The 52920-nt window shown below is 50.3% G+C and overlaps 1 long non-coding RNA gene across 1 annotated transcript; it reads left to right on the top strand.

Moving 5' to 3' along the window:
- Positions 1–921: 921 nt before the first annotated feature.
- Positions 922–27238, top strand: LOC142931259 (uncharacterized). The gene is made up of 4 exons (XR_012947266.1): positions 922–1058; positions 11280–11424; positions 25319–25408; positions 25990–27238. It is a non-coding gene; the product is annotated as an uncharacterized LOC142931259 (long non-coding RNA).
- The last annotated feature ends 25682 nt before the right edge of the window (positions 27239–52920 follow it).

Below are 52920 nucleotides of genomic sequence, written 5' to 3'. Positions count from 1 at the left end.
CATAAAAATGCGCAACTTTAAATAAACATAGACAACACGTTATACTTATTTAAATAGACTTCGATTTAAAGCTTTCGTGACTGCAAGGATTCATCTTCTTTGGTTCTTTCGGTAAAGTCACGTAGAATGAGAATAAAATAATAAAATAAAACAATACAATTCTCACGACGTTTCGGCCACAACACAAGTGGCCTTCTTCAGGTGAAAGGAACAAACCTGTCGGGACGACAAACCTGAAGAAGGCCACTTGTGTTGTGGCCGAAACGTCGTGAGAATTTTATTTTTTTATTTTTTTAATATAAATGTTTTCTCCTACAACATCAGAGTGCAGCGCCACATTAAATACGCACTACAATGACAATAGTTTAAAGCGATTTGAAGCATTTTTTTTTGGGGGGGGCAGAGCTTTGTGACGTCATTTTTGACTTTTTGTGACGCCGTGTGACGAGAGGGGGGGGGGTCAAAAATCGCCCCAAAGACACTGCACGTGTCAGAACCTTCATCTCTCGGGGTGATCAGGAAAGTTTGATTCATATAGCTCGGGGTGAGTGAGGAGATGGCTCATTCTCCTCTGCTGCTTTCATTGTCCGCAACTCCCCACAGCGTCCCGTGACATCAACTCCCTGCCTCTTCAATCTCGATTTGAAGCTTTCGTGACTGCAGGAATCCATACTCTCTGGTTCTTTCGGTAAAGTCACGTGGGTAGACAAAATAATAATAATAATACATCACGACGTTTCTATCGCGACACAAGCAATCGCCATCAGGTGGGACAACCACAGCAAGAAAAAAACTGCTGACGTAGGCGAGAGATCTGCCGTGTCACGAGGTTATAGAGTGTAGGCCTCGGCAGTAGGGGGGGAGAGAAGTGGGGGAGGAGGAGGCGGGGCTGGAAGTTGACCCCGCGGCAGCACCCAGCTCACTGCCCCTTGTTCAAGTTCAGGCTCAGGACCTCCCTCTCCTCTGCTGCCTCCAGCCGACTCCCCTCTCTCCCCTTCCCCGTTACTTCGCACCTGAGCGCCTCGCCTCTCCCCATCGCCAAAAGGGAAAGGACACGGGTAGGTTATTTCAATTCGCAGAAGCGTATGCGGTTGTTGTTGATCATGTAAAATGTTAACATTGATGAATACGCCCACTATGTACATTTAGTCGCTACATCAATCCATGTTTTGATCTGTTGTATTGACTCGCACGGGGACCCATAGACTCACGTGGAGGCTCATTGACGCACACAGAGACCCCACACGCACGCTCAATGAATCCACAGACTCACATAGGGACCAACAAATGCACACATTTACTCATTGAGACCCATACACTCACACGGAGATCCATAGACGCACACGGAGATCCATAGACTCGCACAGAGACCCGTAGACTCACATGGAGATGCATAGACCTATGTGTACCCGTAGAGTCATACACTTGCGCCGAGACTCCAACTGACTTGTCTGGTTCCCTCTTACAATACGAGTGTGCCACGCGGTTCCTGTACACTCCAGGGGTCTCCAACCCCCGGTCCGTGGCCTGTTAGGAACCGGGCCGCACAGCAGCAGCAGGAGGTGAGAGCGGTGAGTCCACGCGTGGCTCGCCCCCATGATTTTATTATTTACCACTTGAGTCCGCGCCTCTTTCCCGCACTGCGCACTCAGTCTCAGTCACGTGGTGTTGGTAAGCCCACAAGCTCTAACCCCCTAGTAGCCAGAATTAGTAAAAAAAACAAACGTTGCTGGAGAGCTTCTTTGAAAAGGGGGAAAGACCCAATGATGAACCCCCCCCCCCCGATCCGTGAAAAAAAAATTGTCTTCCACGAAACCGGTCCCTGGTGCCAAACAGGTTGGGGACCGCTGATGTCCAGCGTCCGGACACACGCTGCGCACAGAGACCCATCGACGTCGTGGTGGCACCCACCGCTGCCGTGACCTCTCGCCTCATCGCTCCCCTGTCGTCGCTTCCACCTGCTCGCCTCCCTCCCATCGTGGAGCCACCTCCCTCGTGACCTCTCCCCTTTGCCGTCTCACTCCTCGCTCTCTGAAGTGGAGACCCCCGCGGATTCCTCCTCCATGGCGCGGCGCAGTGGTGGAGGAGCGGGTGGAGGAGGAGGAGGAGGAGGAGGCGGGGGGGAGTCCCGTTAACGAGACTGAAGCTGCCCCATAGCGTCAGGGGAGCTGGAGGCTGGGTGGGTGGGGGGCGAACCACCCACCCCCCCTCCCCCCCCCCCCTGCCTCGTTCCCTCCCCACACTGCTGAAAAATCATAGTTCAGTGAAATAAAATAAAACATATTTTACGATATTTTCAAAAAATTCTAAACTCTAATGATTTTTTCTCGTCGTACTGCTGATGATGTCGATGCAGAGCGATAACTAGTAACTTCACATTCAGGTGATCAAGCCGGGTAACCGCGTCAGGAGCCAGCGGAGTCGTGCAATCGCTGTGATTATGTCTCCTTCGTATTTGTGGATCGGGGTATTGCGTCGTTGAACGTTCCACAGTCTGTTCAGGATGACCACAGTCACGGCACACTGCTGGAGAAGTTTTTTTTAAAAAATCATTTTCAATTTACGCATCTAATTATTAGTTTAACAGCCGCTGAGGAGCAAGCACCTGACAAGCTGTGAGGGCTGCCAGGCCGTGAGTCGTCGCTACCAACCGCTGCTCTGCAGTCCTCTACGTATTAAGATGTTTTCAGCCAATGAGTGGGTGTCGGTTTCCACTGCGTGTGGCACCAGAAGAAGGCCCCGCATGCATGCGAGGTGGCAACAGAATATCGCGATTGGCAAGTGTACCCAATTTTTATGTATTACACGTTAGGCTTTCGCGACCGATATCATGATAAATATTCGTTTATTTTCGGTTGGATCGTGCAGGTAAATAAAAAATATATACATTTTAAAAAATGCTGCAAGCCTCATGTGATAATTTTGTAGAAAATTGTCAAATTTGCTTGAGCTCTTCACCATTGCATCCGGGTTTGCCGATACACCAACTAAACTGGCACGTTTACCCACGCGACAACTTGATTGGCTCCGTCGGGTGGTGGAGTGTAATAGTTAATTGAAAGCTAAACAAAACTATTTTTATTTGACCAGGTAAGGCCCACCGAGCTATGTAGCTCTTTTTCAGAAGCGACCTGCCTAACACAAGTGAAAGACTCAACAAAGTTCGCTATGTCATCACGTGGAAATTTATGCCAGCCAAATACCTTAAGCGCAAGTTGGTTTCTAAATGTGGAGGAAAAAACCGGAGGATCCACATACAAATCCACGCGATAAGGGGAAGAACATACATACTCCAAATATACAGCAGGCGTCAGGGTCGGGATCGAACCCACGACCTCCTGTATGAAAGGCGAGGTAGTTAAAATCTCGCCACCGCAGCGCCATACTGTACCTACACCTATCTAACCAAAAATATACTTATTATGATCCATATTAATATCGTCATCATCATCATTATTTATATTATATAATTCCCATCAATTCATGGTCCACGACTCAATGTGCTCGCCTTACAAATCTGCATGAGCCACGTCGCCCGTGCAAACGCGAAAAGCCACTGCTACGCCAGACCGGGTGGTCATTCAATTCTACTGACTCCTGGCCACGTGTCATCTGACAAGCCGGGTCTGAAAGTTCACCGTTGCCTGGAGCCCACACAGAGCCGTGCCTTGTAAGATCTCCATCTCGGCAATCGTATCAGCCGCCCGCACCGCAGCCCTGGGCTGTTCTTCAATGGGTCTAATTCATGCTCCGGTTTTCTGTAGTCGAGCCGATATGCACGCACGAACACACACGCACACTGGATTTGCCTGTGCATGCGTTCTCTTCGTGCGGGGAACAGTGGCGCAGCGGTGAGCGCGTCACGCTATGAATCCGGCCACCCGAGTTCGATTCCCGCTCACGACCGATAACAGTGGTAAATATTTGAACCGGTCTTGGGCATCCTGTAGGTCGGCTGAGCCTAATATAAATACCCGGTGCAGTGTGTAAAAATCAGCACTGGGGATACAAAGGCGGCCCGCCGTGGCGATATCCACCCACTCCCTCGTGTGCCGTGACGGCATAACAGTCTGGTAAAGGCTACAGCGGGTGGGGTGGACCTTTGTCTTTTGTTCTTTGTGGCATCCCCTCTTAGTGAGTGGTAAACCCCGTCATTAAATTTTCAACCCTCTCGAGAGCTCACGAATAAAGCTCCATCCGTGCCCCGCGCACATGCGCCGAGACGAATTCAATAAACACAAAACAGCGTAAGCGCAGAACAATTGAACGGACATCAATATTGAAGCGGCCTGACCTTTAAGTGAGCGGTGGCATTCGCCGGCAGAAGTGGCAGGATGCTCATCTGAACAAACCTGCACGCAAGCCCCCCCCACCTCCCCCCCACTCGGACCCGGCCCCCAGCCCCCCAACCGCCCCCCTCCTCCACGACACCTCCACCCCTCGTACCCACACTCTCCATCTCTTTTTACAGTCAAAACTATGAACTATATGATTTTATTTATTTCTTTATTTTACAAGGTAAGGCCCCCACTGAGCCTCTACAGCTCTATTTCACATTGGGAATGAACGTGCGTTATAGCAAATTATAGATCAACAAAGTGGCTTATCATCATGCGGAAATTTACAGCAGCCAAATGCTCTAAACGCGTGACTTTGATTCTAAATCTGGGGGGGGGGGGGGGGGAACCCAGAGGACCCGGAGAAAAATCCACGCGACCACGGGGAGAGAGAGACACGCAAACTCCAAATTTGCAGGTAGGGCCGCACTCAGCTGCATAGCTCTCTTTGAGAAGCGACCTGGTCACAAATGATAGCTCAACCAAGTGGCTTCTCACGTGGTTAGATCGCGTACATATATAAATGTTGTGTCGTTAAAACCCGCCACCACACCCGACACAGTCAACTAGTAAGGGTTGTCACGTAAACAGAAGGTGCCAACTCGTCACTGGTACAGCACGCCGGTGTACTCGAAACGCGCCTTTCTAAATGTGGAGGTGAAAACCCCGGAGGAAAAAAAAATCCCACGCGAACCACTCAAAAATAACCCCCCCCCCCCTCCCCCTTATCTCCAATTAACAATACAAGCAGGCGTCTAGGCGTCGGGGATCGAACCCACGAGCCTCCTGCACACCACTCCGAGGCAGTCCGACATGTCGCCCTGTGCGGCGCCCACGACCGCTGCCAACATCGGGACAATCGTCTGCAGGGAGACAGCGAAGTCGCCCACCGCGTGCGTCAGGGACTTTCGGGCTCGTAAGTTAACCCGTGCCGCGTGCTCGTTCATGCGGCTTAACAAAGCAAACATACGTGGGAGGCGGGGGAGGGGGGGGGTTTACGGGGGGAGGGGGGGGGTACGTTGTTGTGGCTCTGTTCGTCACAAATGAACGTTGCCCATGCCCTGAAAGGGACGGGAGGTGGGGGGGGGGGCACATGGCGATTCGCAGCCTCACGCGTGTTTATTTTTTGTTGTTGCCAAAACGGTCACACAGTTGTGCTCGCTAATAAACAACACCGTAATCAACATCATCATAATTAACATCATCAATATCATCAATAACATCATCAACATTATCAACATCATCAGCTTCATCATCAATGCCATCAACATCATCAATATCAGCATCATCATCATCGACATCATCAGCATCATCATTATCATCAACAACATCATCAGCACAAGCATAATCGCCCCCCACTGCCGTTGCCATCACCACCACCACCCCATGTGACCTCGAAACAAATGTCTATGCAGGTACGGTATGTTGAACTTCTTTCGCACCGTACGTAGCCAACCGTGCGAATCGGAGGTGCAGGCGGAGGACAATAAATGCGTGCATCTGATGGAGCGTCCAAGTTGCTGGATGGATTGTTGCGTCGCAAGATTGATAGGGGTGGCTGCGTCTTCGGCGAGGACTTCATCCAGCAGTGGATTGACCACAGCTAATGAATGATGATGATGACGATTATTATCACGAACACTAATTCGTGTGCAATTCCCCACCCGTCACCATGCAGCCATCGGCCCTCTACCCCAGCGGTTCTAAACGGGGGGGGGGGTACCTGGATCCCTGGGTGTACGTGGCAATGTCCCAGAGGGTACCGTGAAGTTATTCATAAATGTGTGACGCTCCATCATGCATGAGAGCCATTGGTGAATAATCACACGTTGTATGAATCTGCCAATATAAAATATCTACGATACAATTTAAATCCACATGGTAACCTAGAATGATGTGAAAAGACCTTTCCAACCTCATTGATCGTAAACCACGCTGGTTTCCTGGAGTAACCAGCAACTTACGTCATGCGTGAATTTATTTTATTCGATTGCAGTTGCTAGCAGCTAGTCAGGATAACGTCACCACATTGACAATTGGGTTAAAATATTGTTGCTCATCATTCACACATTCATTTCTCGGAACCATGTTGGGTCAGGCATGGAGGTTACTCGGTTGAAACCAATTTCAACAAAGAGGGGCAACGGTAACAGCCAGCAACAAGGTTGTGATCCACTGCTCTACCGCACCAATGCCCTCTCTGGCACAAAGGCACAAAATAATAAACTCCGCTACTTAATTCACGCGATTGCCAGCATAACGACAGCTTCCCAGGGTACGATGGGCCCCACGAAATGGTCCGCGAGTCACCGCCCGTTACCTTGCCTGTCACCGTGAATTACGTTTCGTAATGACCGTCCTTGGCCCGCCGGGTTCCCGGCACCATCTGTTTGTCTGACTCCCGCGGAGGAGGCGGAGTGCGGCCGTCGACGTTGGCCCGTTAACGGCGACGATAACCCGTTAACGGCGACGTTAACGACGTTAACACGTGAACGGCGCAAGCCAGCAGCGTAACGAGCGTTGGGAGTGGTGGGGGGGGGGGGGTGTGGCACGGGGTGGCACGGGGTGCCTTGCCTTGCCCCCCACCCATCGCCACCCTCTCCCCACGCCCCACCATGAGCTTTGTTTTCAACGACAGTGTTAAAGACAAACAAAGCCAGTTTAAAATGCGGTTTAAATTAATGTTTCTGAAAATTATTTCCCATAGAACTCCGCTCCTGGGATATTTATTTCATGAGAAACTCGTGAATTATATTGCAAAGAGGTGACTACAGAGTTGTATTGGCTGCTTTTTTTTTGCGACGACCGAGCGCCCCTACAGCGTTAAATGTTCGAGACCGTGAGCGTAACGATGATGTGATTAGGCAAGATTTATAATAGCCCCTAGGTACGACCGTGCAAAGAGACGAATCAAAAATTGGGGGCCCCAACATGACCGATTTCGGCACCCCCTGAGCTGACAATGTCGTTACTATGCCACCGGGCACCCGTGCGTGGACCAGCGCATGTGTCTGTGTGTGTTTGTCTGTGTGTGAGTGTGTGTGTGTGTTTGTCTGTGTGTGAGTGTGTGTGTTTGTCTGTGTGTGTGTCTATGTGTGTGTGTCTGTGTGTGTGTTTATGTGTGTGTCTGTGTGTCTACCAGGAAAGGCAGCGGGCAGAGATGATCTCCCAAGCGAAATGCTAAGGGAGGGTGGCGTTTGTGCACAGACTGCCCTATATGACATCATAACAACAGTCTGGATCACTGGACGGGTTCCGCAGGATTGGAAGGATGCCCTGGTGGTCCCCCTCTTTAAGAAAGGCGACCGCACAGACTGTAACAACTACAGGGGCATCTCACTCCTCAGTGTGACGGGAAAGGTCCTGGCAAGGATTATTCAACATCGCCTTGTCAGGCACGGTGAGGAGAGGCTTGCGGAGCCCCAATGCGGTTTCAGGAAAGGGCGGTCCTGCACAGATGCCATATTTTCTGTCCATCTGCTACAGCAGAGGTGTAGGGAATTCCAGCAAGACCTACATCTCTGCTTTATTGACCTGGTCAAAGCCTATGATACTATCAGTAGGCCTGGGCTCTGGGTTGTTCTTCGTGCTTTTGGAGTCCCTGACCCTCTGCTCACGATCATTAAGGACCTTCATGATGGTGAGTGGGCCCGGGTAAAACTACGTGGCCGGGAGTCAGAGCCATTCCCTGTACACCTTGGGGTGCGACAGGGATGTCCTCTGGCTCCCACATCTATTTTGACCACGTAGTTCGTGAAGCCTTCAATAGCTGTACCGGGGGAATCTCCATTTGGTACAGATATAATGGGAGGCTGATTGATGCCCGGGTGCGGCCAAGGAATGGCTCCCTATTGCTCGACCACGTTATGTATGCCGTTGATTTGGTAATAGCTGCTCATTCAGAGGAGGAGTTGGAGACGCTGCTGCTGAGACTGGGGCGTGCCACTAAGAGATGGGGCCTTACCATCAGCCCACCAAAACTAAGCACCTGCCTGGGTATTTTGTACCATCGGACACTCCACCCCCACAACTCCCAATCGGTGATGGGGCAGTTGTGGAGAGAGTGGGAGAGTTTCCCATACCTGGGCAGTGTGCTTATGACCGGCTCCAGTTTAACAGCAGAGGTCTCACTCCGAATCAGTCGAGTGGCAATATCGTTTCTTTGGTTGCGTAACGCTGTGTAGAAGCTACCTGGTCTGTTGCTCCGCACTAAGCTTCAGATCTTCTCGGCCACGGTCATTCCCTCCCTTCTCTACGCTTGCGAAACGTGGACCCCCTTATTGGAACATCTTCGCCGGTTAGAAACCTTTAGGCTAGCCTGCCTACGATCCATCCTGGGTTTAACCAGGCTGGATTGTGTGAGGAGCTCACAAATCCTTGAAAGATCTGGGCAAGGTCCCATCGGTGAGCTCCTCCGGCAGGCAAGGCTGCGTTGGCTGGGTCATGTAGCCCGCATGCCCAGCCACCGCATGCCGAAACAGCTTTTGTTCGGCCGGATCGAGGGGGCTAAACGGGCGCGGTACGGGCTGGAGAAGAGATGGAGTGATGTGGTACAGGAGGACGTGGAGCTGAATAGACTTGCCGATGACTGGTACCAGCGGTGTCAAGATCGGCCTCTGTGGAGGAGGCTCGTGAAGGATGCTACTGGGCAGTTGGAGGCAGTCGCCCTCCAACAACAACGGGGGGCGGAGGAGCGACGCTCACAACAACGAGCGGAGCGCCGGGTGGCTAAAGCACAGCAGGTTGGCACAGTAGGGGGCACAGGTGGTGCATCAGCCAGTCATCTCAGTCATCTTAGTCAGTCGACCCGTGGCACTAGGGTCTGCCCCGTGACCTCCTGCCAGCGGGTGTTCGACACTTCACGTAGCCTCAAGGTGCACATGGCCTGGCACAAGCGTCGTGGTGACGTCACCGCCACTTAGTGGCGAATGGCGGTTGTTGTTGTCTGTCTGTCTGTGTCTGTGTGTGTGCTTGGTGAGTGGCAGTGTAGCGATTAGTGCGCCGTGCTGGGAACCTGACCACCCAAGTTGGATTCCCGATAACGACCAATGCCACTGACGATTATCAGAACCGGTCCTGGGCCTCTACAAGGTCGACTCAGCCTTAAATGAGTACTTGGTGCGGTGTGTAAATATCACTACTAGGGAGACAAAGGCGGCTGGGCGTGTTGCTGGCCACGCACCCCCTTCTCTGCCCGTACCGGCCTTCTTAGGCGCTCGCTAATAGCACTTGCCCCAACAGTCTGTTCGCGCTAGACGTGGGATCTTTATCTTTGTCTTTGTGTGCTTGGTGCTGGCCACCCACCCGCTCATGAGAGTCAGCCCTTGTTGCAGTGGTGGCGGCGTAAATAGTGGTACTGTAGTGTAAACAGCAAAAATAATAAAAGTCATTTGTATTTTATTTATATACCAGGTAAGCCCCGCTGAGCGATGTAGCTCGTTTTCAGAAGCGACCTGGCCACAAATGATAGCTCAACGAAGTGGCTTATCACGTGGACCATTATCGCAGCCAATTTCTGTAAACGCGCGTCTGTAAACGTGGGGAGAAAAACCGGAGGGACCCGGAGAAAAATCGACACGACCACTCGGAGAGAGACACGCAAACTCCAAATATACAACAGGCGTCAGGGTCGGGATGGAACCCGCGACCTCCCGCGTACCACACGAGGTGGTTTACATATCTCTCCATCGTATCGCCTTTTTTTTCTTTGTGACTCGCAGATGGCAGTGAGGCGGTTGCCCGCAAGCCATTATATCCCACCGTCGAATATGTTTAGCCCACTCTGCGGGTCACACTACACCTTTCGCAAGAAATAATAATAATAATACTCTCAGTTCAGCTTTCGCGACCAATATTACCCATAATAGATGGTGGGGGGGGGGGGGGGGGGATAGATCGCGTAGATATAACGACACGTTTTTATTTTCACGCGATCTAATCCCCCCCCCCCCCCCAAAAAAAAAAACCCTTAAATTTGTACTTTCAGCACATTGCCTATCCTTGCACTGCCTCTGGTTGTCGGGTGTTGCAGCACAACGACAGGCGAGGAAAACGCCTTGCGATGCGTCTGAGTGATTACGATCATCACGGAGATGACAGGGCGCGCTCCGTAGTGGAGCCACGTGGTCGGCATGGGCCTCTGCTGCTCGGAGTGAAATGGGGGCCCCCTGTTCGAAACTTCCCCCCCCACTCTTTCTATCCTAGCACTTGGGCTCCCCCCCCCCCCACCGCCCCCGCACCTCTGATTAGCACGGTTGGCTACCTACGTGCAGTGCGAAAGAAGTTGAACGTACATACATAGCGCCCCCCCCCCCCCCACCGGTGCAGTTGCACCGCCTGTACACTTTGATAGCCACGCCACTGCCTTGTTGTCGCAGCTCAGCAAATGCTTCCAGCGCTGAGTGCTGGGAGGACGCGCGCGTGCTCCATGGTCGGTGCTGCTGCTGGTGCTGCTCAGTGCGTGAGTAAAGCGACAGATTCGCTCTCCCACTGGCCACCAACCCCCGTCCTCCAACTGCCCCGCCCCTCCGAGTGTACTCAATGAATTTAGCGCGATTTCAGGCTCGCGATCGGATTCAAGATTCAATTGGCGCATCGTTTTTTTTTAATATGAGCGTTTCGCTTTTTTTTTTTTCCCGGAGAATTTGTACAAAGTCGCGCGCGGCCTCCGCACGGTGTGCACAATCACGCGACTTGTTCGATGGTTTTTTTGGCTGTCCGATCGAACACGGACGGTCAGCGGCATCGCGCGCTTTCAGATGCGCTTCCACGGCCGTCTGGACCGCTCTCCTTTCCGATATCAGGAAACCGCCGGAGGTAGCTGTGCACTTTAAAATCGTCTCGTTTGAAACACATTTCTCTAGAAAGCGCTTTTAGTTTTTCAGTCTGTTGTCTTTACCCCTCCTCCCCCTCCGCTGCCGCCGCCGCCGTCGCCGCCCGTAGCTTCGATGGGCACGGTTTAAATAAACGAAAAGGAAGACTCACGCAACGGCGCTGACTTGGGTCTCTGCTCGCGGCCCTCCGGTGCGACGCGAAACTTTGCCAGCGACGACAAAAAAACCCACGCGGTGGCGAGCGCCCTTGAGAGGTGAGCCCGGGAGGAATTTTATAGCCCAGAGCTTGCCCCTGCCGATAGAACACGCAGGGTAATCAAAATGGGCCGCACGGTATTACACCGCACATTTGCATGGCCGCTTTCAATAGAATATATTAATCGCAATGTTAATTAAAATTTTAAGCATTTTTTTCCCCCCTACGTTTAAAAGGTTTGTTTTTAATGAGCAAAGCGGAGGCAATTGTTCTCGTGAAAATGATTCTATGCGCGTGTGTGTGTCTATGCGTATGTGGGTGCATGTGTTGTGCATTCAACTGAAACGAATACATATATTCAAAACCTTCCTCATTTTGAAAAAATACATAAATATGTAAATGTATACGGAATGCAGTAGGTTTTAATTTCATTTTGCCAGGTAAGGCCGCACTGAGCTGTTTCGATCTCTTTCGGAAGCGACTTGGTCACTAATCATAGCTCAACGAAGTGGTCCATCACGTGGGAATGTACAACATCCAAATACTCTAAACGCACGTTTCTAAATGCATAGGGAAAACCCCGGAGCGAAATACACGGCGACCACTCCAAATAAAACCTCCTAATCCCAAATTAAATATACAGCAGCAGGCGTCAGGGTCGGGACCTCCTGTGGACCAGGCGATGTAGTTAACATCTCGCCACCGTGCCACGCAGAGGTGGCCTGGTGGTTCAAGGGTCAGAGGGCTGAACCGACAGTGCTGAGATGCTGTGGTTCGGATGCAGATTTCCCTCGCTCTGTGCGGGTTCGGTTTGTGCGACTTCCCGCTGTATATGCGGCGACCCTATTTAAACCCAAAAATTCGCTAAATGCGGTTTGAATTCAAGCGATTTGTTTACCTTTCCTATATATCTACACTACTATCGTGGGGTTTTTTTTTAAATGTTTGTTGTTGTGAAGTTCTGACTCGCCCCGACTAGACACCTGTGAAAAAAGAGCTTTATAGCTCATCAGATTCAAATACATGACACAAATTGAAATGTATGAAGCGTCCCTTAAACAGTCGTTCTCAGGGTGCCATGCTTCTAATTAAGCATCGTTTCCTGCTTTTGAGTTTTGCAACTTAGAAAGTGGCAACCCTGAGGCAAGAGGCGCCAGGACCTCCCCCCTCCCCCCCTCCTCAAATCCATCGCCCATCCCAGCAGGGACATCTCAAGGTCGCCGTAATCTCAAGCGGGTAGAGATTCGCTCGCTCACTTGTTTTCGAGCACCTGCCTGACCCGATATCCCGCTGCCATCCCAGGCGGAGATAGATGGGAAGTTGCCAGCCGCTACGAACAAAAATATCGATTTTGTGTTGTTTTCTTGTACGTGTGTGTGTGTCCGTTTTTTTTTGTTTCTTTCAATATATAATGCACCTTTATTCCTTTTCCCACAAGTAATTTCCCGCTGTGGCGGGTGTGCTGGAAACTGGGACAGCTGTGTGGGCGGGGGGGATGGGGGTGGGGGGGCAATGGTCAGTACACTTCTTGGAAGTTGCTGGCGTCCGACTGGTGAATGCCTCCCGGCAGTTATCGTTCGGATTACGATGCCGCGGAAAATCGGTCTTGGCGGGAAGCTGGGGTGCCGTGGATAATTTGCGATTCCGCTTGCACGCGAATGCACACGCTCGCTGACCCGCCCATGCCGGGCATCTGCGACAAGGGGGCTTAGTGGCACGTCGGATTCCGCCAGTCTGGATTAAAATTCTGATGTTGAAAAAAAAAAACGACGCAACCACCGGCTCAGCATCCATCGCGGCGCTTTCAGATGCGCTTCCGCGGCCGTCTGGAACGCTCTTCCTTCCGATATGGAGAAGGCACCGGGTGCTACGTGCTTTTAAATCAAGATTTAAAACTCATTTATTTTGAACTGCTTTTTTGTCGTGTTGTTTTGTTTGTGCTTCCCCCGCACACTCCGATTAGCGTGGTGGGCTACGTACGGCGCGAAAGAAGTTCAACATACACATACACTCACTGACTCGGCACTACTCAGCAGCTGGCGCGGTTCGCCACTAGGGGCGTTGGGGCGCCGCCCCACCAAGTAGCTGGAGATGAGAAATTATTTTTCTAATAAAAAATACTTTTCTATAAACGGTTTCGTTGTGTTCAAAAAATATCTAATTATTCTTTCAACGTGAATTGTCTAATGAAGGTAACATGTTAAGTTGTTCGTATTAGACACCGCTGCAACAGCGCAGTCTGATTTGTGCCTAGGGGAGGTCTCGGGGCGGCTGTGAAGGCGTCCTCCGAGTGAGAGATTTCCCCTTCGTTCGTTGCGATGAGTTCTAGATTTAAAGCTTTCGTGACTGCTAGGATCCATACTCTTTGGTTCTATTGGGTAAAGTCACGTAGGTGAAAATAAAATAACAAAAAATCACGACGTTTCGGCCACAACACAAGCGGCCTTCATCAGGTGAAGGGACGAGACTGTCTGGAGGACAGCGCTGGAGTGAGAGAAGCTACGCTTAGATCATGACCTTTAAGCTGTGTGAGAAGAAAAACACAAAGCGCCTTGACAAAGGAATTAGCATATAATTTAGCATTGAAATGGCTCATTGAAATAGCTAAGTTAAAGTATACACATCCGCAGAGGTACCCCTTGACAAAGGAATTAGCATATAATTTAGCATTGAAATGGCTCATTGAAATAGCTAAGTTAAAGTATACACATCCGCAGAGGTACCCCTTGACAAAGGAATTAGCATAGAATTTAGCATTGAAATAGCTGAGTGATTAGCTTGTAACTGGTCACAGAAATAGCTATGTTAAAGTCAGAGCATATACATTCACCGAGGCACCTAGTACTCATCAAACAGGAGAATTTAGTGAAACACAACCACGCTCAGACAGCGGACCTTTAAACTGTGTGCGAGCAAACAAGGTGTTCTGACAAAGAAATGAGCATAAAAATTAGCATTTGATTGGCGGGTTTACAAATTGAGTTGTACCTGCGGTGATTGCTATATCGGGGAGACAAAGCGACATGTCTCTGACCGAATTCGCGAGCACAAATCAGATTTGAAACACAGCAAAACGAATTCTTCTGCCGTGGCTGATCACTGTTACAACGCTGTGGGGGATCACGATATAATTTTCTCCGATACCAAGGTTCTTTGCAAACCCACGGGCTTTTATCAGAGATTTGTTCATGAAGCAATTCAGATCTACAAACACAGACACAATTTCAACCGAGAGGATGGTTTCAAATTAAGCAACCATTGGAAAGATGTTCTAAATCGAACTAAACATTAAACTAATTTCAATGGTACAGTATATTTTTTCAAGTAGTGGTACCCAAAACTTTCGCAGCTCTTATAAATTCCCTTTTCACACCATCAATAGGTAAACTCCCCCTCCCCCCATTCCCCCCCCCCCCCGCGCCAAACGGCAAGTCCACCGGCACGTACACCACCTCTTTCCTAAAATCCGCCAATCAAATGCTAATTTTTATGCTAATTTCTTTGTCAGAACACCTTATTTGCTCGCACACAGTATAAAGGTCCGCTCTCTGAGCGTGGTTGTGTTTCGCTAAATTATCCTGTTTGATGAGTACTAGGTGCCTCGGTGAATGTATATGCTCTGACTTTAACATAGCTATTTCTGTGACCAGTTACAAGCTAATCACTCAGCTATTTCAATGCTAAATTCTATGCTAATTCCTTTGTCAAGGGGTACCTCTGCGGATGTGTATACTTTAACTTAGCTATTTCAATGAGCCATTTCAATGCTAAATTATATGCTAATTCCTTTGTCAAGGCGCTTTGTTTCTTCTCACACAGCTTAAAGGTCGTGATCTAAGCGTGGCTTCTCCCACTCCAGCGTTGTCCTCCAGACAGTCTCGTCCCTTCACCTGATGAAGGCCGCTTGTGTTGTGGCCAAAACGTCGTGATTTTTTGTTATTTTATTTTCACCTACGTGACTTTACCCAATAGAACCAAAGAGTACGTTGCGATGAGCTTCTAGCGTTATAGCCACGCCGTTTGAGACCCATTCAAAGGCGGGGAAAAAGACGCCCGTGGCTGTAATGAGACGAGGTCACGACGAGAGGTTGCACCGTGCTAATATAGCAGCTCACACGGCTTTTGGCAGTGTCAAAGGGGGGTTGTGTAGTGTGGACTTGAGGGTCATGGGGACAGCATTTGAGTGCTTCGTTGATTTTTTTTCGTATTATTCATCAATGCTTACCGTTGGTGGACGAGACAGTTAGATCACGCGACGAGGTTTGTCCGAATTAGGACGCCACATTTTTCAGAGGTCACTCACAAAAGCCCCCACCCAACCCCGCGGAGATGTCACAAGCCACCGCCGCCGCCGGGCAGATCGTTCCATACGCGCCGCTGCTGCGTGCTCACAGTTTGTGCCGGCAGGGCGAGCGACGTTAGCGGCGCTCTGTCGGACCGGGCGTGAAAAAACGCGCACGTCAAAAAATGCCACGATTTTATGTTTTTTTTTTCGCGTCCAAAATGTTGCGGGTTTTCCCTGCAACTTTATTATCCATTTCGTGGCCGTGACAAGCGAGCCACATCGACAATAGTTGTGGGTCAACGGTGGAACAGGGCCGGGAACGCCCCTGGACTCCCCGAAACGCCGTGGTGGGAATTAAGATGTGAAACACGACTTGCGTTCCGGAAGGAATCAAGGATTCATTTATTTTTATTTAGACTCACAGATAGAACCCCTAAGCTAACAGAGAGACCCACAGCCACGCACAGAAACCCCGCAGACACCCCCAGAGACCCACAGCCACACACAGATACTCACAGACACCCACAAACGAGCAAGCCACAGATACTCAGAGACGAGCACATAAACCCACAGACGGAGACAAACTCATCCTGCTCCTCCTCAGATCTTGTGTACGGTCCAGATGCAGTGGGTGGTGGCAGAGGGATCGTGTGTGAGTCCCCCCCCCACCACCCACTAATTTCTTCCAATTTCCAGCCCCGGTTGTGGGCGTCTCTTTTTAGCCGTAGGTTTCATTTTTTTTTTAGACCCTTCATTTGTGTGGGCGGGGCGGGAAACCTCCCACAACAACCTCCGATGAGCACGGGTTGGCGACGTACGGCGCGAAAGAAATTCAACGTAGTACGGGACACTACATACCACACCAACGCGTGGCCGTGCCAACCTCCCCGCCCCCCGGGTTATCAGTGGGGAGGGGGGCGGGCAGGAAGTGAGGGGAGAGGGGGCGCAGAGGCCCTCACGAGAACCCGGTGTTTGCCACGTGTCACACAGTGGGACCCGTGGCTGGGATCCATAGATTCCCCACAGCGTAAAGACGTGGAGAGATGGAATCCATTATTTCTGGTGTTATTTCCCACCAAACCCCCAACCCCCTCCCTCCCCGTAACGTTTGTCCTTACGAGATCACGTTACCCTCTGAAAATGTTGAGTGTAAAATTGCACGGGGAGGCTGCAAATAGCCGCGGCTAGGCGCCGTGGGTCAATTCGACAGCGTGGGGGAAGTGACAAGCCTCGCACGCGAAAGCTTGCCTCTAATAGAGGGCATTTGGCGAGTTTCATGAATTAATGTGGTTGATAAGGAGGTTTATCAGTAATTCAGGTACGATAATGGAAAAAAGTTTAGCTGTAATTGGTAACGAAAAAATACGTACACTTTCGCAGGCCTAAAATGATAATGCTGCTGCCCATGACTACCAGAAGGATAGATTATCCTTTGCAATGGTGATGATGAGGACAGGACTGGCGCTAATAGTTCTGATGGCAAAGATTATGAGCCAATTTTTGTCGAAAAAAAGTACGAAATTAAACGATGCCACAATGAGTGGGCAGACACACGCAAATCGAACGATAAACTTATCATCCTCGCATATGTGGTGTTTTTTTTTTAATCTCGTATCCACATTTACTTACGATGCAAATACCGTATCGTGTGCAAGGTGAATACGATTTGTGATCATGAATCGTGAAACTAACGCATGGGAAAGGGGATCCCGCGGGGAGATGGAGCGATGAAATCCGTTTGTGTGCAGGGTGCGAGGTGGATTAAACGCACCGCATAATTACGAGGGATACCAGCAGCTTGGGGGAAAACATTCATCCAGCAGTGGATTGAGCATGGCTGATGGATGGTGGTGATCATCATCATCATCATGAATTCGATTGGCACTGTATTACTTGCCTACAACAAAGCCACCCTAAATGTGACCGAACTTTTTTCTCAGAAACTAAGCAGGATTTGAGCCTGGCTAGTACTCGGATGGGCTACCACCGCCAGGGCTTGCCAGGCGATGTAGGCGCGGCGCTGCGGTAAGGCTGTGGCTATGAAACGGCAGTGTTGAGTGTCGTCATCATCATCATCACCACGATCCATGGGCATATAGGCCCGTGCGTGTCCACTGCACATTTCGTCATGAGTTTACACTTTTAGTCTGCCTTGTGAGTGCCAAAATGATTCAGCAGTGGTAACGTCTCCCTGGCACCAATCTCTTATTGTCACCGTCAAGCCATTCTCGGTGAGGTCTTCCTCTCTTTCCTCTTCCTTCCATTTCCCTCCAACAACACAACTTTTTTTTTACATTTTCCTGTTGTCGTCCCTTCTACGCACACGTGTTGTCCGAATAGTACCATGCTTCCTTCCCATCGCTGCCTGCTGCATCATCATCATCATCTTCTTCTTCTTCAAGTTGCAACCTTTTTTTGTATTACTTCTACTGTTGGCTTGAGTGTGTCACCCCTCCGTGCTGGGTTTTTATTTTTCTTTGCGGCTTCCTGCCAACTCGCCAAAAACGTTACTGGCGTTGGGGCAAGAGCCTCTATTCAAAAGACTGGTCCCAGCAACAACAGCAAAACAAATAAAGAATTCTCAGACTCGGCGGTGACTTCACTGGATGGAGAGGTAAGGTTTTTCACGTAAACAAAACGTCACATTTAGTTACTAGTTCAGTAGTAACCGATGTGTTGGAGAGTAAACCCACAACATTTACAATTCGAGGACTCTCCAACACACCGGTTAGTGTTGAACTAGTCACTAATTGACATGTTTTGTTTTACGTGACACACTTTACTAATTGGCTGTGTCGGGTGGTGACGGGTTTAATCACGCATATATATTTTAATATTGTTTTTATTGGGTGCAATTGTGAACAAGAGCCATATCAGACATGAGTTCATCTAATCGGCATACTCATTGGGTTCACTGCAGCTCAAAGACAGTCCCTACAAGGAGTGTGGTGACGTTAGGAGATGTCACGTGGGTGTGTGCTGTACATTGTGAAGGCCTGAAGACCAGAATCGGTGATCTCGCCGACAATGTCTTCATCAGGGAGGCAGAGTTCCACATCCAGACAGCAAAGTGAAGGGAGCTTCTGTCCAGGGAGCAATGTGCTGGCAACTGGGTAATGTTGTTCGCGAACGCCTACTACGACTACGTGTTAAACTGGGCGTTGTTATTTACCCATTTGTTTTCAGTCCGGGGGCCAGAGAATTGCAACCCCACTCCGCCCCTAAGCATCAGAATGACAAATGAAGAGTCGGGCTCCGTTCACATTGATCAAATCGGAAATTATTCTCCCATGCAACAAACACTGGGGGTGGTGGTGGGGGGGGGGTTGGTGGTGGGGCCACGTCATCAAATTCCGCTTTGTAACGCGCGTCCTCCTCCACCACCACCACTGGGTTTTGCGAACCGTGGAGCGGCCGCATTCATTTATGCATTTATTTTTAAAAGGCGTTCAGATTCATCCACAATTATTACACGGCCATCGACCCGTCGTCTCGTTTCCTAACGCGGTTCCGCCGCTAGAATCGGGTGACGGTGTATTTGACGTTGCGCGGGTGATCGATGCTGCCGCGAGGTGACTGACGGTCATCGCGGCGGGCAGCAGAGGTCGCCGGTTCACGCCGCTATCTCGATGAGCGATGAGCGTTGTGGGTGCTGTGATGAGCGTGGTGGGTGCTGTGATGAGCGTGGTGGGTGCTGTGATGAATCCCATTGACCTGCTGCGATCGTCCTATAATCAAGACGTCCCCACCCCCCTTCTCTCTCTGTCTTTCACTGTAATTCCACCAGCACGCGCCTCCCCACGCTTCTTCGAGCGCTCCCCAGTTTTGGTTCCGCACCTTTTCGGCACCGACCGCGTCTGCGAACCGCGCCGTCGGCGAGTTGCCACGGCGCACGTGACGCGACGCACGTGACGCGTACGCGACGCACGTGACGCGCACGCGGCGCACGTGACGCGACGCGACGCACGTGACGCGACGCACGCGACGCGACGCACGTGACGCGCACGCGACTCACGTGACGCGCACGCGACGCACGTGACGCCCCACTCGACCTGCCGCCACACAGATGCAACCCGTGCCCCGCGTGGCCTCATCCCAACTGCGGGAACGCGATGCAAAATGAGATTCCCTCTCAAGTGGCTCCAGCCTGAGACTCCTTCCAGGACCCGACAATGCGGGAGGAGGAGGGGGGTTGATGGGGGGGGGGGGTGAATGGGGGGGGGGCTTCGTCAGAGCCCCCCCCCCAGCCGCCTCTCGATTTGAAAGCCACCCGGCGTCTCCCCCCCCACCCCCCTCCACGACAATCGGGGGTCTGGAGAAATCGCAGTAGCAAGCGGCGACAGTGATAGCGATAGTAGCAGCAGCAGCGGCGGCGGAGGCGGCTTCCACATTCCAGTTGCTAAACAGCCCACTTGGACCGTGGCTCACAGTCACCGAAAGAAGGTCACACCATTTGCCAAGGAGAATATTTGCGTTAATGCTTCTGAAATGAGTTTGAAGATGTTTTTATTTTCTTTCCCTCCCCACGTCAAGAGGCGGAGGGTCCAGCCGGCACCCTCATGGAGTGTCGCGTTGCGTCATTCTGCGTGTTAGCGAGAGTGGCCCGCGGAAGGTGATTATACAGAACTACTTCAGAGACCCCCTTGCGAGTGATCGCACACGGCTCTTAAACCCTTGAACCACCCGGCCACCTCTTGCTCTCACTTTGGTTCGAAACTGATTGGTTAGGCTGATTGTTAAGGCTGATTATGGTTAGATTGATTAGGGTTAGATTGATTGGTTAGACTGATTAGGGATAGACTGATTGGTTTTTGACTGATTGGTTAGACTGATTAGGGTTATATTGCTTGGTTAGACTGATTGGTTAGACTGATTAGGGTTAGATTGATTAGGGTTAGACTGATTGATTTTTGACTGATTTGGGTTAGTCTGATTTGGGTTAGACTGTTTCATTAGACCGATTACGGTTACACTGATAAGTTCGACTGATTGGTTACACTGATAAGTTATACTGATTGGTTAGACTAATTAGGGTTAGGCTGATTGGTTAGACTGATTGGTTTCAGCTAATTGCAAATCCTTGGATGGAATCCTCATCGTGAGCCACCACAAGCTTCCTCGTGAGCTTCACGCCGTGAAGCGCACGCGAAAATGAAATGCCGAATCGACAGCCGTCCAGCTGGCCCAGGGGTTCGGCACAACAAACCCCGTCAACATTTCAAGGACCGCAATCCGACGTGGTGAATACGAGGCGGTGGTGACACTTGATACATTAATTTATGAATAACGCCACGTAGAGGCACGCGCGAATCCGGAGCAGCAGGCTGCCTAACCGCAGAGCTGGTTGGTGATGGCCTTGCAGCTGCGCATGCGTGCGCGTGCGTGCGCGTGCGTGCGTGTGCACGCCCCTCCCCCCGTTTCATTGTGCGGAAAGCGATATCAGGAGCGGAAATTGGGTTGCAAATTGTTAAGGTTTGCGGCGGCGGTGGCGGCGGTGTCGGCGGTGTCGTCGGTGTCGTCTTTGCGTGCAGCGGCATGACCTTGGCGCAGCATTCTCTGTATAGTGGCCGAGAAGAGTTCCCCGCGATCGGCTGCTGCGACGTGTCGCGCGGAGGAGCGGATCCAACATCTGTCTCATAGCGTCGGGGAAGGGGCGGTAGGAGTGGGGGCTGTAGAGAGATGAGATCCCCCCTCTCCCCTCCTATCAGCGGAAGGTTGTTAGGAGGAGAGCTCACACCCCCATCCCCCCCCCCCCCCACGCCCTTCTAAATGATAATAGTAAAATAAGAAAAAAATATGCTGGTACAAAATTAACACCAGTGGCGAGAAAGTGATGGGTGTCGCAGCCTTTGCTCGTACACACGGTGGGGTGAGAGCTAAGAGGGGAATGCACGAGCGACACACGCGGGACGCATTGGTACTCATTCTGTTTGGCGTTTCATCATCATCATTATCATCATCGGCATTCTCAGTAGTCGCGACTAGACATAGGTCTCCACGAGCCATCACCATCCTGCACACACACACACACAGGGGTGTGACAGCTCAGAGCAAAAACGCACGACAGAAAAAAAGCAGATCGTGTCTTTCTTGTTGGTTTTTTCTTCACGTTTAAGACTCGTTCGATTAAAAAAAAAAAACATTTTCCCGTTGAATTTCGATTTTATTCTCATTCTACGTGACTTTACCGAAAGAACCAAAGAAGATGAATCCTTGCAGTCACGAAAGCTTTAAATCGAAATTTAACCGCCTCTACGGGGAGGGATTCCACACAACCTTAAGATCATTCAACAAACTCCGGGATAAGAAGGCTCAACTAATCGAGTCTCTCACCTTTCTGAAGAGATGCCGCGACTCTAAGCTGTCTCTCTCCCCCTCCTCTGTTCCGACCATGGATGAACTCGTCTGTCTGAACGGGGCCCGTAGCTATCCGTGTTGCTAAAGTTGAGGGCGCTTTGTTTCTTCTCACACAGCTTAAAGGTCGCGATCTGAGCGTGGCTTTTTCGCTCCAGCGCTGTCCTCCAGACAGTCTCGTCCCTTCACCTGATGAAGGCCGCTTGTGTTGTGGCCGAAACGTCGTGAGAATTTTATTGTGTTATTTTATTTTATCAATTTATTATTTTATTCTCATTCTACGTAGTGACTTTACCGAAAGAACCAAAGAAGATTTTCCCGTTGCGCCGTTCCCTACCCCGACCAGCTCCCCAGAGCTGTTGCATGCACCCCCCGCAGCCCCCTCGCCACCCGCCCCTTCTTCAAACAAATCAACCCTACAACAGGGCTGTCCCATAAGACTACAGGCGCCAGATGCCATCAGCAGTGGATCAATGTGGCCTAAACCCAGAGCTTTAGGGGTTCCGCATATCCACGAAACAACGCACATTTAGATTGCAACAATAATAATAATAATGAAGGTTTTAGCCTTTCTGGAAATTAAACAGGAGTTGTTTGAAGATGTTCAAACACCAAATAGATAACTTTTGGAAGGCATTAAGTCTGCATTAATCACACATTTGTGGCAAAACATGCAGACAAACATGCTCTGATAATGTACGCATTGTCTTTGAAACGGATTGTGTCAGACCAGAGAACGCCAAAAGGCGAACGTCCGTTGGCATCAAAAAGTCCCGGACGGACATTTAAGATTGCAGTTGGTTCCGAGAGCGATCCCGACTCCTCTGAACGCTCAATCGCTTGGGGGGGGGGGGGGGGGTGGGGGGGTGGTGGGACGTACGAACGCACATCCACAGATCCTCAGCTGCTACTACCAGAGTTGTCGCACGCACACAGAGCCGTTGCTCACGCGCCGCGCCTTAAATACGGGCTTCATAATCACGCTTGGGAAGTGAAGTTATTTGTCTCATCGGATAGGCTCACCTACCCCCCCCTCTCCCTACCACCCCAGCCAAAGGAATGTGGAATGTGCATACCAATCTCAGGGGGTGCGAACGGGAAGTGAGCATGCTCTCAATGCTCAGGAACATCACTCCGATGTTATAATAATAATCATCATCAGCATCATATAGCCCCGCAATATTTGCATATCAACATCAATGTTTTTGATCTCCATCCTTCCGCTACGAACTCTGAGGTCGATGCTCTGCTCCTTGGGGTGATGGCGCTTTTTACACTGCGCAACGTTGCCTTTGCTAATAATTCAATCAAGAATCATTACGCATATGCTGAAGTCTTTCTTGAAAACTCATTGTCTTCAAAACTCACCCCTCTAAACTTGCCTTGACCCCTTGCCAAATTCTGGCCGCTTCACCTGCGGGTTCTGTTCATGTCCCGCTTTCCATGCACCGCGGCGCATTGGGATCAAAGGTAAATTCATATTATAATCATCGTCATCATCAGCATTGCCGCACTCGTTCTCATGCGAATTTGTCTTTCCACTGCTGGATGAAGGTGTCCCGGTAGCAGTTGCAATTCCTCGCAGGGCCTTGTGATGGACTATGAGAGATTGTAAGAGCCGATGGCACGCATCGCGAATGGTGGCCGCATGTGCGAGCGATAGCCAGGCCCCAACAAATCCCTGCTTAGGTTTCCCGATTGTGATGAGATTTGGGCTCATCCCGAGTGATTTGGTTGCATATAGACAAAGATCCCCCGTGTCGCCTTCACAGACCGTAGGGGCAAATATTGTTAGCAAGCACCTTTAAGGGTCGGCACGGCACACGAGGGGGTGGGTGGCCAGCACCACGCCCGGCCGCCTTTGGTTTCCCGAGTGCCGATGTTTACACACCGCACCGGGGTACTCATTTGAGGCTTAGTCGACCTAGGGGAGGCCCAGGACCGGTTAAGATAAAGGCGCCGCGAGCGGGAATCGAACTCGAGCCTCCGGGTTCATAGCGCAGCGAGCTAAACGCTACACTACCGCTCCCCACATCCATATACTGTGCAGGTATCCCTCCATTTACGAGAGGGATGCGTTCTTCAAACAAAGCGCGTAAAACAAATTTTCGTAAATTGCGTGAACGCGAGATGTCGCAGAACCGAACGTTTGTAAATGGAGGCAATCCCTTGCACGCAGTCGAGTCCATTCACTCTGCCTGTCGTTCAATCACCGCGCTTGCTCATCAGCCACCATTCATCCGCCTCGCGATGTATCCTTACCCTCGCCAGCCTACTTTTCTCAGAAGCCAATGCGACTTCGTGATCAGCGTCATCGTCATCATCATCACGATCCAGATAGCCCGCAGGTGTCCACTGCACGTTACGTCATTCGAAAACCGCCATGCTCTCTGTCTTGTGGTGCCAATATAATGAAGGAGCGCAACATCAATGCGTGCTAACCGTACGATACAATTAAAAGCGAAATCTAAATTTACCGTTGACTGCATTAATGACTCTCTCCTTGAAATCACAATGTACTCATTTCCTCAGCTCTACTCTGGAAAATTACATCGTGCATCTCAAACCCCGTCATCTGCTTCAATAGAGGAGGTGATTCATTTATTGCCATAAAATATAGATAAATGGCAGCCTTTTGTCAACCCAGTAAGGGATGAAGGCCTCATAATGCCGCGTCAGCCATGGGAGGGGTTACGTAACCTTACTTCACCATGATGATCAATGCGGGCTGAGAAAGTCACCGATGTTAATCGTGGCCCAGGATTCAAACTCAGGTTTTCAGCTTCATCACACTGTAACGATTTATATTAAGCGAATGCTTTCACGCGTGACTGTCATGCAATTCGGGCGACAGATATGCGAGAGCAATAAATAAATGTTTGTCAATGTTATACGTGACTGGACGTCAGCCCACTGCTCCACACAGTCTGCATAGGAAATAACTAATCAGTCTGTATGGGTGTTGGGAGAACATTGTCTTGATCACCCCACCAACAATAATGAACGCTGTGTCACCAAAACGCATATCACGTGCAGTGCATAATAATAAGGTCAAAGTTTTAGTTTTGTAAATGTGTAACATTTGACGTATTAATTCAACTTATGAGCCCACACACTGCATTGCACCCGCATTACTTGCAAGTCACCCAAAGATGCGAAGCTGCCTCATTTAAAACATTTAATAATACAGATAGAGATGTGTGGCCGTTTAACAGTGGTGAATCTAGACGTGAAAAATAACAATAAAATGAAAACAAACAAAAGCCATTCTGGATGTTTGAATGACGTGCTGGATGTTTCTACCCCCCCCCAGAATATGCTTGGCGTCGTTTCAATGGGAACGTTTACGTCTGTCTCTGACTGCAGCTACATTTGGTTGTGAAAGCCTCCTCAAAATGTTCCGGTGAGTGAGAGCTGAAAGCGCCCGCAATAAACGCGACCGCTGTATTTCGTTTTCTTCGCTACCACATCGGGTGGTGGGAAGGTCTTACAACACAAATTTGGTCAGATCAACACGTGGTCTGTATCAAAATGCTACGATCACAATATCGCCTGCAAAAAAAGAAAACACGTGTGCGTTCATCTAATAGAGTTAGATTTTTTTTTTTTACAAAGCGCTCTTCATGCAGAGCGCCCCAGGGCGATTTCTATAATCAGCTGCATGTCCCACGATCTTCAAATGTTGCTAAATGTTACTTTCGAGCCTGTGCGTTTAGGCGATCTCAATTACCGCCTCCGCGAAATGCGACGACATCGGCACAATATAGCCGGGTAAAAATTCCCGCAACACACCCTATCCATTCGGCGGCGGGGCGTATCCTCACAACCCACTCGTTCACACATTGGCCCAGAACCGGTCCGAAATGTCGAACTCGTAATCGCGCGACTTATTGGAATTTATCTCGGACACTCCGCCACCTCCCTCCCACCGCCTCCCCCACCATCCCCCCCACCCCTCCCCTATGTTGTGTCGTCCCCTGCCAGGACGGAGGAAACGAGGACTCCGTGCCGATGCCGCGTCTCGTTTGCTCTCCGGAAACGGCGGACCACCTGCCGGAAAGCGCTCCGGCGTTTGGGCCTCGTCAAGGTCGCCTTCCGATCGCCCGTGGATTTGTGCGCGCCCATAAAAGTCATCGTGGCCCCCTCCGTAATTGCCCCCCCCCCGCTCCCCCTCCCCCCGGGTGGTTACCCGAGGACAGACCGACCGCAGCTAATTAGCGAGCGTATTACGCAGTCTGGATCCCAGCGGCATTGCGGGCAAACTCCACGGCCGCCCGCGCGAGTGAACCCTGCCGCAAAAATGTGCGGTTTCTATTTGTACAGCACGACGTCGCATCTCGGTCCCGCTGGCTGTGGGACCGAGATGCGGGCGTGCAGGGGTCGGATATGCGAACGTCCGTTTGAAAGTCACGGTTAGACCACCACGCTCAATCAAGCTAAGACAAAAAAATTACATTTTTATTTTTTTTATTTTACACAAGCTAAAGCCCACTGAGCTATGTAGTGCTTTTTTCAGAAGCGACCTGGCCACCAAAAAAAGTGGCTCATCATCATGTGGGAATTTATAGCGGCCAAATATTCTCAACGCACGTTGATTCTCAATGTGGAGGGAAAAACCCGGAGGACCCGGAGAAAAATCCACACAACCACAGGGAGAATCCACGACATCTTGCAAGCCAGGCGAGGTAGTTAACATCTTCCCACCGCGGCACCCCATACCACCCTGCTACAGAGAAATAGCTCTTCGCACGGCAGTCTGACCAACAATCCAAGTCTTCACAACGAACTCCAATTGAGACAAATGAACTCGGCTATCAGTTCGCCACACTCGAGGATCAATTTGAATCGCGAGAGTCCGGATGCCTCGATGATTTGACGCCAGCCTCTCAGTGGGCCTGGCTCAGCGGCCAGCTGTGCTTCATTACATACAATGTGTCAAACACCACGGCTCAAGGCCAACGCAAAAAGATGAACGGACTCCGAGATCGGGCATCGACCATTCGGGGACCATGTCGTACAGGGATCATGCGAATAGGAAAAGGAAGCCAGCAATCCATGGGCATTGCAGCTGGACACCGACGTACGATAATCACTAGGACGAGCGTCACCCCCCCCTCCCCCGACAACTGTCCTTGGTGCTGAAAGTCCCCTGTTGAACTTCTCTCTTTTCTCATTTAAAGCGTTCGTGACTGCAGGGATTCATATTCTTGGTTCTTTCGGTAAAGTCACGTAGAAGGGAAACAATAAAATAAGAAAAACAATAAAAAATGTTATATTTGTATTATTTTATTGTTTTCCTTCTACGTGACTTTACCGAAAGAACCAAGAATATTCTCTCTTTTCCCTTGCCATCCTCATACCGGGGGGTGATTGCTAATGATATACAGAACGGCCACATGTTCAATCCACAATTTACCGAGTGGGCACTTCCAGGTGTGTGCGTGTGTGTGAGGTGCACTGGCGGGCCATCCCAGGCACGAACGGGGGCATATCAAGCCTCGCAGAGGCCCCGCAAAAACAACGTTCGCAACACCAGAAGCAACTTGGTTTGGTTTATGCACGACGACAATGTCGTGCTGCTTTGTGTTGCTAGAATGCTCTTGCTATACTACTCCCGTGACAGTCGCTGACTAGGGACGTTCTACGTCATCGTCTAAGCCTTGTTCACCTTCTTGGCGTACGGCTGCTGATGTAGACGCGGTGCAACAACCACAATTTCACATTCACGTGGTCAAGCCCAGGTAACCGGGTCAGGAGCAGCGGAGTCTAATCGCTGTGATGACGTCTTCTTCGATCTGTTCAGGATGACCACAGTCACACACCTACTGGAGAGTTTTTTTTTTCTATTTTCCAATTGTGCAACACAGGTATCCGCATCTCCTATTACGATAGTTTGTGCAGTAAATGCGGTTTAGGGAGGACCACGAGCTTCGTGGAAGGTCAAAGCCAGGGCATCTTCTGCGTTGGGTCCTTCACAACGTCGTGTTTGCCCGTGAGTTCCACCACTCTGCGCAAACCCTCATCCTCAAGCCCTCTTTCGTCTTGGCTGCACGGATTGACATCGACATCGGCAACGATCGTACGCAAGACGAGACGAAAACCGCTCCAACGGCACCACCTCGACAAACAAGAGCCACCTCCACGCACGCTCCGAAACGGAGAGCTCTGTTATCCTGGCTCAGCAATTGCCAGGCGCTTCCCGGTCATCCTCTGCGGTGTCTCCACGAAGCCCGAACCACCGCTGTTGACAGCTCCTAGACGAGTTGTGTCGGGTTTGTGCCGCGTGCTTTTCGCGGCACGACGCCCGACGTTTCGCTCCGCGTGCTGAGAATCGTCTTGAGGAACTGATAGGCGATCGTCTTCAGTCGTACGGCGCGTTGCAGACATACGCGGCTATCTTTCGGCAAATGGCGACGGGTTTTTATAAATGAATGCCTGGGTTCTTGGCCGCTTCGAGCGGCGATGCCGGTCACGGAGCTGATGATGAGAAATATTTCCTACACCCCCCCCCCCCCCCCATTCGTCCCTTTCTAAACCAACAAGCGCCTCATCCCTCGGACCTCGCGAGCCTATGCACACGAGGTCACGCGGGAGATAGACACGCGTGACCTACATGCTCTTGATGCTGGCCCTACTTGTTTCGCCGCGACTCTTGATGACTTGGTCACCTCGAGGAATCATTCTTCCCTACCGTCAGAGATTATCGACGATGCCGTCTCTACTGCTGCTGCTTTTGTGCTTGTGTTTTGCACAAGCACAGTTGAAAACAAAACACCGTGTGGCCTTGGGATAAAATATTAAATGTAACGGGTGACGTTTCGGGCAAGGTCCCCTTCTTCATAGCGCATCGAGATGCCAAAGGTAGCCAATAAGAGTTGGGGGACTCCACTTTACATCACGGGTGCTGATGAGAATAACTTTTTTCAAATAATGGCGAATTATCGTTTCATTAATAGTAGCAATTGAGTAGCGGACACACCCTTCAATAATCAAAAGGTATTATTAGTAAATATAATAATTTATAGCGTTGGCTTAAAGCCTCGCTGGCTTGCAGCTTGGTCTGTGGTTCCTCGGCGACTGTGAGACGCAAATTTGCATGAACGAGGCGTTCTGTAAAATCACACATTGTCATCAGAATATGTAGTTATACCGGAGGAATCCGATGGGCTGTAAAGCTCTTTTTCACAGGCGTCCTTCTATAGTTGGTGAATCTGCGGCGCCCTTGCGCTGTCAGAGCCCCAAAGCTTTTTGTTTTTTTTTGGTTTGCTCAAACCTGGCGCCGCCACTGACAACACCAGAGCCAACTCGTCACCGGAGACCCGAATTGTTTAACCTAAATCCCCCCCCCCCCCGCCGCCTTGCACAACAGCTCCGCGATCAGTGCGTATAACCTTGACGCGAGTTAATCGCAGCCTTTAAACCGTCTTCGCGATTTTACGCAACACGCACGCATCAACCAGCGGAAAAGAAGGCGGATTCGCGTTTGCCTGACAAGAGTGCGCTTCCCCCACCCCACCCCCCACACTCCTAGTAGCCCTTCTCTTTGTGTGGCCTTCCTTGACATTGAATGTTATCTTGATTACGAAAGACATTTCAATTCAAAGTTTTTTTTCTTGACAAAGAGAGAGAGAGAGAGAGATAGAGAAAAAGAGAGAAATTGTGCCATTACCGGGGATAAAATATCGCAATCTTGTAGCGGGTACCAATTGCGGTCTCGACGCAGAGCACTGGCCGCGTAATATTCCTTGACACATTTTGTATTAAGCCGTCCTGTTGCGCCCTTGCCTAGCAGACAGACGCGGCGGCGGCACTTAAAATCGAGTTTAAATGCCTCTTTCACAAAACCCATCGCGCCAGACGCTCCAACTTGTTTCGAGGCCGCGGGGTTAGGTTTACAAAAATCCCATTTGTTTCCAGCTCAAGCCAGTCCGCGTTTGCGGCAAAACTGGCTCCGCGCAAACTAAAAAAAAACAATTGCCAGACGCGAGGCATGTAATGGCAAGCTGTCCAATTGTTATGTTTAAACAAAAACACGAATCGGTTATTTCACTTCCGATAAGTAATGCTGATAATGATCATTTTTATGATGCAGCGCCCTATAAGGAGCACCTTATTATATGCGCTTTGCATCACATGTGTGTGTACACATGCGTACCGTCTGGAACGTTAAGGTGTACTGAATAAACGCCTCATTCGAGGCGTTCATCATCATCATCATCATCGCACCTCCTGGCTTTGGCATTCCTCCTCCGCGACAACACCGCTGGAACCATCAACTCACCCACTCAGCAAGTCACTCACTCACCACTGGTGTAAGCACCAACAGCGTCAGAACATCAACAGCAGGCCCACGCATACCGAATCTCCTTCATGAATGAACAATTAAATACACAAGTCACAGTAGCACGATTGTGGCCATGCAACCCAACCTATTGACCCATATACTGTAGGAAACCACTGTAGTCTGCACTCGTTAAATGGAGAAGGAATAGCAACACTGCACGCACGCTCTCTCTCTCCTGGAGCCCTCTCGTCGTGGCTGGCAGACCTCAACATTGGCATTTAGCTCTTGAACAGATTGCCATACATAAGAGGAGTCTTACATGTGGAATTTGTGATTGTTTTTTTCCAAATTACGCACATTATATTCATTGGCCAAGCATCCCAACCGATGCTGAAAAATGTCCCTACACACACAGACACAATCAGCACCCCCCCCTACTACGAAACGTTGGCAGGACCCACTTGCAAGAGAGTCTTGAGACTCATTGAGGCTGCCCTGGGAAAACAATCGTAACAATAATAAAAAAAATATGCTGACGTTGGAAAGCTGCCATGGTGGTGATGGGACCAAAGCACTTGCAAAACCGGTTTTTTTGCAGGCGTTGCTCCATTTTGTCTATTGGAGGCTTTGAAATTCCAATTGAATCGTAAAACGATTCGAAACATTGTCTGGTGTGCCTCGATGTAATTTTCCCTTTCATCGTTTCAGTAAATTAACGATGATTCTTCTTCTTCTTCTCATCATCATCCGTGGCAGACGACTTATTCACGTTGCTCGTGTCTCAACGTGAACCCACACGCGAGTTGGCTTCTCTGCTGGGCAAGTCTCGCGATAATTGCTTCTCGCACCGCTCGCAACGCAACGTGTGCTCCTGCCTTGCCACCTTTATGGAAGCAGCCGGGATCGTCATCTTTTATTTACTACTGGAACAGTTCCACACTATTAGGCGGCGACCTCAACAGTTTAATTAAAAAACATCATCATCATCATCATAATCCCATTGATGCTTGTGAGCTCATGTATTTTTTTTTATCTTAAATATGGCTTATTCATGGAATAAGCCAATGTTTCGACACGCTTGTGGAATCTACGAGCATCACTGCCATCACCGGCGTGGAAGGACATGTCTCTTAGTCTGAGTACATCTCACCACACCGCGGGATTCTATGAGCAATTCTCCCGACTATCCAGAGAGGTGGACTAATTATTATTTGTATCGATCTGAATTCCAGTCCGAATTGGTTGACACACTATGCTTGTATTAAAACAAATTTCAAATTTATAATCATGCTAAATGGGATGTCCACCTTTACATGGCGTTATGCAATGCTACAGTTAGAAAATGTGGAACTGTCCAATTGCGTGATATGGGAATTTCTGAAGTGTATTTTCTTTTCCCAAACTATTTGTGTGATCATGATTCAATTGTTTTGCACCTTACGACCATGACTAGTCGCTTCAATTTAATATGAATATCATATAGTTTTGTAACATCTAAAATTATATAACAGAATTTATACACCATATATAAATGTTACATATGCTTAGACGATATGGGGATTGAGAGCATAGACACGTATGACGCTATGAAACCTGTTTTTTTTATATCACTGGAGATCTGTGAAAAAAGAGCTTCATAGCTCATCGAATTCCTCCAGTACAAATAAATATTCTGATTCTGACATTCTGATGATGAAATAAGAATGGGCCTTACCCTTACCGGACAGGCTAAAGCCTGTTATTGTTGATTTGAAGCTATCGTGACTGCAGGAATCCATACTCTTTGGTTCTTTCGGTAAAGTCACGTAGGTATAAAATAAAATAAATCACGACGTTTCGGGCGCAACACAAACGTTCGTCATCAGGTAGGAAAGCGTGGTCTGCTTGCTGAGGCAGACTGTTTTAAAACGTCGTGATTTATTTTATTTTATACCTACGTGACTTTACCGATAGAACCAATTATTGTTGTTATATTTATCACTCTGTTGATGCTGCCGTGATGACAATGGTTATCACATTGGCGGGTCGTGCGTGGTGGATGCTGTCAGCTTTTCCAAGGTGTAAGAGTAGACAAACAAAAAACATGGAGAGCTCACCCCGATTAGAGGCCCCTTCCGCCAGCAGTCTCTTGGGTCAAGCAATTGCAGTGGCTGCGCCTTTAGCCCTTCATGACACCCGGACCTAATGAATCTGTCTGTCTTCCTACAAGAGAAACTAGAAACACGGACTAGGGCCATAGACTATCCGCCCGATGCTTGCATTTAATCCCACCGACCACAACAACTATATTCTCGGGGGGGGGGGGGAGTGTGGGCCCAACAGGAATCTCTTCTGCACTGTGAGCGAGATGGGTGCCGGATTAACCCGTGCGTGTGCCAACGCCCATCTCACTGCCTACGCAGAGCAGGCGAACAGCGCCGCGTGCGCTGAGGGTCCGCCCGGTGAGCTCAGCCCGGCTGTGATACTCGGGGGTGTGGGGGTGGGGGTCAAGAGGTCAACGGAGCAGAGCCGACAACAGAGGAAAAAACAATCGCAGACCTGCCCCCCCCGTCCCACTCGCCCCCCAACTCCCTCGCCCCCAACCCCCACCCCTTCGCCTTAGTGCCGTCGCGTCTCTATTTCAGGCGCTCGTTCACACGCGAAAAAGCGACCGAGACGAAGTCACACTCTGCCGAACGGACGGATAGATGGACCGGCGGTTGGACAGCGACGCATTTGGAGTGGAGTGGGTGGAGGGTGGAGGGTGGAGGGAGGGAGGGAGGAGGAGGGAGCGAAGGGTTTGAAGGACTCGGGGTCGCGCGGAAAGAGAGAGAGGCACGCGCACCCCCTCAGAGAGGGCTCCGGGAGTTGAGAGGCAATTCTGGGTGGCTCGGCCAGATGGCTCGCGACAAGATTTGTCCGTTCCAGTTCGCTTTAATTGGTTCCAGAACGGGGCCACGGGAAGCCAGGAGGCGCCTTGCCGCCGGTGTCGAGGAATGTTTTCTCCCTCGCCTGTTATGCAGGCGGCCGTGGGTTCGATCCCGGACCCTGACGATGCCCCTTCGTTGTTTAATTGGAGTGCGCGTGTTCTCTTTCTCTCTCCATGCGGTGGTCGTGTGTGTTGCCCTCCCTTCTCCGCATCCAGATTCAGCTTTCGCGTTCAGATGATTTGGCTGCTGCTGCTGCTATAGAAGTCCCACGCGTGATGACGATGATGATATCAGCCACTTCGATGATGAACCATCATCATGCGTGGCCAGGTCGCCTCTGAAAAAGAGCGAATAGTTCACTGGGCTGTAGCTGGTTAAATAGAGTAATTAAATGTAGTGGCATTGGATCAACAGGAAGCGCTGCAATGCAGTGCCACCATTACCGGCTTTCATGTGTGTTCAATAGTGTCCATTTATATTCAGAAATAATCATTTATATATGTACACACCCACAAGAAACCCCACTGTGACCCTATATAGACTGTTGAGGAATGTGGTGTTAGCGAGCACCTATTAAAGCCAGCACTGCGCACGAGGGTGGGTGGCCCCACGCCATGCCCGGCCGCCTTTGTCTCCCATTGCTGACGTTTACACCAAACCAATTCGTCATTTAATGCTGAGTCTACCAAGAGGAGAACCAGGACCGGTTTCAATAATCGTCACTGGTGTTGTTCCGTGAGAGGGAATCGAACTCGTTTCCCCATGTTGAGAGCGCTGACCGCTGCACCACCTCCCCCACAACACATACATATATAATACATGCACACACGATGTATACATACACACATAAACGTCTACATATATGGAGGGGAAGGAGGTCAAAAGGTGACGATGGGAAGGCTAAATGTATACACGTCACATGACGGTCATCATTCAGTGATGCAATCCGCTGAGTAAACATGCCTTTACAAATACCATTCGCCTAACATCATCAATTGGCCGCTATCCTGTTTTTACAAGTATAAATGTATTTATTTAAGATCATCGGTCTGTTGGACTTCATTTAGACGGGAGTCCTCTGACCAATAATGCCCGGTAAACCGGCAGTCTTTGTTTAGCGAGACTGCTGCTGCTGATGAGACCGAGACTATTGAAACCGGTTCAGAATGTTACTCGCTTAAATAAAACATTTTGCTGGTTCAGTTAATTCTGGAAAATAAGGCGATAGAGCAATAATTAATTTTCCCAGAAATCTATACGACAGCTCATAGCATGAGTTTCTGTTAGCCTAACATGAGGTCACGTTGATATTTTTGGGGTCGCAATAACCTTTTATCTGAAAATATTTTCACTCCCATTTAAATTCACGTGTACACTTGTGTCGGTGTACAATTGTGTCTGTGTGCGACACTTAGCGTGCCTAACTTTGCGCTGTTATACAACTACTGTGCATCCCACATCGCTCCGGAACTAGAATACAGTCCAAACACAATTTGCGCACGAAGATAAGACAAAGGTCTGCCGGCTAGCCTTAACACACTTTTGGGCCAAGTGTTGTTAATGAGTAGCATCTATGAAGGAGGTTGGCACGGCACACGAGGGGGTGGGTGGCCAGCACCCACCCCCTCGTGTCTCTCCAGTGCTGGGAATGTTTACAACACCCCACCAGGTACTCACTCGAGACTGAGTCGACCTAGGGGAGGCCCAAGACCGGTTGAAATATTCGCCACTGTAATTAGTCGTGAGGGGGATAGGGGCCGTCCATAAATGACGTCACGCACCTGGGGGGGGGGGTCAGACATTTATGACGAGGGGGGGGGGTTTGAGAAATGTGACGTCACATCAAAATGCGCAACTTTAAATAAATATAGACAACACGTTCTACTTAATTAAATAGACTTTTTGATAAATGTTTTCTCCTTCAACATCAGGGTGCAGCGGCACATTAAATATGCACTACAATGACAATAGTTTAAAGCGCTTTGAAGCATGTTTTATATATTTTTTGGGGGGGGCAGAGCTTTGTGACGTCATATTTGAGGGGGGGGGGGGTCTGACTTTTTGTGACGCCGTGTGACGAGGGTGGGGTGGGGTCAAAAATCGTCCAAAATCGCGTGACGTCATTTATGGACGGCCCCATATTCGAACTCTGGTGGCGGGGGCCTTAGCGCAGCACGCTCACCGATACACGACCGCTCGCCATTACAAATGTAATGCGCACACACACACACAGTGTGATCCGTTTACAAATATCCCACTGATTTCTAAATGATCACCTTTCTTCACCTGGCCGGGTGAATTCATATTGTGAAAGCGATGTTGGAAGAAGTTTTTTTCAAGGAGTGTGTTGACAGATTAATGTTTGAGTGAATTAAAATTGGTGGGAGGACAGGTAGAGAGAGCCTTAGAAATATGTTTTTTGTTTTGCATGCGTAGTTTGACATTCTCCCAATTGTTTAAGTTGGGGTGTCTATAAATGGATCGCCCTGGCGTGTATGGACGGGATGTATAATTGGTAATGCGCGTGCCTTACAAGCTCGGGTTGATGTTCCCTAATTCATTAAAATATTTACGCGCGGCAACTCACGACAAGAAAAAAAGTACATTTTCGTTTTAAAGGGTTTTCACAGAAGGCCCCGTCGATTTATTAATATATTTACGGCGTCTCGTAATTATTTATTTCCCCCCCCCCCCCCTCGCTCTCCGCGCTTTTCGCGTTCCGTGTCAAAACGAGCGATGAATTTGCCGTGCGCCGCTTCGACGAATCTTGGCTCCTGCCGGCCTGCCTGTGCGTGATGGAGACTGCTCCCACCCTCCCTCCCCCCCCCTCCACCTTCATAGAGACGTCACGGCGTAGTTCAAGTCGTCACCCGCGGGCTCCGAGCAGGAATAATAGGGCCTCCGTCTGCAATAGGTTCGCGTGAGACGAGGCGACTGAACTAAACTTTATTTTGTTTTACCAGGAAAGGTCCCGACTGGGCTGTTGTGGTTCTTTTTCAGAAGCGACCTGGCCACAAATGACACCTCGACAAAGTGGCTGTCCACGTGCCCATTTAGGGCGGCCAAAAACTACCCTAAACGCGTGATGTCGATTCTGACTGCGGAGAGAAAAACCGGAGGATCCGGACCAAAAAATTCCACGTGACCACGGGAGAGAGAGGGAGAGAGAGAACATATATAAGCGCCACGACCGCCTGTATACCAGGCGAGCTAGTTAACATCTCGCCACCTCGTGATTCAAGAGTCAGAGGGCTCGAATCGGCAGTGCTGAGATCCTGCGTTGAGACCCGGGCTTCCCTCGCTCTCCGCGGGGTTCGCTTTGTTGACATTTCGCGCTGCATACGCGGCTAACGCATTTCTGCTCCCCCCCCCCAAAAAAAAATTGGCGAGTAAATATATTCCAGTTTCGAACGTCAAGCCCTTCTCCCCCCCCCTGCGAGCGGAGGCTCAAATGCCACCGTGAGCCACCCGTGTAACTCACGGTGGCACGCACAATGTGGAGGTGCGGTGGTGGTGGAGGGAGGGAGGGGGGGGGCGCCTGACGGTGGCTCAGAAATCTCCCCCCCCCCCCCGACTACGCGCCGGGTCGGTCGGCGGATTGAAGCATTCCGAGCGGGGTCCGCCGTTTTCGCCGTAATCGGCGCCACTGATTAATTCGTTTGCCGCGTCCACTGCTCACGAAGTCCGGCTCCAGGTGCGAGCGATGTGAAGTGAAATTCGTTCGTCATTGGGCGACAGGGCGGTGGTGGCGGCGGTGGCGGCGGTGGTGGTGAAGGAGGAAGAGGAGGAGGAAGAGGAGGTAGAGGAGGAGGTAGAGGAGGAGGAAGAGGAGGAGGAGGTAGAGGAGGAGGTAGAGGAGGAGGAAGGGGGCGGTGGAGGCCGCGGGGGGAGGTGGCGGGGAGGTTTCCGGAGCCGCATACAAAAAAGCGCGAACGTCCGATATGAAACTGAACAGAACGTTGAACGCGGTGTAATTCGGCACTTCGTACGCACTCACGCTGCGTGCTTGTCCGAGACGTTATTTGTCTCGCTTTGCGCTGCCCCCTGTGGAGCGGTGGCGCAGTGGTTAGCGCGCTGCCGCGTTAATGAACCCGGAAAAAAACACACACGAGTTTCGATTGCCGACCCTCGGCTCACATCAGTGGCAAGTAATACACATGTTGAATGAGTCTCTTTGTGATTCTATGGGACTCTAAGTGAATCTATGAGTCTCGTGTGAGTTAATGAGTCTCTGCGTGAGTGTACGGGTCTCTGAGTGAGTCTATGGGTATCTGTGTTTCTCATACAAGGAAGTAATGGAAGGTAATGTGGAATGGAGGCCTTTGCCCAACAGTGGGAAGTTGCAGACTGACAACAACAACAACAAATCAACAAAACAGCCGACGTCTTAGATACACAACAACGCTTCATGTCCCGAGCTGTCGGGCACGATTTGAAGCTTTGCTCGTGAGAATAAAAAAAACACACCAAATAACTAAAAGTCACGGTCAAGGGGTTGCTTTTTTTTTCACGAGGTCACTTCAATGTCACCTCCACTCTACGGTTTAATTTACACGCGCGGAAATTTGACTCTTGTTTTTTTTTTCTTTTACAGAGCGCCTGCGGGAGAGATGTCGACCCCCGACATCGCGCGTCCGTGAGCGCTGACGGCGCGGACACCCCGTAGCCGCACCCCCAGGGGGGGGGGGGGCTCTCCTGGCCCAGTGCGGTGACCATGGGCGAGCTGTAGCGGCGGTGAGAGCCACCGTGGCCACCCCCCGCCCTGGTAAACACCGCGGTGTGCGTACCGGCCGTAAATAGTCAGAATCAGTGGCATCGGAATGTTATATTTACTTGTGCTGGAAGAAATCCGATGAGCTATGAAGCTCTTTCCCCCTCCCGCTCCCCCCATAGATGTACAGCAGGGACACGCGGTCAGAAAGTTACAACAACAAAGCATACGATAACACAATAGGAGTGCACGGTATGGGAAAGGTAAACAATTTTTTTTTTAAATACCAGTAAAACGAAACTATTTTTTTATCACACCAGGTAAGGCCCACTGGGGTAGTAACTTATTTTTTCAGAAGCGACCTGGTCACAAACGATAGCTCAACAAAGTGGCTTATCATGTGGACATTTATAGCAGCAAAATATTTTCATTATTATTTTACCAGGCAAGGCCCAGTGAGCTATATAGTTTTTTCTTCAGAAGCTACCTGGCCACAAATGTGTACCTCAACGAATTCGCTTATCATGTAGACATACATATAAGCCAAATACTCTAAATACATGTTGTCTAAATATGGAGGGAAAAACTGGAGGACCCGGAGAAAAATCCACACGACCACGAGGAGAACTCCAAATATACAGCAGCAGGCGTCAGGGTCGAGATCGAACCCACGACCTCCTGTACACGGGGCGAGGTAGTTAACATCTCCTAGCCACCGTGGGACCCCATAGGAAACAATCAAAATAGCACTGCCATGAGCAATCAGCTTCACGGTACGCGTAAGGGGTCCGGGTGAGGTCTGCCACGTTAACCAATATGCCGTGGTGTGCTGATGGCCTCATCGTCCAGATATAACCAATTTCTCAAAACCACACCGCGCATGACCTGGATGGGTACAGCCGCAACGGCAAAACGTCGCCTCGGACTGTTGCAACGTGACGCCTTAGTTTGCGATAGCCTTGCCCCGCGTATGCACGGTGCAAACGCCAAAACACGTCCCTCGATTTAAAATTGATGTTCATTTCGCTGTAACACTTAAGTCGCGTTCAATTTTTTATTATTTTCAATATTGTGCGGGGAAGCCTAGAATGGACGGCCTGGGGGTGTAGGCTACAAATAATAGCTGCGTTGTTGTTGTTGTTGCTGTGTTATTGTTGTTGATGATTTGCCACTTGCGGTACTTTACTATGAAACAACTCAACAGAGTTTCTGTGGAACTCCTGGGCAGTTCCACAACATCAGGAAACTTCACAGTAAATATAAAAAAACACTTCCTAATAATGCGTATGGAAGTCAGTTTTAAGTTAATAAAAAATACGACAATAATTACAGTCCTTTGTTGAGCTACTGCTGGATGAAGGGCTCCCAAAGTTGCGTCATTCCTGGGGGCTGGTTTGACCATACTTCACCTTGCTGGTCAGTGGGGGAGGGGGTGCTGCAAATGTGTGAGCGGCTCAGCCGTGGCTTGGCTCAGGCTCAGCTCCACGGAAATCCTGAGCGTGGCTGGAACCGTGGTCAGAGGCGGCTCAGGTTAAGCGTGGCTTTGAGTCGGCTCACTTGAGCCAGAGGCAAAGGACTGAGCCGTGAGTGACAATAACGGGCCCTTACACTCATGTGTGTGCGCGCAGCGTGTGTGCGGGGAAAATGCTAACAGCACTTGCCCTAATACCGGGGGATCTTTGTCTCTGTTATTTTTTTGTTGTGGGGTGGCGGAGTGGGCAGGGGGGGGGAGGGATCGGGATTTAATAAACTTGCTCTACAGCGGCCTTGGTCCTCAGTACCTGCAGTCCTACCTGCCCCCCCCCCCCCCCCAGACGTATCGTAGTAGACATCCTGCTCTCTCCAGGCCAGGCAGGCCCTGCTGCTAACACAAACCGAGACTTTGACGTTCGCTGGGCCGGTAGTCGTAGGCCTTTTCGAATGTGGCGTGTAAGGTGTGGATCTCTCTTCCGCTGGCCCTCAGGTTGGCTCTGAGCACCGAAGAGTTTCGGAAACTCTGCAAGACTAATGTTTTTCCTTGGATATGTCCTATCGTTTTCATTTCGTTTCATATGTGTTTTGATTTTAGAGGTAGGACTACCCTTCGTTTAATTTATACCGTAAATTATTGCAATGCCCTCTTTAATGGGGGGGGGGGGCGAGTTTTTACTCAAAAAGTGCCTTGAGTGGAATGAATGAACTGCCACGCAGGATGGTGGAATCGAGACCAGGCTCCCCTTTGGAGTTCAAGTCCCGGTTGCAGCGCTTCACCATTCACTCAACAGCGCTGTCGGGGAAGCTATCCCTCCCTCCCTGCCTCCATCCCTGCCTCCCTCCCTGCCTGCCTCCCTCAACCCCTGGCCCCCTCCTTCCCTCCCTGCCCTCGCTCCCTCCTTCCCCCCACTCCCCCTTCCCCCCTCCCCCCCCTTGTTACAAACAACGAAAACAATCTCAATAAATTCCAACACGTCCCGGACAACGCTCATTGCGGCTCTCTCACCGCGAACAAACAAGATAAATAAATAACGCCCCACTTACGGCGAGATGGAGCAGCACAGCAGCGGGGGGCGGGGGGGGGGGCTGGCGAGGCTCGCGGTGCCTCCCGGTGCTGTTGCCGTGACTGTGGTTGTTGTCTGCCACTTTGGCGATAATGAGGTGCGGGGAAAATCACTTCTGTTGATTCGCTTTCATCGCCCGCGTCGTCCGTGAGCGGGCGTTCTCCCGCGGAAGGGCAGCGCGCCCGTGTAAAGCGAAAACTCCTCTCCGTGTCCCCGGGGTTAAATCGTCCGAGCTCACGGTGCTGCAATTTTGGGGGGGTTGCTGGACCATTTGGGGCTCCTTCCTTCCACCCCCCCCCCCCCTCCCCCGACGTTTCAATTGCTAAGACCCTCGTGGGGATGAGAGAAGGGACAGGCAAGATTTCGAGGTGAGATCAGAGTAATGGAGACTAACATGGTAGAACGGAGCGGGTGGGTGACGCGTGATTTCGCAGCCACAGCCATAGCGAGAGGTAAACTGGATGTGGTGTGCCGGTTACGGAAATATTTTCTGACCCGGCTGAAATTGAACCCTGCCCTGGTTCAAGGCATTGATATGGGTCCACCACGGCCGATTCCCTTCCTCCTCTTCATAGCCCCCAGCCCCTCTGGCTCTCTACAGCACATGGGCCCTGGCGGTGCAGTTGCACCGCCTGCACACTCGATAGCTGCGCTACTGCTACAATCTGGAGCCTTGCTCACTTTCCGATATCTATTTTTATTATTATGGACCAGTGTGCAGTCCCACCGATGAACGGGGTGACGTTGCAACCGGGTGACGCTTACCTGAGCCTTGTCAGACATTCACCACTGCCTTGACCTCACCACGCACCGGTGTATACACCGTAGTGGTGAGTGTGATCACACACACACACACACAGCTATACTTATACATAAGAGATCAAAGGCAAAGATCCCCCCGTATAGATGTAACAGAATGTTGGGGCAAGTTCTATTATTAAGTAGCACGTATGTAGGTCGGCATGGGACACGAGGAAGTGGGTGGCCACTAACACACCCGTCCGTCTTTGTCTCCCCATTGGCGTACTCATTTGAAGCTGAGTCGACCTAGGGGAGGCCCAGGACCGGTTCAGATAATCGTCACTGGCGGTGGCCGTGAGCGGGAATCGAACTCAGGTTCGCCGAGGTTCTTAAGCGCAGCGCGCTAACCGCCTCACTACCGCTCTCACCCACAGGGAGGATGCTCGCTTAATCAGGTGCACTATATCTCTCGTTGTTCACTGGTCACACTGCGCATCTCACAAACAGAAGGTTGCTGAGTTCAAACCTCGGTTGGCGCTCGCCTCAACTCAATCATCGCCCTATGCAGGGTTAGCAAAAACGAGTGCCGCTTTACAAACAAGGCGACAGCGATCATCCTGCAGATGGACTCACCCTCTCCGTAGGAATGTGGAATTTCCACTCCTGCCTCGGGGCCGTAAACGGAAGGTGAGTGAGAAAGCATTTTGTCTTGACGTCGACGATACAAGCCAGGCAAGGATACAGCGTTCGGACTGAAACGCGCTACGCTCTGCTTTACGTGAATATATTTACTCTCTCTCACCAGTAATCTGACGACTGTGACCTTGCGGATCTCCTTATCTAGAATTCCGAAGACATCAGCCATCCAACAGGGCCCCTTCTCTGTGAATTATTACGCTCAGTCGTGCCTGCTTTGATCTATTGCGGCGCAGCGAATGGTGTGTGGTCCTGCCACTTCACTCGAAAACTCCCGTGAGCACTTTGCCCGTGAACGATGTCCGTCTGGGGTTTAGTATGTTGTTGTTTTTTGTTGTTTGTTCTGGGCTCCTTTGGCCAAATGTTCGGTCCCCCTTCTCGTGCCACCGGCTTCTAACGACGCACACCAACAAACGTTCTGAGCGGAGGAGACCGCATAGCGATGGCCCGTTCGCGTATATCACGCGCTCCATTAAACTCCGCCGGTGCGTTTTAGGCACGCGCGGATACAGCCTCCCCCTTTATTGAAATCGATACGCCGAAGTGGAAAGGCAGGAACATACGCACGCGCACGCGCACACACACGCACGCGCGCGCACGCACGCACGCGCGCACACACGCACGCGCACGCGCGCACACACGCACGCGCACACACGAGCGCACGCGCCCCATGTACCTGAGAGCGTGATTCATTTTTTTTTAGTTTCCGCGTGAGTGGATCTGAGATGGCTTAAGGGTGCGGAGGAATCGTTGCTCGTGGCAAAGCGCCGCTTCTGGTGGGGGCCAAGGTGGACGTGGGATATGCTGAGCACAAGGGCGACCCGCCGAGGTCAGGGTGTTGATACGACACCGGCGTGCTTCCTGGGGTCGAATCCAAGCAAGCCGCCATGTTATTAAACCCGGGTGCTCCAACATCGCGAGCTGTTGGTTAGTTGGTGTCAGCGCGCACGACTTGGATCGAAGTACGCGCGGGCTCACACAGGGACCCATGGGATTGACAGTGGGACCCCCGTGGACTGATAAAAAGACGGATAAGCTTGCGTAGAGGTTTAACACGCAGGAGGCTTTCGCGACCAATATCATCGATAATAGAAGTGTTTTTTTTAGGTTAGATCGCGTAAATTTATAAATGTGTCGTTAAACCCGCCACCACCCGACACAGCCTAACGAGTAAGGGTTGTCACGTAAACAGAACATGCCAATTCATCACCAGTACAGCACATCGGTGTGGCGGAGAGCCAAGCCACAATCTGAGTACGAAGGACAAGATCAAAGGGCTCACATAATCTGCATGCATGATGTACGTTCACTCATTCACTCATTAATTCCCCCCCCCCCCCACACACTTTGCGCAAGAGCACATAAGGGTGGTCACACATCTACGCCTCTATATAAAGGACGAAACAGGTGAACTTCTCCACAAATGTGGCTGGCGCCTGATGAAGCTGGTTGTAACTGCTGGCGAAACGTCGTACTCAGATTGTGAATGTTGTGGCTTGGCTCTCCAATACACCGGTGTTGCTGTACTAGTGACGAATTGGCACGTTCTGTTTACGTGGCAACCCTTACTCGTTGTCTGTGTCGGGTGGTGGCGGGTTTTAACGACACATTTATATATTTACGCGATCTAACCCCCCCCCCCCCTAAAAAAATAACCCTCTATTGCTTCGAGGTCTACAGACTCGCGCAGAGACGTGTGTAGATTTACGTAGATTGATCCGTGATTAAACCGGGGTTACTCAAGCGAAGTGAGTTTTATGTTCTCAGCCAGGTCGCGAATCACTCACACAGAGAGCCATAAATTCGCGTAGAGAACCATAGACTCGCATAGACTGAGTTGTGATTAACACTGGGTTCTCAAAGCGCAGTGAGTTGATGGCCTCAGCCCAGTCACCGACAACTCACACGGAGTTCCACAGATTATCAGAGAGAACCATAGACTCGCATAGACTGAGTTGTGATTAACACTGGGTTCTCAAAGCGCAGTGAGTTGATGGCCTCAGCCCAGTCACCGATAACTCACACGGAGTGCCACAGATTATCAGAGAGAACCATAGACTCGCATAGACTGAGTTGCGATTAACACCTGGTTCTCAAAGCGCAGTGAGTTGATGGTCTGAGTCCGGTAACCAATTTCTATCCGCGACGAATTCGGCAAAAAGTTAACCTCCAAAATTCAATTGCCATGCGACGATCTTCACTGTCAGTGGCAGAGCGGGTGGGAAATTGCCCGTGGGCGAGAGTTCACGTGAAGGGATCTCAAGAGGTTAGCTCTGCGATATCCCCTTCTGTGGACCCCGTTTTCTCACGCGAATTGGGTCCTCTAAATGGGCACTCCGACTGACTCGTGGCATGTCAATCGATCGCACAATCGGACGTAAATTGCGTGGGGGAAATCACATAATCACGCGCGGGGGACCTGCCCATCGACTATTATGAAAGCTCACCCCCCCCCCCCCCCATCGTTTGAGCAGCCGCGCCTGGAGATCACATCCGAAATCGACCACCTCTGGATTTGCAAGTTCGGTGACCTTAGCATTGCACCTACTGGGCGCATCTCGTGGGCGAACGTGCCCGTGACATTGCGTCCGGCAAGCCGGATCTTGCTTTATTTGTTCGCGAATCGTGGACCCCCCCCCCCCCGCCTTCACCCACTCTCCGTTAATCCCATCAGGACCGGCGCTGCGGTTAGCTGAGAAACGGACTAAACATTGCCACTGTGCCTGCATAGCAGTGGGGAAGAATTTTGGGGTGCTTTTCAACTCTCGGTAATCTTCATCGGTCAGACTGGAGGGGAGAGGTAGGGGGGGGGGGCGTCAAGGATGAGACGTCTGGGATTTGCAATCCAACCTCAAACCCAAGTTGCTAGCGAAATGTGCAGCCGTGCGTTGCAGACCAAGGACACGCACGGCTACGAGGATTTTGAAGGCAAAAGGCTCAGCCCGCGGAAGTACAAACCAGCCAAGAGTGAACCCCCCTTGATGCGGCGTGGAGGCAGAGATATCACGGATGTACTGCGGTGGCGAGATGTTAACTACCTCGCCTGGTGTGCAGGAGGTCGTGGGTTCGATCCCGAATCTGACGCCTGCTGTGTATTTGGAGTTTGCGTGTCTCTCTTTCTCCCCGGGGTCACGTGTTTTTTTTTCTTTCATCTGGGTCCTCTGTTTTTTTTTCCCCCTCCACATTTCGAATCAACATCACGCGTTGTTTAGAGTTTTTGGCTCCTATAAACTTGCACGTGATAAGCCAATTCGTCGAGCTATCATCTTTGATAGCCAGATCGCTTCTGAAAAAGAGCTGCATAGCTCATTGGGCGTCACCTGCTAAAACACGACTAGTTTATGGGTTGTTTTACATTAGTTCATAGGTGCTGAGACACTTTGTGCCGCACAGGGACAGCTGCCACCGGGGGGTGTCCCTTGAATGTTTGAGATGGGACGTTACGCTTGTGAGTGGCTGAAGCAAGGAAGCGATACCGTATACATGCAAAAGACGATGAGCATGATGATTTGAAGCTTACGTGACTGCAGGAATCCATACTCTTTGGTTCTTTTGGTAAAGTTACGTAGGTAAAGTCACCTACGTGACGTAAAGTCACCTACGTCGGCTTTGCCGAAAGAACCAAAGAGTAGTGATGATTATGATGATTATGATTATAATCATGGTTATTGCGCAAGACAATCACGAAGGAGCTGTGTTTCGCGTGTGATGCAAAGCTGCAGTAGATTTAATCAGCAAGGTAATTTTCCAGAAATGTTCAATTTTTATCGTGATACCGGCAAACACACGTCCCACTCTCTTTCCAAGAACGTGACAGCGAGGCCTACTCTTGCGAATGGACGCCACGGAATCTTTAACGTCCACTGTGAAAGAGACGGCACGTATAAGTAGAATTTTGTTTAGTAACAACACCGGCAATATTAACCAGTGCAGCCGCGCGAGTCGAACCGCGAAACATATGCAAACGTGCAGCCGCTCGGCCGTGTCACCTTCTCAAGCCCCTCTCTGTGATAGTGGTTGTGGTGATGATGATGATGGGAAGCTCACTGGTACTGAAGAGCTTCCCAAGAATATTGTGCAACGGTGACATTAATTCAGATCTGTGTGCACAACATGGAAGAGGCCCAGTTACCGAGACGGGCATTGGGGTGGTCTCTATGAGTCCTGCAACCAATGGGAATACCTGGTGCATGGGAGACTGTAAGGGCAAATATATGGGTCTCTGTGTGATGAGTATGTGGGTCTCTGTGTGATGAGTACTCCGTTTGAGTCTGTGAGTCTCTGTGTGAAGAGTATGTGGGTCTCTGAAATTGTGGGTCTCTGAAATTGTGGGTCTCTGAAATTGTGGGTCTCTGTGTGAGGCTGTGGATCTCTGTGTGAGTGTGGGTTTCCGTGTGAGTCTGTGGGTCTTTGTGTGTGTCTGTGGATCTTTTTGTAACGAGTCTGTGGGCCTCTACGTGAGTCTGTGGGCCTCTGTGTTAGTCTGTGGGTCTCTGTGTGAGTCTGTGGATCTCTGTGTGAGTCTGTGGGCCTCTGTGTGAGTCTGTGGGTCTCTGTGTGAGTCTGTGGGTCTCTGTGTGAGTCTGTGGGTCTCTGTGTGAGTCTGTGGGCCTCTGTGTGAGTCTGTGGGTCTCTGTGTGAGTCTGTGGGTCTCTGCGTGAGTCTGTGGGTCTCTGTGTGAGTCTACGCGCAAATGTTGGGAGACTGTCTGGGTGAATTTTGGAGGGCTGCGGTCGACTGTGCAGCAGCTGCTGGGATTTGGTAGAGAGTAAGGGGCATGGAGAGTGCTGCCCCTGTGCCTTGTGTGGACCAAAGGCCACTGTGAATTTAAACGATCTCAGAGGTAGCTCTGTGTTATCCGCTTCCGTGTGCGACAATTCCAGTACGGTGCTTCGGCACGTGACGACGCGACTCCGATAGCAAAACTAAACAAAAAATATAGTGTGATAGAGTGCCGTAGGATGTTTATATATTTTTTTTCCCAACAAAGTGGCAGGCAAGTGTTGCCTTGCAGTAAGTTCTTTGCGAACAGCGACCAGCACAAACAGCGCATAGTAAGCCGTTTCACTGACCAGGGGATACGAACCGATAACCAACTTAAGCTACCCGGGCGCTATCCCTAATACCCCCCCCCACACACCCCGATTTAGCGATTTCGCGGAGGCAGCGGTAGCAGCGGACCCTGAGGCTGCTCCGGCGACTGCGACGTTGAGATTTTTGCTGTGCCGCGAGGCTTCGAACGAATCAATAAAAATCGTCACGTGTCGCGCGCCTCCTTCACCGGCACAGGGACGTGGGGGGGGGGGTAAGAAGCAAGATCCCCCCCCCCCTGCCGCGCCTTATCGCTCTCCCAGCGCACAGACGTCCGTCCACTGCCCCCCCCAACCCCCCCCCCCCGTTCGTTCGTCTGTCGGGCGCGATCGCGACACCAGCTCCAACACCGCCCCCATGGAAGCGGCTCTGACACTCGCCCACGGTGGCAGCAGCCCCCTCCCTCCCCTCCCTCCCTCGCTCGCTCACTCCCTCCTTCCCTCTCTCGTTCGCTCGCTCGCCCCCTCTCCCCTCCCTCCCTCCCCTCCCTCGCTCGCTCGCTTCCCCCCCTCTCCCCTCCCTCCCTCCCCTCCCTCCCTCGCTCGCTCGCTCCCCCCTCTCCCCTCCCTCCCCTCCCTCCCTCGCTCGCTCGCTCCCCCCCTCTCCCCTCCCTCCCTCCCCTCCCTCCCTCGCTCGCTCGCTCCCTCCCTCTCCCCTCCTTCCCGCCCCTCCCTTCCTCCCCTCCCTCCCCTCCCTCCCCCGTCGCTCCGTTGAGACTCCCGTACCACTCCGCGGCAGTGCACCAAGAAACCTCCACTCAGTCGGATATAAACACACGCACTCAGTCGGATATAAACACACGCGGTGATATATATTGTGTGTGTGGGGAGATGTATAGGTGAGATATTGTGTGTGTGTGGGGAGATGTATAGGTGAGATATTGTGTGTGTGTGTGGGGGGGGGAGATGTATAGGTGAGATATTGTGTGTGTGTGGGGAGATGTATAGGTGAGATATTGTGTGTATGTGGAGATGTATAGGTGAGATATTGTGTGTGTGTGTGGGGGGGGGGAGATGTATAGGTGAGATATTGTGTGTGTGTGTGGGGGGGGGAGATGTATAGGTGAGATATTGTGTGTGTGTGGGGAGATGTATAGGTGAGATATTGTGTGTGTGTGGGGAGATGTATAGGTGAGATATTGTGTGTGTGTGTGGGGGGGGAGATGTATAGGTGAGATATTGTGTGTGTGTGGGGAGATGTATAGGTGAGATATTGTGTGTATGTGGAGATGTATAGGTGAGATATTGTGTGTGTGTGTGGGGGGGGGGAGATGTATAGGTGAGATATTGTGTGTGTGTGTGGGGAGATGTATAGGTGAGATATTGTGTGTGTGGGGAGATGTATAGGTGAGATATTGTGTGTGTGGGGAGATGTATATGTGAGATATTGTGTGTGTGTGTGTGTGGGGAGATGTATAGGTGAGATATTGTGTGTGTGTGGGGAGATGTATAGGTGAGATATTGCGTGTGTGTGGGGGGGGAAGATGTATAGGTGAGATATTGTGTGTATGTGGAGATGTATAGGTGATATATTGTGTGTGTGTGGGGGGGGAGATGTATAGGTGAGATATTGTGTGTATGTGGAGATGTACAGGTGAGATATTGTGTGTGAATGTGGGGAGAGAGAATTCATTTCGATGATCTAACCGTGTTGGCTGATGAATAAAGACGCGTTGCACCTGCAAATAAAAAGAGATCGAGAGGCGAGGGGGCAGGTGAGGGGGGGTGGGTGTAAGAGTGGGGGGGGGGCACCGTTAGGTCAGCAGCGGAACAACCCCGAGCGCGGGGTCAGACGACGAGGAAACTGCGCACGACGATGAGCTTAACGAGGATCGTGGAGGTCGGGGGGGGGGGGTGGAGGAGGTGGGGGGGGGGCAGCTGTAGCGGAATATTTTCGTGGTTATTTTCCACCTCCCCCCACCCCTCTCCAACTTCCACCACCCCTCAACCCCCACCCCCCGGTTTCGTTTTAAACTTCGGCAGGCAGCAGCAGCAGCGGCAGCAGCTGGTGGTGCGCTCTGAAGCAGCAAGCGAGATGGGCACCGTGTGGAGGAGGGGTGAGCGATTCTATTTGTCCGCCCGGAGAAGCGATTGATTCCGGCGTACTGCGTGAATGAAACGGACCGGTGTGGGTGGGGGGGAGGGGGACTCCCTCGGGGTGGGCTCCGTCCGTCACCATCACTGCGGTTCTCGATATACGGAGAGATACCCCCACTCCCCTCCTGTGCCTAACTCCTACAGCCAAACTCCACCCCCCCCCACCCCCTTTCCTCCCCCATCCGGTGCCTATATAAGGCCACAACAGCAGATCATTTTTTCTCATCTGAAAACGGACGCTTGTGTTGCGACCGAAACGTCGTGTTTTCTTTTCTTTTATTATTTTTCAATCTACGTGACTTTACCGAAAGAACCAGAGAGTATGGATTCCTGCAGAAACGAAAGCTTCAAATCAATATTGTATAATTGGATTAGCTGTCGGTAGAAAAAAAAAACACGATGACATTTTTGTCTTAACCAATGGCCGAGACAACATGCTGCTTACACTGATCTGAGTCTTCTTCTTCTTCGCTTTCCAAACTCGCGGGAGGTTTCCCACCGCACATTTGGCGCTCTGTTAGTTGCAATTACGCCGCGTCGCGGTGCAGCTTGTGTTCATTCCGAGCGAAGGCTCCCGTAGAATTGGATGAAGCGGACGGTTCTTGGGTGCGCGTGCAACGGGAAGGCAGAGAAGTTCCCTTCATCAAGACCGCGAACTAAATTTCGATTTAAAGCTTTCGCGACTGCAGGGATATTCATCTCCTTGGTCCTTTCGGTAAAGTCACCACGTAGAATGAGAAATAAAATGATAAAAAAATCAAAACGTAATAAAATAAGATTATCACGACGTTTCGGCCACAAAACAAGTAGCCTTCTTCAGGTGAATAAACAGGACTGTCCAGAAAGACAGCGCTCGAGTGAACATTACCAAGCCTGGACCGCGTCTTTTTTAAGCTGTGTGGGCGGAATTAAAATATGAATGAGCATGTTACCCAGCACCACCACCACCACCACCACCGGATCGGGGGAGGGTGGCGGCGGGTACACAGAAAAAAGGAAAGAAAAAATGAATGGGATAGGTGCGCTGCTCTGTCCTGTATTGCGTTAATAACTATGGCCGAAACGTCGTGAGAAGCTTATTTGTGCTTTATTTTTTATTATTTTATTTCCATTCTACGCGACTTTACCGAAAGAACCAAGAAGACCACGAACGTCTTGCCTGCTCTGCCCCCTGGTTCACCAGCTCCGTAGAATTCTTCATTGTCGTCGGTTACAGTCCTCCGATATTAATGAACTGCTGCGATGGGCATTCATAGCTCGTGGCGTGATTAGATTGTGGGTTAAAAAAAAAAAAGTAATTCCCTAAAAATATAATTTCATTGCGAAACTGGCATGAAAGACGGATGTGCTTGGGAAACAATAACTTTTTTTGTGAACCCATGTGGGAATAATGTAGAGGATGAAACGCGTGGTTTTTTGTTGTTGTTGTTCCCTTTTTCCCACAGCCATTTCAAATTGAGCCGTACTTTTATACTCTCCCTCCACGGTCAGGCAAATCATGAGCAAAAACAAAGCCTCTGCCAAAGTGCTGCAGGCGGCTTTCATAATGGGTCCAAAAATAATTAATAGCATGTGCAGCATTCCTGTTTTTTTGTTGTTTTTTTTTGTTATTTTTGTTCCATCCCCAAGTCGTAATTACTTGCGGATTGATTAAACACAGTGGAAATAACAATTACCATAGCAGGAGTCGTAGTAGTAATAATCATAATATACTTTGTGTATGTATGCGACAACAACGGCTGCTGATCCATCATCTAGAGCAATGAATTTCTTAGCCTGCGATGCAGGCAACTCATGGGGGGGGTGCGAGACACGGACAGATTTTTTTTTTAGAAGGTAAATCATCGAACGCACAAATTTAAGCAAGAGCACGTTCGTACGACTCCTCTGTTCCTCCATCAAACCTGCGTATCTATGAACATTATAAATTGTTTTTTTTTTACCCATTGAGAACCAAATGGGCGCAAGGCTGCAGTGAAAGGTTAAGAACCGCAGGTGTAGGTCACGGGCAGTGCACGTACAAGTTCCAGTGCATTGCGTGCGGTGGACGTGGTGGAGCGCTCGCGCCCTTTGGAGAACGCCTCGGGTTTGTCACGCCGCTGTCGATGCATTTATTAACATTGTACACATTTTTTGTTTGACGATTCAAAACCAAAGGGCCCCGCAGGGCTGCAGTACAGGTTAAGAACCACTGATCTTTGATTTGAAGCTTTCGTGACCGCAGGAATTACTGTTTGGTTCTTTCGGTAAAGTCACGTAGAAAGAAAATAAATAAAGTAATGAATCCAGATTTTTTTTTATTTAATTAATAAATTAAATAATAAATTGCTTCATTTACTTTTTTCTTTCTACGTGACTTTACCGGAATAACTAAACAGTAACCACTGATCTTTAGCCATGTAGACTCTCGTGCCAAGGGCTGTTAGCGAGCACCTATTTTTTATATTACAGGGTGTTTTTAAAGATAGACCCAATTTCAAAGCAGTATATTTCACGATGGTGACATGTTACAATTACACAAAAAGTTACAAACGGTTTAATGAGTTATCAAGTTTTACTGACCATTTTATAAATGCTCTATGTGCCCTCCACCTGCTGTACGGACAACATCGAGACGAGAGTTGAATTCGTCCCAAACGCCTCTCAAAGTGTCTTCATCCACTGAAATCACCGCTGCCGTGATTCTGTTTTTGAGGTCTTCCAGATTAGTCACCAATGGTGGCACAAAAACACCACGGGTCTTTGACGTATCCCCACAAGAAAAAGTCGCAGTGTGTGATGAAACGCACGCCGCACCGCAATTACGGATTCAGTCTTGTTGAACTGCTGTTTGTGCGCTGGGAGAGGCATCTAGCGGTAACCATTTGAAACTCTATGCCCCGCTTTTTCAAGTGGTAAGCGTTTCATTCATGGGCGGTTCGTGGTTTGCAGAGATATAGCGATTTCAAATCGGGTCAAATCATTTTTAAACGCCCTGTATTATTACTGACAGCACGGCCGCGGGCACGAGAGGGGCGTTTGGCCAACACCAACTCCCGGCTGCCCATTGGCACTGGTGTTTTTTTTGTTTATATACACCGCACCAGGTACTCGTTTAAGGCTGAGTCTACCTAGGGGAAGCCCGAGACTTATTCTGACATCGCTCACTACTGATGTGAGCCCTGGCCGGGAATTAAATTGTAGTGCCACGTGCAAGACATTTGCACCCCTCTTCGCCAGACATCAACAACAATGCAACAGCAACAACAAACACCTTTTGCCACTGAGTGGCGGTGACGTCACCAAAGCGCTTGTGCCAGCCTAGGTGCACTTTGAGGTCACGTGAAGTGTTGAAGGCTCTGATTGATTGACGACTGAACAACAGTACATCCAGATATATACTGCCATTCATACACACACACACACTCGCAGACAGAGTATTCAACATGTTTTGAACCTTTTGTATTTATTTCCCAATTGTATTCTGAAGAGCAGCGCGATCCTTCACGTTGGCGAACGATGAAACGACGCCAACATTAGAGCTGTAGCCCTGTGATGGTGCCAACGCAGTGGAGGACACTCACATTATGAGAGTAATGTTCATCTCATGAATGCCAAACCAATGTTTAATTCGCAGCTGAAATTGGTCCACATGAAGCGCAGAACCAAATTTAACGTGATGGGTTTGTTTTGTCCATGATTTAGTTTTTTTGGGGGTTAGATCGCCTGAATATAAATGTGTCGTTAAACCAGCCACTATCCGACACCAGCCAATAAGTCACTTGAACAAAATCTGAGTACGACGTTTCGCGATCTAACCCAAAGAAACCTATTTAATGGATGCTATTGGTCGCGACAGTCTACGTGTTAA

This window comes from Petromyzon marinus, chromosome 51 (genome assembly GCF_048934315.1).
Source record: "Petromyzon marinus isolate PM22_M1 ecotype Great Lakes invasive population chromosome 51, UKy_Petmar_22M1.pri1.0, whole genome shotgun sequence".
Lineage (NCBI taxonomy): Eukaryota > Metazoa > Chordata > Hyperoartia > Petromyzontiformes > Petromyzontidae > Petromyzon > Petromyzon marinus.
The sequence above is the reverse complement of the archived record's forward strand: the minus strand, read 5'-3'. Positions and strand labels throughout refer to the sequence as shown.